This window comes from Apteryx mantelli, chromosome 27 (assembly GCF_036417845.1).
Source record: "Apteryx mantelli isolate bAptMan1 chromosome 27, bAptMan1.hap1, whole genome shotgun sequence".
Taxonomy (NCBI): Eukaryota; Metazoa; Chordata; class Aves; order Apterygiformes; family Apterygidae; genus Apteryx; species Apteryx mantelli.
In genome coordinates, this window is record NC_090004.1 from 7,231,077 (window position 1) to 7,296,548 (window position 65,472).

At 56.8% G+C, this 65,472-nt stretch overlaps 3 protein-coding genes across 6 annotated transcripts in view; all 3 read left to right on the forward strand.

Moving 5' to 3' along the window:
- Positions 1-44,421: 44,421 nt before the first annotated feature.
- LOC106486349 (gap junction beta-5 protein-like) lies at positions 44,422-49,708 on the forward strand. 2 transcript variants are annotated; one of them, XM_067311396.1, is made up of 2 exons: positions 44,422-44,450; positions 48,847-49,708. In XM_067311396.1, exon 2 carries the CDS (start codon positions 48,871-48,873, stop codon positions 49,675-49,677), a length of 807 nt encoding a protein of 268 aa, XP_067167497.1. In that variant the 5' UTR covers positions 44,422-44,450; positions 48,847-48,870; the 3' UTR covers positions 49,678-49,708. The 2 variants fall into 2 exon arrangements, with proteins under 2 accessions (XP_067167497.1, XP_067167498.1); XM_067311397.1 differs by lacking the exon at positions 44,422-44,450 and adding an exon at positions 48,259-48,296.
- A 5,036-nt stretch (positions 49,709-54,744) lies between these two features.
- GJB3 (gap junction protein beta 3) lies at positions 54,745-60,738 on the forward strand. 2 transcript variants are annotated; one of them, XM_013944929.2, is made up of 4 exons: positions 54,745-54,808; positions 56,226-56,360; positions 58,676-59,469; positions 60,301-60,738. In XM_013944929.2, the coding sequence occupies exons 3-4, from the start codon at positions 58,712-58,714 to the stop codon at positions 60,314-60,316; spliced, it is 774 nt and encodes a 257-aa protein (XP_013800383.2). In that variant the 5' UTR covers positions 54,745-54,808; positions 56,226-56,360; positions 58,676-58,711; the 3' UTR covers positions 60,317-60,738. The 2 variants fall into 2 exon arrangements, with proteins under 2 accessions (XP_013800383.2, XP_067167566.1); XM_067311465.1 differs by having other exon boundaries at positions 58,676-60,738.
- A 2,529-nt stretch (positions 60,739-63,267) lies between these two features.
- GJA4 (gap junction protein alpha 4) overlaps positions 63,268-65,472 on the forward strand; it is a 3,368-nt gene continuing 1,163 nt past the window's right edge. The window contains exons 1-2 of one of the 2 annotated variants that reach the window (XM_067311463.1): positions 63,268-63,363; positions 64,483-65,472. The exon at positions 64,483-65,472 is cut by the window's right edge and continues 1,163 nt beyond it. In XM_067311463.1, coding sequence (XP_067167564.1) covers positions 64,504-65,472 — 969 coding nt within the window. In that variant the 5' untranslated portion in view covers positions 63,268-63,363; positions 64,483-64,503. Of the gene's footprint in view, positions 63,364-63,692; positions 63,789-64,482 lie in introns of those variants that run through there. The other variant, XM_067311464.1, reaches the window with a different exon arrangement.

Below are 65,472 nucleotides of genomic sequence, written 5' to 3' on the forward strand. Positions count from 1 at the left end.
GCTAAGAAGAATATTTTCTGTTTGAACATGTAGCATTTAAAAGCCAATACTTTCTCCCTGGCAAGATAAGTAAGGTTTTTATTTGAAACTTGCAGTATCTACACTTGGCCAGCTGCAAGGAACTGGATCCCTTTGAGCCAGCCAGCAGAGGCAGGGGGAGGGTAGGGGAATAAAAAGCACTGTTTGCTGCAGCAACCACACAATTTTTTCCTCTGCCTGTTCCCTGCTCTCCAACTGCAAAACTAGGAATCAAAGGAGCTATGGGAAGGAGCACCCTGGTTTCTGGGGTTGCTCGAGACTAGCATGCATTTCAAAGTAACTCCTAGTGTGCTTTCTTTTGCTGGAAGTTCACCAAATACGGAAGGCCATGGGGTCATCATCTTTTTCCCTATCTTAGGGTTTCATACTGCTGTCCATCAGCAGCAGAGCAGAGCATTTGCCATGTAAAATCAATAGCGGCAGAGATTTCTTCATAGACTTATGGCATTAAGGTTAAAACTCAGCTGTTCCTAGGTTTGTGTGCTTTTAGATTTTTCTTTAATTTTTTTGGTTGTTTCAGGAGCTTTTTGATCTTTTGTATTTAAGATCTGGGGATTTAGCTTTCTTATTAGCTAGAGTTTTCTTTCAAGTACCTCTAAAGCACTTGCCAGATAGGTGCTATTTTCTTTCTTCAGGCAAGGGGAGCAGGCACAAGAGAAGCATGTTGCCCATCGATGGCCAGGGACCTAGATGGAGGAGCACCTCTGGGGCCGCGTTCTGCACTCAGGTTCTGTGGAGTCCGTCTGTCCCTCTCAGCAGGTGACATGCCCGTATTTTTCATACCCACCCAATTTTGCAAGAAGCAGCATTTGAAAATATTTCTCAAGAGATTTAGGTGCTGTGAGCTTCCACCGTGCGCTTGTACCTAGAACCATGTTGGGATCGTGGTTGTGATCTTTGCGCCGGCGCGGCGCGGTGGGATGTGGTGCGGGGCTCACAGGCCGGCAGCGCAGCGGGGTGGTGCTGCCGCCTCCCCAGCCCATGCGTCGGTCTCACCGCTGGGGAGATGTAGGGTCAGCTCCTTCTCTCTGCGTTGATATTTGATGGGATTTTTCGAAACAAGATAATAGCAGTGATACTTTTATTAAACCTAGAAGTGGGCAGGAAGATGCATTAATGTCTCCTTTGTGGCCAGTAGAAGTCTGCATTTATCCAGAACATCAAATTCTTATCTGCGTGAACCCAAATATTTTGCCCCTGACCACAGAGGAAATGAGAAGTTTCTTCATTATGTATTTATCTGTTCCTAGAAAGATGTTTTCTAAATACTGGAAGACAAGGAGAGGGGAGTGAAAGGTTTATTTGTATTAGTCTGAGACATGAATTAAATCAGCATTTAGACCATGCCACTTCCTGCACCACCGGGTCCATTTCCTCCGCTGACATCTTCCTCTGCGCACGGTAACCTGCAAGGAGGGTGGTATGTTTACAGGACCATCAGCCCTTACTAATTACAAGCACTCCCCTGTCCCAAAATAAATCAATAGCTTGGGTTACAACTCATCAGACTGAAGAAGGATGTACTATTATTTATATTTGCCTTCTGCTTGTGAAGTCTTTAAGGTTATGCTTTCTAACATTTGTCCACACACATAAGCAGTAGAAGTTTACTTAAAAATAAAAGGTGAGATTTCTGCACATTCACATGACTCCAGGAGCTGAAGCCTTAGAAAAAGCATCAGCCAATATAGGCCATTTTACTGGCGTGAGTGCTGTCAATCCTGGTTTTGAACTATTAAATCCAGTGAGACAGACAGTGCGGTTGATTTCTGAATCCGTGAGTGAAAACTAAAGTGCACGGTGAGTTTTTCCGAGGTCTCACCGCGTGTGGACTGCAGCAGCACTGTGGGGTGTTTCGTGATTGCTCTTGGGCCTGGCACAATGCAAATTCATCATTGGCTGGAAGCTGAGTAATTTTATGTTGCTCTTTTGCTGCTGCTCTGCTTTTGTGGTTGGCTTCAGCAGCGCTGTTCCTGGGCCAGCTTAGGAAGATGAATGGTTTGCACTTTTCAAAGGGCCCAGTTCCTCCTTAGGTAACTTTAAACTCAATCATGTTTGACTTTGCTTGCAAAGAAGTCTTGAGACACCTTGAAAACCTGGTGCTGCCTCATTTACTCTCTGTTGCACTGACTTTTCTCCTGCACAAACATGTGGAACCATGCCTACTCTTTTTTGCGGATTTCCTGCCAAAATAGGGTAGAATTTCAGTGTGAAAAATGAGTGTGATTTGGGAGCAAGCCCAGCAGAATGTAACTTACCCAGTGCCAGGATTTATGAGGCTCTTCTCAAGGAGCTTGTGTGCCAGGCCTCCATGTTTCAGTGGCCCTCGTTTCCCCGGGTCTTGTTTACCATGCAGAAGGTGAAATACGGACTCAGGTTGTCACCGAGAGGCAAACTGAGGGCAGGTCTTGGAAAAGGGGTAGAGAGCTGGTGCCGGCTTCCCCCAGTGTAGTCCTCCCAACTTGCGTTTTGGGGTAACCCCATTAAATGCCCTTTTTGGTGGCGAGGTGAGAAAGCCTGTCTCCGAGCATTAGGATGCTGCCTTGCCGGCTCACTCCCCTTCCAGCACTGAACTCGGGCCACATTTGAAGCCTCAGGTTCTGAGGCAAATGCGCTTTGTCCTGTATCTAAGAAAATGGGGCCTTGATTGCTGATTAGATTTAACTACTTTTCTACTAGAAATACTGAGCAAACGTGAACAAAACTTAAAGCGAAAAAACTGTTTCAGGAAAGTATAAGCTACAAAACAAACCAGTAAAAATATATTATTAATATATGAATGTCAGCATTAATAGTAATGCAGTGTTTTGTAGCAGTTTTAGTAATAATGCTATAGCTTTATGTATTAATAAGTGTGGTAATATTAATGCCACTTTCTGCAATAAATAACACTGACGATAGCATTGCTTCCTGGGGGTTGTTTAGAACTTCTGCTTCTTTCACATTTTGTCCAACCAGTATCAACAAAACTCTCCCTTCCTCTCCCGCAAGTGGCAGCCAGCTGTGTGGAAACCTCTAAGCAAGAAGGACAACTGTGGATGAAGCATTTTCATGCCAGTCTAAATTGCTGACGAGTCTCTCCTTGCAAAGCACGCTCAGAGGCAGCATGTGCCATTGCTCAGGACCAGCACGCCTCCAAATTTCTGCTGGCCTGGATAATTCCCGCATCTCCAGCCAGGGCCCAACTTTCTGTTCATTCTTATAGGCTTTAGTTCTTTATCCTGTGTTCATCTGCAAGGGACTCAATACCAGCAGAGGATCAAGGAGAAGACAGAGAGAGGAACATATGTCCTGTTAACAGCTTTCTGGTCTTCCATCAAGCCTGTAAGTGGGTTTCAGGCTGGTCAGGAGAAAAGGTTCTGATTAAAGCAGAAACTCCAGCTGGTCCAAGGCTCTAATAACAAGCAAATGAATCCTTCCACCTGGTGCTTAATGACACTGCTGGAGGGGGCAGTTTCTCTTCTCTGTGCTGCTTGTGGGGCTATTGGGCAATGATGAGCTGGCCATGAACAGCTGCTTTGGAGCAGCAAGTGAACCGCCCCAGGAGGGCATAAAGATGCTGTTAAGTAGCACAAGAACAAGCTGTTTGCAGTGTGAGCAGACCCCCAAAGTTGGAGTTTTGGTGAAGCTGGTATGATCCTGAGTTAGTAAGATGTGTATGGAGAGGTTCCTGTGAATGGCTTAGCCCCCTGCATCGTGCTGGTAGCTGTGTTCTCATGTTGGCAGCTGAGCTGTTAGGACTACAGAGGAGGAAACGGCCAGTGAAGGGACTCATCCCCAAGGTAAGTCAGTCCCACGTGACCTGCTCATGAGAGGATTTGAGTTTGTTGTTCTGTGGGCAGCCTTGGCTGGCTAACCATGCTCTGTGTTTTGCTTTGGCAGTTCCATGGTTGGTTCTCTGAGTTGGCCAAAAATAGTGTCAGTCACAGAAGGCTGGAGTTCAATGCAATAATGTAGACTCCCAAGGGAGGAACCATGCTGTATTTTTCTTTTTCCACATTGGAGATGGGGTGTGTTGCAGGAACCCTGTAAGAGCTGGGAGAACTGCCTGGTGGAGAAGCATGATTTTACTGAGCAGCAGTGTCTCACTGCAGTTCTAGGTGTGACTCCTTGTCCTTGCTGAGTAGAGGACCCAGGAGGGTACCATGATGTTATTAGCTAGAGACTATGCTTGGTGGCTTGGCTGATGGCTTGAATCATATCTTGCCCTGAGCAGAGCTTGCTGCTGGGATGTGAACAACAGAAGTCTTCTGGCTTGTTTGTGGTAGGTGTGCTGTATGTCAAGGGGTAGGTCAGCTTAGACCTATGTTCTTACTAAGGGCTTGTGAATCTGCAGGCTCCTTGTTGCTGTTTTTCTCCCCTAATTGGCTTAGAGTGTGTATGTGTGTCTGCATGTGCCTGCCTCCCTCATCAGCAGCACCCCTGGCATTCAGCGGAGTAATTAGAACATCTAAATCTTTCCTATATGTCATCCAGACTTTGTAAAATTAACAGTGATTGCTGGCACCAGACTGAAGATGTGCTGAACCCGCCCCAGCGCTCCCGGTAAGCGTTGCTGCTCCTTGTTCTCCTGGAAAGCCTGTGCTCACCAGGCTATGTGGACAGTATTTCCAACCCAAGTCCTTGGCCCTTAACGCTCCAAAATGACCTTCTGGGCAGCAAATAGCTGCGGGCAGCGGGATGGATCACTGACGCAGCGAGCTGTGGGGTAGCATGGCTGGAGCAATGTCCCACCCTGCATGAGGCTGAGACCTAGAGCTGCGCAGGGTCGCTGCCGGCCGTGCCCCGCATCCCCCCCTTGGTGGGGGAAGAGGAGGCGCAGAGCCCCTGCCCGGGGTTCTGCACCAGGAGGCTGGGGCTGCTCATTCCCGCTTTGCAAGGGACGGGGGGGGGGTCCTGCTGGGTCTCGTTTTGAACGTTTGCCGAAGTCTGATCTGCAAAGGGCTGCAGCAGGAACCGCAAGAGCGTTTGGCCGTGAACAGGCGAGGAGGAAAGCAAACTGTCTCAGAAGGATGCCGAGGAGCGGAGCGTTGCGTATTTATAAATGCAGGCTGTGCAGGGGACCCTGTCTTACACCTGTGCCCAAGGGATATAACGTTGCTTCTGCAGTCTAAGGCTGCACCTTCAAACACAAGCGGTTATTCATCAGTTTGGGCTTGCCACATGTTTGTGTTAATCTTCTGATATGGGAAGATTGCCAGTTCTGGTAATAAAGCGGGGACAGGGCAGGCTAAGGAACTGTTATTGATCATTATTAGTTTCTTGTTAAATGGGATGTGATGCTGAGAATCTACCTTCCTGGTAAGGAAATGGGTAAGTAAAGTGAAGAAATACGGAATTTTTCTTTCTTCAGTTTTCCTCTTTCTCCTTTTGCCCACTGCCCAGCCCACATGGCATGTAGAGATCAGCACCGCATACTGTCATTTCAGCCCAGCTGCTGCCCCCGTGTCCTTGGCACTTTTCTCTCCCCCAGTTTCCTTGAGGACACTGGGTCCCTTTCACACTATTGCCATTTAAAAAAAAAAAAAAAAAAAGCCAGCTAAAGACTTTGCTGGCTGGAATCATGAAGGACATCTTAGCATCATGGTTGCTCTTCTCCCCGCTTTCATTCAGGAGCAATATCAATTGCTATTTTTAATTTAAATCTTGGACAAAGTCCTTCATTTTTCTTCCTAGTTCCTCTGCATTGCTAGCAATGAAAACTGATTGCTATTTTTTGGAGGTGTATCGTACTGGGAATATTTAGCAAGAGGAATGAAAAGCATCTGGCAGTGTCCAGGAGCAAGTCCCGGCCTTCAAGCAGGGTGAACAATTTTCTTTGGCTCTGACAAGGGAATTGCACTAATAAGTCAGGGAGCTGTAAAACTCCAGTGTCATTGCAGTTCAGAGACAGACCTGTTGGATCAAGAAGTTTATTAGCTGACCTTTTGTGGAAATCACTTTTGTGTTTACAGGAAGAGAGAGCTGGGGATGTGGCTGGGGGGAGAGATGGAGGGAGAAAGGAGGAAAGCAGGCTGGGTTACCACAGTGGCATTTTCCAATATGTTTCCTTTTGGATTCCAACAGTACCTTTACTGTTCTTTGGGTCCCGATGAGCAGTGACTATAGAAGTAGCTGAAGCCAGCAGGGGGGAGGAAAAGTAACCTGAAGGGGAAACCGTGCAGCTAGGAGTGGATGGGATGGAAGGAAGCGGTGTGCTGCCTGTAGATGTTTAAGATGTAGGTGTTTAAGGAAAACTGTTAGATCGCTCTACTGGTGTGTTGTAAAACACAGGTCGGAAACTTTCACCATGTTATTTCTGAACTCTGCCTTAGTTGAGTTTTGTTGCGCCATAAAACAAGTGCTGGGGATAATTCGAGAGAAGGGGAAGGTGGCAAACAGAGCTGCTCAGAGGAGAGCCCTTGCTACTGCAGCGCGTGATGCCCTGCGAGCCCGAGCTTTGCAATTAACTGGAAAGGGCAAGAATGTGGCGGGAGTGCTTTAAGATGATCTTGTAGAATGAATAGTTTTAAGAAGTACCTCAAAAGCTCTGAAAAGCTGGTAATTGTAGGGAAAACTGCTTGAAAATTCAACCAAGAGGAGGCAAGGTTGGCATTTTCAGTGATAAAGTCTAGCATTCTGTGCTCCTCTCTGCTCTCATTATATACTTTTCAGTTGCAGCTATATATGCTCCAAAGGTTAATATGTGTTTATTATGAATGCAATTTGTATAAATGTTAATTAGCCCTGGTGCGACTAGAGTTTCTTCACTTAATAAATGTTTTTTCTCTATTTTTGGTCACCGTTTTACTAACATATGCTGCACTGTTTATCGAGGAAATAAGAGAAGGCTGGTAGGGACTGCGGTTAGCCCCCGATGAGCAGCAGAGACTTGGACATTTGAAGGAAGGAAGGTGCAGGGCTGGTGCGGGGGCTGGTGTGCAATCGCGTGGCTTTGCTGAGACGGCAGGGGAAAGGCACCGAGAGGCAACCACCTCCGAGACCTTCTGTCAGCTCCAGGTAGCTGCTGATGAGTGCTGTGGGGGTTACTTAATGCGACTCTGCGATTTAGTCAGGCACCTGACACAGAAAACGGGGCACCCTGGCTGCTGTCCTGGCCCAGGGCAGGGTCTGCTCTGCCATAAGCAGTCTGTTCTTCCAGACCTTTGTACCTTTGGGGTACAACCCATCCCCAACCCAGCACCTCAGTCTTGGAAAACTTTCTTTAGGGTTGAATCTGAAATTCCTCACTGCAAGTTAATCCTTTATTTATTTATTCATTCCTGGCCACAAAAGCCCCAGGACAGTTCATTGTGTTCCTTGGGCAGCAACCCTTTCCATATCCAAGGCCTGCCGTTCTTGTGTCCCATTCCCCTTCCCACTCCCTGGGTCCGTTTTCTCTTCCTTCTCTTCTCCACACTGTTCAAAGCTAGATCTTTCATTTCTTCCTGCAGTCCAAATCACTAATCTCTTTCTTGGACCCCAGTTTGGGGCCCTTGTGGAGGCATCAGCTGGAGTACCAGGTCCCAGGCACACAGGGTTGCTTTGTGCGCCCAGGAATAGCACTGCTGCCCATGTGTCCCTGCGGTTTGCCTTTTCTGCTTATTGTGACATTGCAGACTGATGTTGAGCTTGTGATCTGCCATATCCCCAGACACAGTCAGGTCTCCAACCGTGTCACCTGTCTGCCCACCTGAGTTTTCACTCCTCTCGCTGGCACTCTGCTCTACAGATGCAGGAGAAATGGGCTTGGGCTCCTATGGAGCTTGCAAATTCAAGGTCTTTGCATCCTTAAGCCTCTTCCCATCTCTCAGCCATTCGGGGCAGGCTGGTCTCATTTCTGTGCTCAGCTCCCTGCCTTTCTGCAGGCTTCCACCCTGCCAGTGGCCATCCCAGCAGGGATGCTGCGAGGCTCAGAATCCCTCTGGCTCCATGTCTGCACCTACGACGCATCTGAAACGCCCAGGGATGGGGAACTTGAGCCACAGACCTCGTCTCTATAATTTTCATGGGTTAGTGAGCGAATGCCCTTCCGTCTACAACGTGGGGAGACAAAATGGGATTTCAATCAGTGAAAAGGGAGAGGTGATTTCCCAGCTCATATTAGCTGATAATAATTGCTTTGGGAGCAGAGGCTTAACAGCAGGGTTTTATATAGATGCTTCCCTCGCTGAGTTTCCAGTGGGGTTCGCTCTTGCCGTCTGGGAGGGCAGAAGCCCTCGATCCCTGGGGCCGTGGTTGCTCTGCTCGCTGGCCAGCCTGAAGCGGGAGGGCTGCTTGTGGCGGGGACGCGTGAGCCCAGAGGGCAGCTTCCTTCCCGTGCCTCCTTCCTCGCCAGCCTTTCGGCTCTCCGTGGGCCTTGCCAAACATGGCCCTTGCTTGCTGGTGCTTCAACCTGGAGCTGATGGCACCAGAGGCTGGAGCAGCCCCAGGGGCAGCCAGGGCATGGGGTGGTGATGTGACATGGCAGGGCTGGCCGGTTTCTTCTCCCAGTGTTGCATCCAAGCAAACACATGGAGCAGAACAAGGCTGCGGCTCCCCAGGCCAAAAAGGCATCTGCCCTGCTCTGTGCTGGGAGGGGAGGTCCGGCCCCGGTTACTGGTGGGATTACAGGCTGTAATTAGCAGACAGGCACCCCCGATGATAACATGGTGCTTTGGAGAAGGCTTCCCCCCCCCCGGCCTTGCCTTAACTACTGCATCTTTGCAACGCAAAGGTCAATTGAATTCATTACAGTGTAAAAATGAAGTTCTCAGATTGATTGAAGGTTCCTCTTTAACACTTCAAATAAATGTGTTAGTTTTGCTTGATGGAATGCTTTAAAAGTCCATTATATAATACCTTTTTATATGAGAAGTAATTTCTTTACATCATTTTTCTTTTCTTTAATTTTTGTGGAACATAATTATCCTTTTCCCCCCTAACCTCCTTTTCTTTTTAATCGATTTTTTTTTTTTTTTGCTCCCCAGTGGAAAGCAAGCAGCATTATTTAAAGGGGCACAGGGATATAATACTGTGGTATGATGGATACAATGGACGGAAGAATAGATGGGTCCATCCGTCTTAGATTTTCAGTGGCTCATTACCATAATATGGGCGATATCCAAGTGTGCCACGGTCTTTAACCTCGGAGCTGGCCCTGTGCCAGCTGCAGGATCCCCCGTAGAGAAGGGAAAGGGAGGCACTGCGAAGCGAGGGCGGTGGGCAGGCGTCGTCCTTTGGACCCGGCTGCGCTCAGGGAAGATGCTGCACATCGTGACAACTCCTGCGCGTCTAGTGCAGCGACTCGTATGAGCCCCTCTGAACGGACTCGAGCAAGGTCGGCCAGCGTAGCTCAGAGCAGCAGCAGAAACTATCTAAGATGGTTTATTGGAGTGAACAAGGTCAACGGGACACACGGGAAGGAGGCAACCTTTGCTGCTGGGGATGCTCCGCTGTGACCTTAGGAGCTGGTGCCAAGGATGTTTAGCCTCGGATCTCCTCCTGGAAGCAGCGGGGAGCTGGGCAGTGACGGGTGCCTCATTCCTGCTCCCAGGGCTTTGCAGGGGGTTACACAGGCAGCCCCATTAGCCAGAAGCTGAAAATTGAGTTTCTGGATGATCAGCTCAAATACCCAATGCTGCTGAGGTGCAACTGAAAGCAAAAATCAGCCCCTGTTTCCCTCTGGAAAGGACAGGAGTGTGGTCTAGACCACGATAGCTACCCCCCACCCAGAGAGTGGGGGGTGCCCGTGCAGCCGTGTCCTGCGGAAGGGCAATGTCATAATTCTTCCTGCCTGAACGCCTCATAATCATTTTTTCCCACAATTAATTCCTCTGCCCTGATTTGCCTTGTGGAAAACCCTGAACACGTTTAAAAGAGATTTGCTGCCCATTTGTACAGCACTGCTGAAAAGGGAAAATGGGGACAAAAGGGAGAATGATCCCATTTGAGACTCGGTGACTTACTGCTCCGCTTGCTGCGGGAGGCAACAGCAAGGACTATAACTCATGGCAAAGTCATGGTAATGAATGACTACATCCAGCTCGGTCGAGACTAAATAGGAGCGCGTTGCTGGCACTTGGGGCATGGCCTAACGGCAAAACCAGAAGCAAATGGAAACCTGGTGCTCTGAGGGTTGCTCTCTGCTTTCAAGAGCAGGTTATGTTGATATTTGTCTACATCTAAAAGCAGCCACCGCTGGTTCCTGGCCCATGGCCGGGGCTGTGGGGAATATGCCGGTGGGCTGCCCGTGATCCCCAGGCGCGGGAGGAGCTGCGTGGCTCTGCCCGAGAGTGGGGTTACTCGGTGACTTGCCTCCCGGCAAAAGCAGGGTCTGGAGCATGCTTGGCTCCTCGGCTGCCTCCTACAGGGACCGGCTGCCTGGAGCAAGCCCCAGCACCGCAGAGCAAGCAGATGTCCCCAGCTGGGCTTGGCTTGGGCCAAACCCACCGAGCCCATCTCCGTGGGGAAATAAAACAGTGAAGCCTGATTCTCTCCCCGTGTCACTCTGTGGTTTCCTCACTGCAATTATTTGGGTTGCGGTGACCTTTCAAGTGCTGGTTTGGAGACGCTGCCTCTGCACAGGGCTGAGGTGCGTGTGAGAAAGCTGCCCTCCTTGTAAGCAATCACCAGCTTCAGGAAATAGCCTCAAATAACAGCTAAATGAGGAAGAAAACTGGACTGACCCCAAATATTGTCTGAGCAGAAAAGCAGAGGTTAACGTGTGCAGGTGACTCATTTGAAGAGTTAGCCTTTAAAACCAGGCTTGAGAGATCAAAGAGAACAAGCTCAATTAGTTCATTGATTATAACTTTAATCAACAAGCGCTATACAGCCCTAATCCCAAAGCAGCGATGGGAGAGCACCTTGGATGTGCCTCATCCCCCGCCGGGGAGACCGTGCGCTTCTGCGCAGTCTGGCCGCGTCCTTCTCGCTGCTCCCGTCCGCAGGGCGCGAAGCTGCTGCTTCTGCCTGGTGCAGCCTTCACCACCTTGCACAGGGAGCACTGCTGCCGTGGTCATGGAAAACGGGGGGAGAAGGAACCCTGAAATTCATCCCCCTTGCCCCAAAGTGGCATCGGCTAGGTCGTTCCTGGCAGGTTGGTTGAGCGTGTTCTGAGGCAGCCGCCGTTCACAGGCTCTGCCTCCTCCCCGCGTCCCCGCCGCAGCGTGGCGTTGCACTCAGACGCCGTCTCGCTCTCTGGAAAGGTTCCTCGCCTTCCCCTTGCTGCGGCATCATCCTGTACGGGAAGGGAGCTGGGTGCGTGTTTCGGAGCGACATGGTTCCCTGCTTTGGGAGAGGAAGTGAAAACGAGACCTTGGGGGGGGGGGGGGGAAGGATGGCAATGAAATGTGGCCTGGACATCAGCTTTACCACCTGCCCTTCAGCCATAAGATATGGATCAGCTGTGATAAAGAGCGGTTTAAGAAGCCCAGTGTCTGAAGGGAGGAAAGCCTGATTGCTGTGGAAATCAATGTCATGCCACGAGTGGTGAGGGGCATCGGGCTCCTGGGATGGGGGCAGAAGCAGGACCTGCAGCTCTGCAGATCCAGAGAAGTCGCTGCTGGCCCGAGGAGGGCTGGATCGATGGCAGCGTGCGTGCTGCGCCGGGGCCGAGCGTGCTGTGTCTGCCCCTTGCAGCTCGGTGCGCCTGCCAGACACACCGGGTACGGCGTGCCAGCACCGGGCACTCTGCTCAGCAGGTCTGAGGGGGCTGAACAAGGCAATGTCCTTAATTCCCATATTAAAAAAAAGAAAGAGGGGAAGGGAAGACAGTCCCAGTGTCTGTTCACGCCCCCGGGGATGGTCACCACTGACCTCCCTGTTTGACGAAGCGCCGGCTCTAATGCAGCACCAGTAACGCTCCTTGTCAGCTCTGATAAAACCTGAAATCTATCACAAGCCCTTTCCTCCAAAGGTTTTGTTACCAAAGAAAGTAATTACAATTTGTCCTTAATTCCAGACGTGTGCCTAGAAAACACGCTGGGAGGAGGCTGGGGAAGAGGCGGCTGGTCGGAGGCGTTGCAGGGCCAAGGCAGAGTTGGTGATCACCTACAAGCTCCCAGTCTCTGAGCATCTTTCTCGGTGACTTTGAGGAGCTGTTGTAGCTAGCACTGTAGGGATGGGTAGCAGGAGCATCAGGAGGTGACTGCCCTTTTCCTTTAAAAGGACAGCTGGTTGGACTCTTGGACCTGCTGTGCAAAGGTCCTCATAGGAATAAAATTCAAACACTCCAGTCCCTATTTGGTCACCAGTCAGGCAGGACTTCTGGAGATGGCCGGAGTACTGTTCAACATCTTGCACTTAGCAGATAAAACAGTCCTGACCGTGCATCGTTAGCACTTGTTCGGCTGAGCTGATGCCAGCGGTGGGGATCTCGGGGCAGTGATGTAGCCCTTGCTGTCATGACCTGGGCCGGGTTGAGACGCGGGAGCGGTTCAGACCCAAGCTGCGCGCTGAGCTCTGCAGATCGCTGCTCTAGTGGGTGCCGCTGTGTGAAGGGCCTCAGCTGGAGATGGTTTCTTCCCAAGGCTGCTTGTGTGGCAGCTCCCGGCTGCCTGCCCCGCTCAGGTGCAAGCTGCCCCTGTGGGATCATCTCCACAAAGCACCTGTCTTGCAGCAGACAGCTGGTCTGCTCGATTGATGGATTATGCAGAATTTGTTTTTCAACCCCAGTTGTTCCAGAGGAAGGGGGAAAAACCCTCCTTCTGACTCTGGATCTGATGCGATGAGACATCTGACACAGAAGATGAATTGAGGGCTGCATCTAAAGTGCCAGGTACATAATACATTCTAAATAGGTTTCATTAGTAGTAACAATTAAAGTTACCATTGTGGATTGGATAAGTTTTCTATTAACTTTGCCCTTGTCTCCAACTGGGACTCACCTCGTAATAATGAGCTGTGTCACTTCTGATCTATTTCTCATAACAGTTCCTTTCTCCTCTAAATCTAAGCAAAATATGATTTATAGGCAGGGTTATCATCTGTGTGTTGGGCGCTTGGTTTCCAAGAGCAGGAAGGGGGTAAGTGACTGGCACTTACAGTAAGCGCCAGGGCTTGCTGCTCGTGTTGTGGCCAGAGCTATTTTGGGGTTGTGACTCAGGGTGATGTTCATGGGCTCATACGCTGTTTAGCAGAACAGAGAAGCTGAGCGCCCTTTGGATCATGGTGCGTGGTGCAGGCATCTGGTGTCGACAGGGTTAACCAGTAAAATATTTGGTAAGCAATGGGTCCTCTGGCCCTGGAGAAGGCCAAGGCAGGAGGAGGAAGGGGCCGGCTGGGTGCAGGGGAGCTGGATTGGGAGCAGGGCTCCATCAGGGTTCAGGTGGGACAGGTCAGAGGGAGGCAGGTGCTCGCCGTCCAGAGCTGGCTCTGGCCCTCTTAGTGCCTGCTGGCACCTTGCACCAGCTCAACACCATCCTCCAGCCCGAGCGAATACTTGGAGCTAGTTCCAGGCTGGTGGATGAAGACTTCAAATGAGACAACCCCAGCTGAGCACTCAGGAGGGAGAGGCAGTGCACTGCCCCAGTAACTTCTACGTCTGGGAGATTAGCTCAGGCGGGGAGACTTTCTCATAGAAAACAGTCCTCTTCTGAAAAGCAATCATCCCACCGGAACAAAAAGAGCGAAACTATCTGAGGATTAAGTCTGGCTCTCTCCTACTGCCTTAGCGTTTCTTTTATCGAGGGATTTATTGCTTGGCAAAATAAATTTTTAATTTCCTATTTTTTTTATTTTGGAAGCTGAAAAGGATTGGGAAGGGAGGGGAGGGCAGCCCTCATGTCAGGCTTTTAATATCCTCCAGTGGCTTTATTACAGCAGGGCTTTCAACTTGCCTGGCTGGGGCCCTGGTCTGCAGAAGGAGCTTGGGGCTGAGGCCAGAGCTGCCGGAGCTGCTCGTGTTGCCCGTGGGCTCTGGGCACCCTGCCCTTCCGAGGGGCGATGCTCTGCCCTTGTTCTCCTTCAGGCTCATGTACAAAGAAAAGGAGCTTCCAGACAAGGTTTGGTACAAATTATTCCTGCTGACCAGGCTCAGCCCATGCCTGGGCAAACATGCTACTGTAAAGCCTGGGTTTTTGGAGCAGCACCAAAACCCCAGTGGCAATGCTCAGCCTGCCTCTAGATAGACGTGCCCATGGTGCCCATCCTCGCAGAGGGGTAAGGTCCCAGCCTGCAGCAGATGATCCAGCAGCTGAGTGAAGTTTTTCCCAGAACAGGCTTAGTTCGGAGTTTTCTTTGGCCTCTAGCTCGCCTTCCTTGCTCTAACTCTCAGGATACGAGTCGTGCTTTCTCATGGACATGTCATACAAATGTTCTGCTGCTGAAGCTGGCTCAGCCACCAGCATTGCTCCTGGCGCCTCTGTGGAGTTTATGCAATTCAAGGAGTTCTGGCTGGAGCAGCCAAAACCCCGAGTCGAAGCTTCCAGATCTTTCAAAAGCTGCAGAGAGAGAGGTCGCTTGGAAACCTTCCCCCTGTGAACCTGCTCCCCATCCCCTGGGAGTCTGAACTTCATCCATCTCAGATTAGCTCCTAAGTCTCTGCCAAATGGAGAGCAAGCCACAGTAGCAGCAAAAGCTCTCCTGACAAATGTTTTCCCCCCTCTTCTTGCAAAGCTGGCTGTCATCTCCTTATATCAATAGTGATTAAGAGAAAACTGGCAGTTAATCCCCTGCAAGGTATTTTGATGATTAAATTGAGAGTGCCTGGTATAAAGCTGTAGCATATTAAATTTGACTCTGGGCAGATACAGAGGGAGGCAGCAGTTACGTTGACCCTCTTCTCCAGAGCACCGCATCTCATAGAAACACTCTCAGCCTGGGCATCTTCAATTGTAAATAGTTTTTGAAAAATACGAATCCTCTGTTCAATGCAGGTAATGGCTTGGCTGAGCCAGGAGAGATTCCCACTTAGCATTTTTGTTATATTGCCCAGCTGGGAGCCTGCCTCCGAGTTCAGGCTAAACAGCGGCAGAGCTGCAGCCCCAGTATGATTTACTTCTCCCTCCCCTGCAGTGGGAATATTGCTCGAGTTGGCAAAGGTCACCTGGAAGCGGCACCCGGGAGACCCGAACCCACGTGTCCTCTGGCGCGGGTCCCTTCCACCTGGGCTTGCCGCATCCCTGTGGCCAAATGGCTTTACAAGTGCTCACCAGCAGGTTCGGCTCACATCCCCCTTTATTCCTTGTCCCTGAATGGAGCCGGGGATATATTATCCCGGCGTCTTATGCTGGTGTAGCCTGTGCCGTGCTGAGCACGCTGGTTTTTTTGGTTTGCGCTGAAAGAAATGATGCAGCAAAAAAAAAAAAAGTGGAGCCATGACAAATATCTTTCTATCAGCCCGAGTCAAATGGACTTTGATGCTTTGGAACCTTTCTTGATAATTAAAAGGAATGTGATGGCTCCTTGCTGGTGATAATATATTCTGCCACTTGGCTTTAAAGAAATCTCCTTGCCAGGAGGTGTCGCGCGCTGCTGTGTCGGGGCCACGCTTGTCTGAGCAGGCTGGAGCCGCTGAAACGTCGCAGCGTGGCTGTTTGCGAATGCCTCCCCTCCTGCCTTGTCGCGAAAACCCTCCTCCCCTCTCGGTAAATACGCACGAAAAGGCAGCCTGCGCCGCTGCGAGCATCGGGGCTTGTCCCTGTCCCTGCCGGCGCGGCCGCCCGCGAAGGCTGCGAACGGCACCATCCTTCCAGAGGTCTGTGTCCCGGGAGAGCTGCGGCTGGGCGGCACGCGACCCTCCCTGCCTCCGAGGTCTCGTGAAGTCTCTCTCTCTCTCGTTCCCCCATAACCCAACAGGCTTTTTGGAGACCTTACTGAAATGGTAGAAAATAATATGGCTTGAACCATCGGAGAGGAGCTGCCAGACGCCTGCGGCCCGGCGAAGCCCGTTCCGGCGCCCCGCTCCTGCAGAGCGGCTCCGTCTCCCTGCCGAGAAACGCCGTCGCTTCGGCAGCTTCCTCCCCAAACCGGCAGCGACGTCCCGCTCACCCGCGTCGGGGCGGCGAGAGCGCGGGGAGCCGTGCGGGGAGGCGCTGGCGGCTGCCGGCAGCCTGGGACCACCGGGACCGCGGGCACGCGCTGCTCCGAGCCGCGGTGGGGCCTCTCCGAAGGCGCGAGCGGCTCCGTGCCGCTGCACCAGCTGTGTCCATGCAGCCCCAGTGTCTCCCTGGCTCGCCTCAGCCCGGCTTTGCCGGCATCTTACGGAGCCCGGCCGGCTCCAGCGCTGCTGCCCAAGGGATGGCAGGAAGCATCGGAAAGACCTTGCAGCCGGCCGCACGCTGGGGGCGAGGGCAGGGGCCGGCAGGCAGCCGCGCCGTGCCGAGACGCTGCGCCAGGGCTGCGGGGAGGAATTCCCAGCTGTCCCGGGAGGATGCGTTAAACCAGCGAGGCGGCATCGCTGTCAGCACGTGGTTACCATGGTAATGCGCTGCGGTGAAGGCCCGAGCTGATGATTATTGTTGTTTATTATTTTAATCTAGCCCTGGCGCCCCGTTGCTCCTCGGAGGAGCTGCGATGCCGTTTGGGAAGGCTGGGGGCTGATGTCCGCCCCGGCGCCGCTTCGGGTTGCAGGGCAGGAGAGGGTCTCGCCCTTCCTCGGCACTGCCCGGGATTCGGGTGCCGGCTGGGGGTGCCTGCAAGGAGCCGGATCCTCTGGCTCTCGGCTCCCCACAAGGGCTGCCGACGGGCTCTGCTCCCGCTCTGGTGTCGGCCAGGGAAGCATCCCTGTTCCCCAGCGCAAGGACGTGCGTCCCTCGTGGGCTCTGCCCCAGGGGTCCCCGAGCTCGTCCCCGGCACGGGGCCCGTGGAGCGAGCTGGAAAGGACAGCGAACGGGCTCGGGGCTGGCAGGGCCGCGTTTTGTCTGACGCCGAGCGCTAACCCTTCCTAGTGTCCGTCCAATCTAAGGAGAAAAAAGGAGCGCAGAAGAGCGCTGCGCGCGTGGCGGCTGCATCCCTCGCTCCTCTCCGTTACTGCACAGTCCATTTAACACATGAGTGCAAGTGCCGGAGGCTCTGCCGCTTGTGTTTTCTCCTCTGCCTCATTTCCCCCTCCTTTCTCTTTCCATTTTGCTCTCAACCTTTCCAAGAAGTTTTTAATTAATCACAACTGAACTCTCCTCTGCCAGAGGAAAGCGGATCCTGAGGGTGGAGCTGGTCCTCGGAAGCGGAGGGGATTTGCCTTGCACTGTGCCACGCTCTCGTGTGCCTTTGGATGCGCCACTACCTTCCTGGGCTGCATTTTCCCCCTGTAAAATGGGGATAAGATCCCTTTTCCTTATGGCGGTGCCTGTCTCTTGTGATGCTGAACGGGATTTGATGTCAGCCTGTCCTCTGGATGCTCCGAGGGGTAACGGCAGCGGAAAGGAGGAAGCTCGCCTCCCAGCAGGAGCTGCAGGCTGTCACTTCCCAGACAGCCTGAGTCACGCTTCGCCCGCCTTGTGCAGAACCGCTGCCTGCCGCAGAGGGTAGCAGCGGCGTTTTGATCACAAGGAAGGCATGACTCCGCCACCGTCTGTGATTCAGGCTATTAAAGAAGTTTGTCTCCACGCATGGTACAACCGCTCTGCCTCTGTCTACATCCTGCTGCTAAATCCACCAACAAAGGAGACGCGCGCAGCCGGGCGAGCACGTTCCTCCTCTTGCTATTATTAATTCATTGACAGCGTAGCAGTCACAGGCAGCCGCAGGTATCGGCAGAAGGAGTTGTGGGCGCTTCAAGTGGAGTTTGCACGCTTTAATGCCACTTGGATTGCACAACCTAGGTGCAGTCGGGCTGTCACAGCTCACCACCTCTGGGGCAAGTGAAGGGACAAAATTGGTAACACATGGGGTAAGCAGTTCACCTCCTGAGTAATACACAACCAACAGGTAACAGAGTGAAGGGGCTTGAATCATGCTTGCCTGGGAGTAAAAATCAGAGCATCGCACGAGCTCCGCGCAGAATCGCAAGTTGGAGCTCAGTTTTGTTGCAGGGCTCTAGGCTGGGTCCGAGCAGAGCTGGACACCGGACTCCCCTCCCAAAGCCGGGCTCATCCCTACCAGCTGGGAGCTTGCTCCATCTGCCTAGGACAGCTACGGAGCCCGTATATCTGAGCGTCTGAAGGACACCCCTGCATTTGACCTTGCTGTTGGACCTGCTGAGAAGCAGGTGACGGTGTCGTACAGCTGGAGCCGCAAACCTTTACCAGCACACTCGCACCCTCGCTGAACGGGGTACGTATAGGGCACGCTGTACATACCTCGCTGCAAGGCCACAGCCTCAGCAAAGCCCACAGGCTGTTCCCGTGCTTAAAGCGAAGCACGTTGTGTGCTGCCCTGGGACCAGAGACCCTGGTGACAACCCAGGGTCACAGCAGACCTCCGAATTGAGATGTCATTCTTAAGCTGTTCGTTGCTTTGTTCTCAGAGCCATCCTTCATTCTTCCTAAGGGAAAGGACGGCCGAGCCCAGAGGCACATAGAGCTTTTCATATACCCGGTATCAATCTCAGTAAGGGAAGCACTTTTATATTGCAGATCTGATGGAGGAATAAATTCCCACAGAAGCAGAAAGCAGAAGCTAATAGGCTCTTTCACAATGAAAGAATAGATCTGCTGTGCTGACAAAGGCATTTCCAGGGCATCAAAATAAACTGTATTTTTTGCTAAGACCAGGAACAGGGCTGTTCCAGGGTCTCCTTAGCATCTCCAGGCTGCCCAGCTGAGACCAGACACCTGGACACAACTGTCCCCAGGAGACTCAGGCCTGGCTCCTCAGCTTGGTGGTGGTTTACTCCATCTGTCACCTACGCGGAGCAGTCCCACTCACTGTGCATCTTGGCTCAGTTACGTCCAGCCTTGCTCCTGGGTCGTGGTTTCTCTGCTCGTCTCCTGCCCTCGTTGGGCTGTTTCAGGTACAGTCATCTGGGCCGCGTTTTGTCCTCTGTCCGGGGAATGCCGCCGTTCCCAACATCGCAGCGTCTTGCCAATGTTGCCTTCGGCAGTGTTTATAAGACGGGGAGGATCATGGTGCCCAGATAATCCCTCTGTTTAAGCTTCTTATCGGAAAGCGGCTCTCTGGATACGATAGACAGAATTAGCCCTCGACCTGGCTCTTCGGTGCTCTGCAGGCTGCGTTCCCCGCGGGGATAGATAACCCCACGCATTAGTGCGTCTGCTCCGAAATCCCGCACCTGCAGGCGCTGCCCGTGCCCGGCTCCTCGCAGGAAGGCAGGTGCGAGGCTCTGCCGCCAGGTCCACGTCCAGCTCCAGACTCCTCTTTCCTGGAGAGCTCGCGGGGTCAGGCCTTGGGGGCCGAGCGCTTTGCCTCTCCGTCAGGATGCAGGGTTGGCGCTGCTGCCTGCGCCGGCTCGCTGGGAGCGTGCTCCGGCATCCCCGTGCAGCGTCTCTTCCCGCCAGCGCTGCCCCCTTGCTCGACTGCGTTTCGGGAGCGGGATGCAGGGCATTTGCCTTTTGGGCAGGCTCCTGGTGCTGAGCTCTCTTTTTCATTTCCCCTTTTGAAAAATATGCATTAATTTGTCTTTCCTGTCAATTGATTTTCCAGTTAAAACTGCTCTCTGCCTGCCCTTGATTCACACCCTGCAGGAAAAAAAGCCTTATAAAAGAAATGGATACCCCTGTTGCTTAAGAGACTAAAATTTACTGAAGACTTATACGCGCCAGTCCCCAAAGGGGGCGAGAGGAAATGATTTGTTCAATTAATTATAAATGTTTTAATTTAAATGGCTAATGTAGAAGATAGATATAAAACAGCAAACTGCTGAAGTGTTTTATGGGTCCTTAAAGACCACTAAATGCTTGTTCTGATTCTTCTAAGATCACTCAAATGACTTTTCTCCTTGCATTCAGGGCTGGGTGCAGTGGGAGGCGAAGGGTGAGAAGAGGGGGAGCTAGCAGAGGGGAGAGAGATTTCCTCTTGTATTTTACATACCTCCAGGCAAGTTGTGATGAATGTTTAGCAATTTGTTTCTTTGGAGTTGGAATTTGCCTTTGGAAAAAACGAAATGTTCCCGGTGCTGCGGAGAGGTGAGAAAAAAGAACAAAGAACAAAAAGTCTTGCTGGGTCAAGGTCACCGTCTTGCGGTGGGATTAGTCCTACACCTATTGCGTCCCTGACGTCCTCCTTGATATCTCAAACAGTCCCTGTCGCATGGGACAACGCTCACTTGAATTCCAAAGTGACAGATATTTCACATAAATTTGTCTGCGGTTCCTCAGCTGGTGTAAACCAGTGAAGCCCTACACATTTCAATATTAACAAGCTGATTTATACAGGACGTGATCCCAACCTTCGCTTTATGTTGTCAGAAAATATTGATATCAGAAATGCAGAATTGCGAGACTTATAATAGAAAGAATTATTGCATGAAAAGAAGGAATCCCCTGAATGGAAGTTTCCTGAATGAATGGGAGCGGGAGAGGGAGCAAGTGTGTGTGTGTGCGCACGCCTGCATGTGTGTCCTTGCAAGAGCAGGTTGACTCTGCATGACCTGGAGCTCCATAGGCAGTGTCATTTCCAGAGAAACAGGCCATATGCCGCTCGCTCGGGTCTGCAGCGCTATCAGCCAAGACTGCAGGTCGTGCAATGCCGAGGTGCCTCCCTGCGCGTCCGGCCAGGTCGGGACAACCGCTGAGATGAGTTTTGCACTTGCTCGGGGCGCTGGGGCAGGTTAGTGCAGGGCTCGGCACGGGCCTGGCCGCGGTGCGGGTTCCCCAGGGCCGGCCAAGGAAGGTCGCTGCGTGGGACGGGTGCCACCGAGGCCGGGGTGCAAGGTCTGCTGCTGGCTCCTGAGGTGAGCGCGTGGAGGAATCTCATGCTTTGCTCGTACAGATGAGCTCATCTCTTACAGTAGTGTCAGTTGGTGGGATTTTGGCTTCGTAGCTCCCTGGCTCTGAGAAGAACAGACTCAGAAAATCAGGACCTTGGTGCTACCAGGTTTTTCCTTCTGGCTTCTGATCCCAACACCTTCCTTTTGCTGTGGAAGCAACTTCTTGCAGTTCATCAAAGCTCATGCAAATTCACTGTCTGTCTTTACTGCGTTCCCCTTCTTTATTTTTCCTCCCACGACGCTGCCTCTCTGCGCTGTCTGTTAGCTGCGCTGCTGCTAATTCTTTTCTGTGGTTCTTACTCTGATGTTGGAAAGGAGCAGAAGTGGAATGGGAGGGGGTAAATTGGCCACCTAATACATTTACTGTCTTCGTTTCTTTCTTCTTTTTCCTTGCCTCTCCTCAGACTGCCCTGCCCTGAAAAGTGTTTTCCTGGAGCTCTCAATTTGTTGACTCATGAAGCTTTGGAGTTATTACCTAACTAAATGGCTTTTATTTTCATGCTTCAACAAAACCTCTCTTGCTTCCAGCGTAACCTGTCTCCTCCCAGGCCACACAGAAACAATTACGGCAGCAAAAGTCTTCCACAGTCGTAATTATACTTCCTTGCAACGCAACAGCAGGCTGTGCTCTGGCAAGCGCATATCGATTCGGGTGTCGTTTATAAAACCCAGCCCAGGCGGCGGGCGCAGCCGATAGGAGCCGCTGCAGCTGCCTCGCGCGCTCACGCGCAGTCGCCCGGGTGCGCGCTGGCAGCGACCGTGCGGTGCGCAGCGGGGTTCGGGTGCCGGAGCCCCGCGTGCTTCCCAGGGCGACGTTTGATGCAGCGATAGCTGCACAACAGCTCGGCGTAACCTCTCCCACCACGAAGGGGACCGTATTTCCCGGCGGTGAACTGCTTCCCGTGCAGAGGCTGTGTTGTATGAGGCTCCTTTCCAGCAGCGTCGAAAAAATATTGCTTGTTGCACCGCAGTTCGTACCTTTTTGCAGCAAGCTGGCTCGGGCTGGCAGAGCAGCTGGGGTTGGGATGAGCCTGCTCATATCGAACACTTCTCCTCTAGGTGTTTGAAGCTCCCGTGCACCTCGGTCTTCAAAGTGTTTAGAGGTGCACGTTGAAGGTTTGGCATGCAAATACGGGGCTGCGCAAGGGCAGAGTCTTGCGACCCGGTGTTGGAGGTGGGGATGACCAGCGAGGAGAGAGATTTTTCTTTTAGCATTTTACACACCCCTGTCCCTCATACCCTACATCTGCTGGAGGATGCCTGCAGAAGGGGTTTGATCTGAGCGGACATCAAATCCTTCCTGCCACACAGATTTTAAAATACTGCTCATATTGTTAAGGATTTAAGCTGGTCGTAACCAGGGCAGCCCACCTAGAAGACATCTGTGCTGGGAGAAGTGCCCTGTCCTTGAGCCTGCTGCTTTGCTGGGAGCCGCACAGGGCCTGCCTTGCCGCCTCGTGTTGGGGCCAAAAGTTGGAAGTGATGAGAAACAGCAGGAAACCAAAGGGAAATTGAGTAGTTAATGTTTTATTGAGTGAAATGCAAAAAGTAGGAACAAGCATTAAGAAGAAAATGGGATTTGAAAAATTATTACATTGGCGATTATTAAAATGGAAATATTTGTGACAGAGTGTGGAAATTGGTCTTTAAAAGTTATGTGCCTTTGAACCTAGGTGTCCTTGTGTGTAAGGTACTGATCTCGCCAATGCTTAAGCTTATATGCGCGTGTGTAAATTTATTCACTGTGATATAAGTGTTTGGGGGCTATTCCTTAACAGCGCCCTGAAATCTTGTTGATGGGAAAGAAGTTTCTTCCTTACTGCAAGTGGTTGATGTGAGCGTGGTTTGCCGAACTTGAAGCAAGTGCTTGCAAAGGACCTTGGATGAGGTGAACGTATCTTCCACTGGTGCCTGGGGGGTGTTACATTAACCTTTCACCAAGATGAAAATATTAGGCCTGCAGTTTTCTCACTGGCAGGACCATCAGGATTTTATTTTAACTGGTGCGACAGTGCCCCGTTGGCTTCATCAGCCAGGTGCAAAAGTATGGCAGGGAAGGATTTTTAGGGAAACTGGCTTCAAGGAGCCTTTAGCCGTGCTGCCAGCTTCTCCCCCGTACCGGAAGGGTTTGCTGGGCAGTTGTAAACACAGCGCTGGCTCAGAAACGAGAGCAGTGAGGCTGCCGGGAGAGCAGAGAGCCGCGGAGCTACCTGGGGGCTCCCAGGCGGAGCGCGTGCACCAGCCAGCTGGAGGGGTTATTAGCAGCTCGCGAAGGTCGGGAGCAAATACTGAGTGGTGGTAAGTCAGGGTGCGTGAGTCTGCGTTGCAGCGTGGGATGAGCTGGTTGGAAACGCTCAGGTAGTGGCTGCCGTGGCTTTGTAGGCTGAAATTAGGCTGGAGCATTGCAAAGGCACATGCACTACAAAAGGGGGAGAGCTGCTAATACCGTGTCCGAGTTGCACAGTGCCTGGGCTGCTGAGTGAGAAAGAAAACAACACTATTATTCTCATAAGCTCTAGTCAGCGAGGGTCAGGAGCAGGACTGCGAGGCTGCTGTGAACAAGGTTGAGCTGTAACCTGTCTTGTTAGAAAACAGAAAGTCTCTCACAAATGGATTTCCAATTTCCCATCCACCTGCTTAGCTGAGACAGATTTCTTGCTGTATAATTACTTTTTGGGTACTTACAGGTTCTGGTATCCAGGCAACTTGATGCCTCTTAAATCCTCTTGCAAATCCGTTTTTTCTGTTGACTTCTAGGTGTTGGAACAACATCAGCCAAACTCTTAAGGCAAGGACTACTTTCTTCATTGCTATTTTTCTTCCCCTAACAGTTCTGGGTAAATATGATGCTGTGTCAGCGTTTCAGGAGTGAAGACTGGATTTCTGGTACATGGTATGGCCGTTACCGCTGGCTGGAGAGCTGGGCTGCTGCCTGCTAAATCCGGCAGCAGAGTGACTCCTTTCACAGCCGCTGTGGATCTAGGCCGAAGCACTCAGTCCCATTTCTGATAAGACACCGGGCAAAACCAAATTACGTTAGCAATGTGTCTTGCCTCCCAAACAACATCCAGAGGCAATGATGTCTTCCTGCAGGTAAAGCTGGCTGTTTTTGCAGTAATCCACCCTAGGATGTTTCTGCTGGAGAGCGAGGACTTAAGCTCCTTGGGATTCAGCAGAGCTGAGTACACGGAAACCTGGACCAGAGCCCGTTAGGAGTCCGTGGAGTGCTGCCAGCTCGTACCAGCAGATTCGGGCTGTCAGGTTACCTAATAGCAGGCCACCGTTCAAGCAAAGCATGTGGCTTAAGTCTATCCCTACTCAATAAGCCATTCAGGCACATGCTCAAGACCTCTTGATTTCAGGGGGACTTTATGTGCCTTTCTGGATCAAGGCCAGGCTGTAGATGCCTTTATTAATACAGAGACACACTTAATCACACAGAGGCTCTTCTGCAGAACTGCTCCTACATTCAAGTAAGAGTTGGATGGCTGCGTCCGCACGGAGACACTATCGATGCACGAGGCCCGTCCTGCAGGTAGTGGCGAGCTGGCCAGAGAGCTACAGACCCGCGAGCCCCCGGAGTAATCGGGCAGCCTCAGCTCCATAATGCTTGTGAACGGATCTTCTCCGCCTAGGGTCAGCTCTAGAGTAAGCCCTGGAGTCCAAACCTCTTCCCAAGGTGAACAGAGCCATTTGTGGACTTACAGTGCCAGCTTGATGGCTAGATGTTCCCACTTCATTAGCAGCACTTCCCGTTGATGGCAGCAACGGCAGCAGTGCATGGGTTGGACCAAAGCAACGTGTGTTTTGCTCCAGGCTTCCCTGAATGCTGACCCAGACCTAGATCAGGGATTGCAGTGGGTGTCCAAGCCCTCCTGCCAAGGCCCCGGGCTGAGGCTTGGGCTTGGGGATCCTGTTTTCCTCTCTGCGCCAGCTCTTGTGGGGACAGGCTGGCTCTGCACCAGGCCTGCTCCCCTTCTCCTATTTATTTAATTTTTCATGGACAAAGAAAGGAGGAAAAAGGGAGGGAAAGAACCATAACAAATATGCTGTTATTTACAGGCCTCAGCAATCTCTTCATTATCATGCAAAGAGCACAGGCAAGTCAACGCACCCTGCAAAAGGTTAGGCATCAATATGCATTCAAAGACTTTGACCTCTGTTGGATAAAGTGTAATTTAATTAACTTTTGCTTGACTGTTCGAATGCTGGAATAATTTGGAGATCTCCACGTGGGTCGCATCACAGATTCTTGCTGATGGCCCGTCTTCCTTGCCTGGCTCACAGTCTCAATAGCAGTGTCTCTCTTTCTCCTCTCCCCCACAACAGGCTGGATATCTTTTAGCACAAAGCACTTGGGCTTAAAGCTATCATTTGTGGTCATGGCGGCAACAATTAGGCCATCAATCAATAAACTAATTCTCCTATTTAAAGTCATTAGGGACTGTGAATCTAAGCATCTGCTTTAGCTAATGGGTTTAAAAGTTGGCCAAATATGGCAGACCTGCTCTTGAGGAGAAGGAAGCAATAGGAGTTCGATTTAGAATTGGACTCGAGTGAACACAGCATCAATTTTAATCAGCAAGCTTCTACCACTTCCCAACCCAACCAAAATAAACTAGGAAAGGGAGGGCGCCAGTGGGACACAGGCACCGCTACAGACTAGAGCCCAGTCTCTCTTCTAGACCTACCGACTTAGGACCTCTTACTTCTAGGAGCTCACTTTTAAAGACGTTTAAAAAGACTGACTCCCCAAGAGAGGTTCCTAGCTCCTTGAAACAGACCACTGAACTCTAACCCTGCAATTTGGGCACTTACTTGGCATGAGACAGGGTCAAGACTTTGCTGCAATGAATATTTTAAAAAAGGCATCCCCTTATCAGTTAACCCTGAGTGTAATCTGTCCCCTTGGAGGCTGCTCTCTGGCCCCAACAGGCTGCACCTTCCCAAAGGCCAACTACTCACCATGTGCCAGTGCTCCACACCGCTGCAGTTCGGGCATGGGAGCGCATGTGGGTCCCTGGTTGTTTCCGCTGGTGCAAGTGAGCCCCGTGGCTGCTCTCACGGCATCCGCAGTCTGTTGCCCAACTCATGCTCAGTGCAGATGTGGCTCAGCTACAGCACTTCTCAGCTGTCATATATATCTTTTAATCTGGTGAAGAGTCATTTATTTACGCCTCCAGGCCTAACACACTGGCTATCATGGGAATGCTGAGGTTTGAAAAGCCTGGTCATAGATCTGTTGTAGCTCAGAGGGAAGGGAAACAGCTTTTCCTCTGCCTGCCTCTAAATTACTATAAATGTTTTTTTTCTTAGAGATCATGACTCACAGGGGGCCAGCAATTGATGAGCTGGTGTTTGACCTGATTGATATAGACCTTAATCACCTGCCATTCCTTGAGTCAGCAGCATGAGCACGATCCTCTGGACGGTGTGTACCAGCCTCCTCCCTTGACGCCTTCGTGGCCTTCAGCAGAGCCCAGGAGCTGTGTCCGTGCCCCGGGCAGAGCGACACCAGGTGCCAAACGCCGTCTCCGCGTCCTCGCGACGCAGCCACTCGCGGCCGTACGTGGGGGTAATGCTGAGAAGTTACTGCCAGCTGGAGAAAAGCAGTCCTGACTCTCTGACCCCATAGTCAAACCAATTACCCACGGTTAGCGCTGCTGCCTCGTGACTACCTCCTTTTTAAGGGAGAAGGGAAAAAGAGAGAGAAGCGTAGAGCCATACATCTAAATCTTTTCACTTATGACTTATATTCCTAACTTTGACAAGTTCTTATATAACTGAAATCAAGCTTCAGCTGTATTAAATCTTCAGTGAGTTAGGCCTGCAGTTATCGTATTCCCTTGAAGATTAATGAGAGTCACACATGCGTTTGAAAAGCGAGCACCCGAGGGGCCCCTTCCTTTCCCCTCCCCTGCTTTTAACGGAGCGAGCGCAGGAAGGCTTTGCCGGGCGCCTGGGCGGCTGCTCGGAGCCGTGCATGCCAGATTTGCTGGTTTGCAAGTCGGTCTGTGATTTTCAAATTGGTTCCTCGCAGAACAGAATGAAAGGCAAAGCTGAAATTTCTTCTGAAGCAGAATTCCAAAGAACGTTTCAGAACCAGAAGGGCCGTTCTCAGCTCACTCGTTTTGTACTTGTTTTGTAAGACTTACTGACTACTGGAATGCCCGCAGGCAGAGTTGCTGGAATTTCACCAATGCACGTAGCAAAACGCTTTATGTTTTTACCAAAGAGCATTTGCTGATGAAAAAGAAGCTGACTTCCTCCCAGCAGCCGTGGAAGAGCCCTGGTACACTGTTATCAGGGCTGGGCTGCTGAGAGGCACCTGGTACCGGCTGCAGCCAGGGATGCAATCCTGGACCAGATGGACGTGTTCAGATCCCAGCAGGGAATTCCTAAACTGAGTTAGTTTTATTTGCCTAAATCAATATTCTTTTTTTTTCTAGGCAGGCTAACAGAATCCATAGTAAAAGCAAAGATATAGTGTGGAAAGGCAATTATGCTAAGGCAAATGTTTGGGTTTTTTTAAATGCACAACGTTTTGAGTGGCAAACCTGGCAGTTCACCCGTTCTCTCTCAGGTTTGATCACGCGAGTTGCTCTGAGTCCTGACTTCATGCCATCCCAGCACAGTGCTCTGTGCCCAGCTGCGGTGCAAGGAATTAAACCTGTGCATGTTCTCCCAGTTCTTGCCGCGGGGGGGATGAAACCCTTTGCACCTTTCAGAGCTGAACCCCTGAGCCTCTCAAAGCAGCACCGTTGTATCTCTGATAGATCCATTTCTGCAGAATGCCAGACGTCACGTTTTCAGGAATCTCATGTTTCTCAGTGCAGGTTAAAACAGCAGATAAAAGGAACCATTTTAAAAATCCTTTCTGCTTTTCTTGTGCACTCTTCAGTGAGTCAGATTGAGGCATTACCAGCTGTCAAAGATGTTTTAAGGCATGGCCTTCTCTGGATAAAAGCAAAGTCCAGACAGAGGATTTGGCTTTCAGTGAAGATTTTTCTTCCTAAGCCATGACTCCAGGGTTGCCTCTGCGTGTACCTGCGTCCTCGGCATGTATTAGGTATGATTACAGAGCCACCTGATTGGGATAAGGTGAAGTTATGGACAGGCCAAATCTAAGGGTAATTTTATTCTAGCTCCTCCGAGGAAGTTCTGGTGAGTTTAAAAAGAAAAAAAAAAGAAAGTCGTGTTTTAGAAAGTTATTTTTTTCAATACCTGTAATTAGCACATTTACAGATCCAGAAGGGTCTTTGCATGACTGAGGACGATTGTTGTACATCCGGTGTCCCTTTTACTGACTGTACCTTGGTCCGCCTGTGACAGCCGTGGCCCTGATGTGTGTATGATGTAGGAGACGGCGCGCAGCAAGTTTGTAGCTGCTGAATATAGGAGGCTCTGGGGACGTTCATCGCCTGCCTGGAAAGGTCAAATTTGGAGGGGTGAACATGTGGCTTTCCAGACGGGAAGACCAAGACAGTGTCCTTGAAAGGCAAATCTCTGTGAACTGGCTTGGGAGGCTGCAATATGGGAAGCCCCATTTCTCAGGAAAAAGAGCCCGGAGGCTAAGAGCAGGGAAGAGCTTGGCAGGGCTTTGGGGGGGAGGAAGGAGGCCTGGAGGGGCTGAGCGAGTCGATCCGCTGGGAGCCCCAGCCTTGGGGGCAGGCTGGGTGGGCCTGCGGTCAGCCTGCAGGTGCATCTGCTCCAAAATGTGTGTCTTCTAATTGCTGGGATTTAGGGAGGCTGCCGGGTCAGTGTGAACCGCTGCTGAGTCCCGGAGCAGAACGCCACAGCCGGCTGAGGTCAATCACATGTCCGTCGGCGCTGGGGAGGAGAACTGGTGACCCTGGGGAAGCGGGGTGCAGCCCGGACCCCCAAGGCGTGCGGGAGGAAGGCTGGGTGCTGGGCAGACCTGCTGCAAGCCTCTGTAGCTGACGCTCTTGATGCTCTTTTTAATACATATATTAAAAGGGTGATAATAAGCAAATCCGTCAGTTATGCAAATGAGTGGCAATTGCATCTTGAAGAGCATCCCACAGTTTAATTACATCATAATTGCAATGTAACACTTTAATTACCATATGCATCACAAAATCATGAGCACTGTTTTTAATCTCTTCACTAATATTTCAAATCAAACAGATTGCACAGTGCCCACACTGCAAAGCTGCAGACAGAGAGACCAAACAGCTCCTAAACGCGGTGGCAGCATGGCGGTTTGGGGTCCGCGGAGCTATTCTCGGCGTCGTAGCTTAACGGTGTTAATGAGGAGAGCTAAAGGAACGCAAAGCTAAGCAGTGGCGGCGTCCTTGGCTGGCGTCTCGCACCAAATCCAACCATGGGGGATTTGCAAGGGATGGCGCCAGGCTGCACCCGCCACCGCGCTCCTCCGGCTGCCGGAGAGCTCGGCAGCCGAGCAAGGCACGCAGTTACGGAAGGAGCAAGGACGAGCCTGAGCGTTAATGTTAGCAGAGCTGCCGTAGGCTTTAGGGTTGTAGGGAAGGAGAGGGAAGAGGCGTTTACTCCAGTCGCCGTTTAGAAAACCAGAATCTGTTGAGAGATGTCGCAAAATGATTGCTCGAGCGAGCGGAGCCGGTGCACTGGCTTGTCCCGGCAGCGCCTGGGGGTGCTGGGCGGTGCAGGCAAGGGGGGTTGGAAATGGCTGTTCTGGAAGAGGTGTCTGCGTGAAAGTGCCCCCTTGAGTCCCCCTTCCCCTCCCAGCACGGGAAAACAAATCTCGCTTTCGCCCTCTCACCTCCCGGGAGAGGAACCAAGGCGCTTCCTCGGCGCGTTTATCAACGCCGCTTCAGCCGGAGACCGCGAAATCCGCGTCAACCGGTTTGTTTGGTAAATCTGCAAAGTTTGCTTGCTTTCTCTTCCCCCTCATTCAGCTGCTTGCTTGTTTTCTTTTCCTTGCAAAGGGACCTCTAGTAAGTGACTTAAGACGCCTAACAGATGGGCTTTAACAACCAAGTGCAATTCGTGGCTGGAGGCTCCGGAGAGGACTGCTCTGGGGCAGAGGTGCGCGCCGTGGAGTGACGGACGGGCGCCGCGGGCGAGACGGACACGTTCGGGGAGACCAGCCCCTGCCCTCGCCGCGGCCCCCGCGCTGCAGACCCGCGTGGTTTGCAGCAGCGCAGCCCTGATCCCGGGTGCTCTCGCCCTCTGCGGACGCGCTGGGCTCCAGCTGCATATTGGGCTCCGGGGTCCTAATCCAGCAAAGTTCCTTCTGCCTCCTCCCGGCCCCTGTGCTTCCTCCCGGATCAACCCCTCGCTCGCTCCCGAAGCCGCGGAGCAGGCGGCGCTCGCAGGCGCTCGGTGCCGGGCGAGGGCTCTCGCCGAGCCCTCTATCACCGGTGCTTTTGCTGCGCGTCGCAGATTGCTGGTTTGCTTTGCCGTGAACTGGCAGTGATTTAAAATCATCCTGTGCTAATCCATATAAATTCTTTTAATCGTGGATTTAATCTTTTAAGCATGCAGTAATTAAATTACATGCCAGTCGGAGGTACATCAACGTAACGTGTGAGGTTTGCAGCTCGTGGGTAGTGGGGGAAAGCTGGAGGACAGGACAGGACAGTGGAGTCTGTCCTGCCACTTGCTTCCTGAAGGACCTTGGATAGAATCATTCCTGCAGTGGCCGTGGTTTCCTTACTGGTATTATTTTCCTCTTTCCTTTTTCAAACCCCTCTGAGATCTTGGGGAGGGGACGTGCTTCCAGAAAGTCAAAGGTGGGCTGAATGCAGGGAACCCTCCAGCAGGACAGGCTAGGGAACATCCCTGTAGAAGACATTTCCTCCGGAGGCCTCTAACCTGTCCCAGAAAACCTCCCTACGTGTCTCAGGAGCTGCATCGCTACAGCAGCGTCCCCCGGGCAGGAGCATGGGCTGGCCGGCCTCCGCTGTGCTCCTCTCCCCCTTACTCCTACGAGCTGGAGGTACAGCTCTTGCTTTCTGTGTTTGCAGATGCAGGGAGAAGGAAGAGGATATAAAGAGGAGGAGAAGATAAAGCCCTGACATCAGCTAGTGGCTGGGAGAGCACCCGGAGCGCTTCTCCTTGTCTTATGGTACTTCAGGAAGCTGGAGGGGAAGCGGACGAGAGAGCTCGTGAGCTTCCTGTGTAACTGCTGATCACTTAGTCTTCTCCTTTGCTCTGCTTCAGTTGTCCCCGTTCACCCAGGTGGACGGTGCCACGCGTTTAAATGGGTTGGCATTAACAGGGGAAAATGCTGCGACATCAGAAGCACATTAACAGATTAAACTTTGTGGTGGAAAGGGGAAAGTAGACATGAACTACTAGGTAGAGAGATGACTGGCTTTGGGATTGTGACAATTACTGTACTTAAGGTTTTTTAAGATTAAGAGCCAAATAGGGGCATATATTTAAATCATTAAAACAGTATGAAGTATCTCCCTCCGTCCCGATGCAGTTAATCGGTGCTCCGTAGAGAAGTATCAGGAAATAAGTGTCTCCTAATGAAAGGGTCCCTGTAAGGTCAGCCTGCCGCTTGTTAGCTAATCTGAGACTTATTTGTTTTGCAAATTGCTCTCCCATTTTGAACCGCTGTGCAGTAATTTCCATGGCGGGGAACAGGAGAGAGTTCACGGGGCTGTTTTTGAAGCCCTCAATCTGTCATTGGGAGGAGGATAAAAATAGAATGGAAAAGAAAAGGAACATGCTGTTGGTTTTGTTCCAGGCGATTCAGTCCTATTTTCCGCAGCCGGAGAAGTAAGAGCGAGCGATGGCTGGCAGGGTCCGTCGTGGACCACGCGTCGCCCTGGGCGCGCGTGTCACGGGCTGGGAGCACGCGAGACGCAGGTAACCCTTCGCCTTGCCTGGCCCTTCTGCCCTGATCCTAAAGCATTTGACAGAGAAAATCGGTCATTAACTGTGATTTTGCAGATGGAAGAAGCTGAGGCTCAGAGGGCAACGGACTCTGGTGAAGGTCACCGTCCGCGTGGGAAGCGGTGCCCGTGTCTCCCAGCTCAGGGCTCTCTGCTGTTCCCAGCTCTGCCCTCAGCCCCTTCCCTGTCTTTGAGCGCCGTGCGCGGGCTGCGTCCTCTCCCGGGGAGGCTCGGCGTGAGCCCCTCTGAGAAGCTGGGTGCCCTCCGCTCTGCTCGCCTCTGCCGCGGGCAGCCAGGCTGGCGTTTCCGCCCCGGCTGCGCAGGCTCCGGCACCGAGAGCCTGGCTGGAAGCGCCGCTCCTGCTGGGACGAGCCCTGGCGGAACGGCACAAGAAAAGGCAGGTGCCCTTTGCAGCGGGCACGAGGGCCGGGGGGGAAGAGGAGCTTCGGCTGATGGCACCAACTGAGCAGAAGCAAAAGGAGCAACCTACCGAGCACGTCTCAGCCTGAGCCGAATGCAAAAGCCCAGGCTAGTTTTTTAAATCCCTTTCCTTCCCTGTTTGAGGCAGTCGCATCGGAGGCTTGGCTGCTGGTCCTGAAGCACTGCGGGCTGACCGTGATGTTGTATTTCTCTCTGTGAGTTTGCTTTTAGAGAATGATTCCGTGGAGGCATCTCCCATCACATCAGCCTGTGTAACGACCCTTTTACCCATGCTCGATTTAGTTATTTATTTTACAGATGTGCACACGGGAATAAGCCGCTTGACAAGGCGTCCCTCTCAATCACGATCCGGAGCCGTCCCCTGGCACCCTGGCAAACGCAGGGAGCCGAAGCGGCCCCTTGCTCCCCCCTTCCCGTCCTGCTGCCCGCTCCAGCGCTCTTCCCTCCTCCGCTCGCCCGGCATCTCGCAGCCGGAGTCCCCAGGGGCGCAGCCACACACGGGGGGTTAGGAAGGGACTGAGATTCGCTTCTGGAAAAAGGAACGGGGAAGAAAACCCACTTTTTTATTTTAAGTACGAAGCAGAAGGGTGATGTGTAAATTGGGCCTGTCGTCCTTTCCCTATCAATTCGTCAGCTTTGGTGCAGCAGCCCTCTCTATCTAGCCCAACGGCTGTCACTGCTCATTTCGCTCAGATACTTAGAAATAAGGAGCAAGAGCAAAATGCAAAAGCGCCGTGGCCCCGCGCCGGCGCTTGCCGCAGCGGCCCCTCGCTGCCGGCTCGGCCGGGGGCAGCGCGAGGGCCGGGCGGGAGCTGAGCCGAGCTGCCCGGGTCTCTCGCCGCCCTCCAGCGCGGTGGACGGCTGCCCCCATGCTCCAGCGGCGGACCCGGGGCGCAGCTCTGTGGCTGCGAACTTTTGGCATCAATTTTCTCCCCGTTTCGAGGCAGAATGACCGGGAGCACTGGGAACGGACTCCAGCTGTCCCGACTGCTCTGCTCTGTCTGCTTGGCGCTTGCTTGCACGTACAACAAAGCAGTGATTAGGCAATAGAAATAACCTTTATTTCCCAATATCCTAGAAAAAATAGCCTTTAATTTAATTTCTGCCCAAAGTAATAAAGTCTATAGTTAAAAGAAGGCATTCCAGTGAGGGAGGTTTTTTTTTCCCAACGTCGTGGAAATGGAGGAGTTTCAGCAACTGTATTTGCGTGCAAAAGAGAGGAGAAAGTAGATTAATTTTAAAAGGTTATATTGATTGCAGTCAAGCATGAACCTGCAGCAAGGAGTGCTATGTAATTACCCACTCGGAGCTGTGCGGATGAGCGAGCTGGCTGTTTTCCCCTCCCCATAGCCGTTTCGCCCCAGCCTCTCCCCGGTACGCTGAAGCACCCCCAGCGTAACACAGCGGTGAGCCGCACAGAGCCATGCCTCTAGGTGCATAAATCCTTAACTTAAAGGCGAGAGCAAGAGGACACGTGTGATCCCTGCTGCTTGGGAGAGATCGGTCCCAGGTCCTAAAACACAAAGCCTCATCCTGCAGCACGTGGATGACAGTCCAGCTCAGGCATTGGTGTGGGAAAGTTGACCGGGAGCAAAGCAATGAGCGAACTTTTATTGGATTTTTGTTTCTGTATGAGTCTTTTAGGGCTGTTTCTGAGTGTCTCTTCTGGGAAGAGCTCTTGGAATCCTTCATGATAATGAAGCTGATTTCCTGCAGCTGTACTGAACCGGCACGAGCAACATGCTAGGAGGAAGCTTGGGAATAAGGATGCCTTTGCCAGCCAATTAATAACACATGGCCCTCTGCTTGTCATGCCGGCTGCAGTTGCTGTGGTCTGGGCTAACTGCTGTAAAGGAGACCAGAGACATGGTCTGGCTCCACCTGAAGCCAGTGGCTGGTTACTGGAAAGCAGGAGGTAGGTCTGGAGGCTGTACTTGTCCAGGTTTTTTCTTTCCTAGGTTTTAGCAGTGTTAATGTTGAGTTTGTTTCAGCATCAAGATCCTTGGAGTGGCAGAAATTCAAACAACGCTGTGGAAAGACAGAGAGCAGAAAAGCAGAACGTGGAAGGGACTGCCCCTCTTTCCGTGCCGGAGCTGGGGAGAGGTGAGGGCCTGGCGTGGAGGTGGAGCAGATCCGCTTCTGCGGGGTCCCCGGCAGCCTGGCCCCAGGGCACGTGGGGCTGTTCGGGGCTGTAATCCAGGCTTGCCTCTGCCCCTGAACGCACGGGGGACTGGATGTGTTTAGAGAAACACAGACACCTGCCCAGTGCTCCCTCTTGCATTCCTCCGTTGTCCTTGGAAACCTTGGTTTTGGTTAATTCCTTGAACCGGAGACATCCACGTCTGAGGTTGAGAGGCAAAGGCAGCCTCAGAGCACCAGCAACGCCCATCCGAAAGCCCAATGTGCAAAGAAGGTCTTCCTGCAGCACATGGGAGCTCTGAGCATCGCCAGGTGAGTCTGCTGTCTCCTTGGTGGCTCCCCAAACTTTCTTGGTCCCCAGGTTAGCTCTGCTGTTCTGGTTTCACATCAGTAGAGATGGACCCAAAAGCCGCCTTATTGCACTTGCTGAACTTGCGTTATGCTGTCTGGACTGGGCGTTGTCATGAAGGCTGAGCTGGACCCAGCTGTTTCTAGCAGGAACCCAGTAGGTTTCCTACCAGAGCTCCTTCTCCCCTCTTCGCTAGGGCAGAAACCTCCACTCGGTGCCAACGCGAATGAGCAAACGCTCCCTCCGCTGGCCATGATCGTCTGGGCTACGGCAGTTCCCGCATCAAGCACAAACCAAGGCTGACCTTCTCCGCTTGCAAGAAGTGGTGGAGCTCTATATACCCGACGCGTTCGCTGAGCTTGAAAGCCTCCTTTGCAGGGTTGTGCCTTGCAGCGTGCGGCCGGGAGCTGGGGTGTAACTCCTCCTGCTCCATCCATCGCCAGCCAGCCGCCCGCTCGCTCACTCGGCGCTGCCGGCTGGTTCCTCATGTCCACGTGATCCCGCGGCTCCAGGCTTCAATTGCAGGAGGAGGAAATGGTTTGCCTTTATCAGAAGGGGTAAGAATAGAGAACGGCAGGCGGCTAACTGTGGGGTGCGGATGAAAGGCGGACAGATCTAATTTTTCCCCCAGCCAGGGCGATCTGCCCCCTCTTTTTTTGAGCCATAATTGACGTGCCACACCACAGACGACAGTAGCACTGCACCAAAGCCAGGAGCATCCCGAGGCCAGGGCTCCAGAGTCTCCGTCAATGAGCTAGAAGGCAGGGAGGATGCTTTTGATCCCGCTCTCCTTCCTCTGCCATGCTGAAGGATTATTAGGATCTGTGGAACGTCTTTCTCTGGCTCGAGCTTTCCCTTGCTCTGCAAAGGAGACCAGCTGCTGCTCTGCCATTTCAAGAGGCCTCGGAGCAGCCTGGTCTGCGGTGCCACGTGCTGCCCGGTGCCGCTGGAGCCGTGCTGATGGCTGGAGCTCCGTCATCCTGCTCAGCACCAGCTGCTCATGCCGAAACTGGTCGCTGGACCTGTGTGGTCACTCTAGGCCTGTCAAATTCAGGTCTAGAGAAAACATCCTTGAGCCCTTCACAAGGCCCAGCCGCGACGGAGGTGGACGTTCGTGTGGCACTTGCGACTGACGGTGCCGTGAGAGCCTCCCTGATTTACTCCCTATCGCCCTGTCCATGTGATAATTACGCCAGTAATTAGGGATGGCTCAGAGCCACAGACTTCCTAACTATGTCAAACACCTCTCTGGGCTTGTGGGTGTTCAGGTGCCAGGCGTTAATTCAGGACAGTCGTTTGAGTAAATGCTGTTAGAGGTTTCTTGCTCTGGTGGTGCAAATCTCCTCTGGGAGACGGGGGGGTCATGACAAAATGATCGCTGTTGTATTTTGAGGTCAGGCTGCAGGTGATCCTGGTGGCCTTTGTCACGTTCAACTCGATTTAAAAGAAGATGCTTAGAAGAGATGAGTAGTTTTTGGCTGCTTCTCTTGTGAGCTAACTGGAGGCCACCTTGGTTCACTGGGGTGCCGGCGCCACCGGAGGTGTTTTGCTGCGGCCACCTCAGCACAGAGACTTCCAAAACCAGTCGTCGTCATGGGACTTCTTGGCCTTTGACTTTCCTGCAATTTTTTTCGGGTGCTTCCTCTGGCTTTGCTTTCATTAATTTAACACACACACACAGAGCACAGGGTGGTTGGAACCTCCATCTCCAGCAGCTGAAATACAATAATTACCCAACATAACCTATCTGGAGAAGCGTTTCCTTCGAGTCAGCAAATTGTGAAGAAATTCACTGTATCGTTTAGAGCAAGAAATTATCCTGGAGTGTAAGAGCTCAGAGTTATGACTCCGGCAGCCTTACAATAAAAAGGATGGATAAGACTGGAGATTTAACCGATATGCTAAAAACCTTTGAGCAGGCGCCACCTCGATCTGAGGTAACTGGGACTGGGGGTTTTCCTTTCGGACGAATGCTGGCGGTCGTGGCGCCCCTGGCAAGCAGAGCTGCCCCCTCGGAAAACGCCGCACGGGTCGGCGGGCGCGGATCGGGAGGGTGCCGGCGGGACCGCGCTGTGGGCAAAGCCCTTCTTCTTCACCTTGTTTGTTTTCTTCTCTCTCTCGCTTTCACTTTAATCACGGACCAGAAAGGAGAAGCAGTGTTCTTGCAAGCGCGGCGTGACATGAATTCCCCTGTCTCCGCCGGGACGCGGAGATGTCCATCACGGCGGTCCCGCGTCCCCCCCGCGATCCTCGCCAGCTGCTCCCGCTGCCGCCTCGCCTCGCTCCTTCCCGAGAGGCCCCGGAAGGCGACGGAACGACGCTTCTGGAAAAAAGGGCTAAGAAGAGGCATGCAAACGGGGGCTGGAAACGCTGCTCATCGCTGGTAGTGGCACGGGGGGTCTACGGTGTCTAACCCAAATCCGGGCTGCGCTGTTATGGGCTTGTGCAGACACAGCGAGGCTGTCGTGCCCCCGACGTGGGGAAACTGAGGCACGGCGGGTATGCGCCTCCCGCCATCTCGGCAGGGGCTCGGCCCCGGCGTGAAGCCATGAATCCAGGCCTGGCTCCCGGCCTCGCGTGCGGCCCTGCGCCCCGTCGGTGCTCCCCTGTCCCACGGCCACCGCCTCGACCCCGGCGCTGGCAGGTCCCGCTCCCAGCCGGAGCCCGGGTTCGACCCTGACTCGACACCGACCGTTCAGGTGATGCTTCATGCTGATGAAGGAGGTAGTGGAAAAGGGAGGGAGAGGCTGTGCGATGGTGTGTGTCGCGTGGCCCCCGAAGGGAGCTCTCCCATCCCCGCAAACGCTGGGGAAGAAAATCCAATGAATCTGTCCCTCCTGCTCACCTCCGCTCCTGAAAGAAAAATGCAACGCCCCGAGCGATGCGAAAGGGGGAGGAGGCGGCAGGAGCAGATCGATGCTCGAGTCTCCTCCAAGTGTCATTTCCTGGGGTATAAACGTCCTCACGAACAGCAGGCTGAGGAAGGAGAGGCCGAGGCGTCGCCGGCTGCGCGGAGGTCCGAGCCCAGGCTTCCCGGGCCGTGCGTCGGGCAGCAAGGCAGAGCAATAACCTCACCTTTATGAACCGTCCAGTGCACTTTATAACTGCTTTATCGACTCTGCGCCCTCATCGCGGAGCGGCACCTGTCATCAGGCAAAGCAGCAAACCGCCCACCGTGATCCGGCGTCCTGCTCCCAGGCGGCAGCACGTCTCCAGCGCGCCGTGGGGAGAGCAACTCCCGGACCTGTCCCTGCTCTCCGGGGTTCCTCCCGCCTGCCGGCCCTGCCTCGCTGCCGGGGCCGGAGGCGTGTGCGTGGGGAGCGCCGCATCTCCCGCAGGCACAGCGGGGAGGATGAGCCGTTCCCGCTCGGAGCAAGATGCAATCAGCTGCTCCTTCCAGCCAAGCCGGGGGATGATGGATTGAATGAATATCCAGTTCATTAAGTGTCGTTTGTCCTATTGTGTTTGCTGCGCGTCCCAGACTGATACCTAATGAATGCCGCTGAGCCCTCTAGATTAATAAAGAGGCGTTGAGATGTTGCTGGAGCCCTGCAGAAACTCGGGGAAAGATGTGCTGTTGCGTGCGGCCGTTCGAGGTGACTGCGGGCGCCCAGGAGCAGGGGGAGGCGCCGGCTGAGCCGCTCGGGTGCTGGCTGCCACGCGCGTCCATGCACGCGCGGAAAGCCCTCCTCGAGATCTGGGTGTCTGCAGGCAGCGGGGTCTGTGCCCTGGCTTGGGAGCCGCAGGTCTCTGCGAGCAGAGCGTTCCCACCCGGCCGGGCTGGCAGGCGGCGGGACAGCTCGGCTCTGGCCAGCGACTGAGCCGTGTCCGTGGCCAGCGAAGGGGAGCGGAGCGAGCGGGACTCGGAGGCAGAGGTTCATCGCAGGTGCCAGGCGTCTGCCAGACCCCTCTCTGCCCGGGGCAGTAATCTCTCCGCCGAAGGCAGCTAATGCACAGCTCCTCCCTGCTTTGGCGTGGTGAGGTTTAACTAAGCACAACGCTATCCCTACAGCTGGCTGGTGTTTTGGGGGATATCGCCCCCTTTTTCAGGAAATGTCAATACGGAATGGAAACTATTTTTGGGCGCAGGAGGGAAAAGGTCAGCTTGAACAAATTTCTCAACCCGAACTGAAAAGAGAAAGGGGCAAAGCAGTTTGTTAGCTGTTTTCCAAATAAACCCCTTCCAGCTTCAAATGGCGGCTGATTAAAGTGTTGACATTTTAAAACATGATGATGTGAAATCTCTTGCTTTGAGCCAAGTCTAGGCCCTTTTCGGATTTCAGTTCACGAAACTCTCGTCCCGAGTCCCCAGGAGCGGTGTGAGCGAGCTTTTCCCGCGTGGAGGTGGCCCGGGTAGCCAGGTCCAGGTCCCTCCATCGCTCTGGCCCCTATAGGGAAGGGCAAGGCGAGGAGGAACGGCAGCGAGCGGGTGAGAGCTGGCTGCGTGAGGCATGCGGGGACAGAGGCATTTCAGCCCTTTGGGAAGGGAGGAAGGAGCTCTAAATAGCGGCACGGATTGGCTTGGCAGGGCTGGCCAGGCGGTGTGGGGATGGTCTCTTTTCTCAAGGACTTTTCTTACAGGGTGAGCAAGTTTTTAGTCTTTGGAAGAATGCTGTAATGTTGGTTTGCTTGGCAGAGATCTCCAAGCAAAGCTGAGCCAAACGGCACGGGTGCCTGTGAGGATGTTTGGACATCAGCACCGGTACCTGTCACCCTGCTCAAAGGCCAGGAAAGCAGGTGAGAAAAACGCACAGTGTGTGGGCTGGACCCCGGTGGGAAAGGAGGCAGGACTGGCCAGAGGGAGGCATAACAGGGAAGGGAACAGGCTGGAGCTGCTGCTGCGGGAATTGCATCCAGATCGGGGAGCAGCTCCCTGGAGCTGGGCCCTCAACAGCCAGCAGCATCCACTGCTCCCCTGTGAGAGGAGAGACACAAAGCCTTGCCATGCTGTGCCGAAACCATCTCTTCCACGAGTGTCTCCAGGAGGGAATGCTCGGAAGGCAGTGGACAGGCTGCAGACAGTGTCTTGCCATCTGCCTGCTGACACTGCGGAGGGGACGGGAGCTGCGCGGAGGGGATGGGAGCTGCGCGGAGGGGGCTGGCTGGGAGAGAGCAAGCAGCAATCAAGGGACGTATTGTGGCTGTTTGACTTTCTGCATGATGCATAATTTAGGAGACAAAACGCAAAAGTCAGCTCAGCTCAGCAGGGAATCGGGAGCTGATTTGGGGGAGTGTGGGAGAGGAGATACTGTCCTTTTGATTAGCCGAGTGCAGGAGGAGCCTGACAGGTGACGGGAAGCAGTCGAAGGAGAGCAGAGAGAGCCCGGCTGATCCCCACCACTGCAAATAGACTCGGGCTCTGACCCGGTGTTTACAGATCAGCAGAGCTGCGAGGAGCACTGCACACACTAAACAGGCACGAACCGCGTCCCGGGGCTGCCTCGTCCCTGCAAAGCAGGTCACCTAGGGCTGCTCCGTGGCGGGGAAGCGGCTGATCCCGCTGCTGAGGGAGGTGCAAGCTGTGTGCTGGACGGCAAAGCCGGGCTTGTCATGGGCCGTGCTCGGGCTGCAGGAGGAAGGGCCGGGGCCGGAGCGTGTGCATGGCGCACCGGTGCGCAGGGTGCACGTGTGCTGACCCTCCTGCGCGTCTCCCCGGCCCTAACGTTCCCCATCAGGTTGCAGCAAGCATGGGGTGCAGGGGGCAGCTGGGCCCGGGGAGAGAAGGTGTCACCGCTGCCAGCAATGAGATGGGAAAGGAAAGGCCGGCGGGAAGCCCGTGTCCTGTGCCGGGTCGCAGCCGGAGCTGGAAGAGGCACCGTGATGGCGAAGGCGAGCGAGACGGCCCCGTTGCAGCCCCGTTCAGGCGGCAGGGCCGGGTGGACGGCGCCGGGCGCCTGTGGCTTCCTCTGCCCCGAGGAGCTGCCAGGCGTCTCCGTCGCGAGGACGCTCGGCGTTTCGCCTCGGGCTCCTGTGGCTGCTCGCACGAGGGCCCCCGGCTGCGCCGGCCTTGGGGATCTGCGGCAAGACAAATAAATCCTAACGCACTCCGGATGAACAGCCCGGCGAGGGGATGAGCTACTGAGAGAGATGTAGACGGATGGATGGACAGATAGATAAACAGACCTTGGGAGGCTGATCTCGAGAGGGGGATTGAGCGGGGGGGGAGAAACAGCTGGAGCGAAACGTGCGGAGGGCAGGAATTGGGGAGAGGCGTCCGGGCGAGCAGAGGGATCCCAGCGAGGACGGTGCAGACCCCGAGCTGCTGCCCTGCCTCCTCCTGGGCAACAAACCAGCCACGGATTCGCCTCTTCGGCGGCTGCGGGGCTGCAGCAGTAGCAGCGAAGCTCAATTAGGACCAGATCCACGTGCGGGGTGACAACAAGCCGCGGGGCAGATCCTGCGAGAGCAGCCCTCGGGCACGGGGGGAGAGGGGGCAGCGAGGGGGCTCCTGCGGGAGCCGCGAGAGCGAGGGGTGTGCATCGTCCCCCCCCGGGCCGCGGTGATGCTCCCTCCGGTGTCCTCCTCTCCCTCCAGCGAGGCGCCCGGGCCGGCAGCTCCGTCTGCAGCAGCATCTAGGGAGCTCTCGTAGGAGCAGCTGGAAGCAGCCGGAGCAGCGCCGGGGCCTGGGAGCGGGCTGCAGCCCCCGGGGCCCTGCGGGACGGCTCCCGGCAGCCCGACTCAGCCCACCGTCTGCTGGCAGGTGGGAAAGCGCGTGCGCAGCCTGCAGGAGAAAAATCTCCCCTTTCGTACGAAGGGAGTTAGCAGGTTTCTGGTGCCAGCAGGGGAAGGGCAGCTCAGTGATAGCCTTCAGCTTTGAACTGCCTTAAAAGCTCTGCTCCTAGTAGCCACCGCGAGTGCCAGGCGGCCGGGCGCGCTCTAAACACGTTGAGCTTTTTCCTTTCGGTGTTCGGTTATCGCCGCTCGCGGCGAGGGAAGCGGGTGCCCTCCCCGGGGAGCGCGAGCCGGCCGGGGCGGGCAAAGGGACTCGGTGAGGCAAGGGCTTGATTTAGGACAGCAGTGCTTCTGGAGCGGGGACATCCGGGGTGAACTTCCCAAAGAAGAGGCAAATGCAAGCCCAACGGCAGGGCAGGTGCCAGCTGAGCCCCCGCAGAAGGCGATGCTCGTGCAGCCGGGCGCAGCCGGGCTCCCGTGTGAGCAGGGACTTGCCATGCAGGGTCCAGCCTGCAGCTCCTTGGGAAAAAAAAAACAGCATTGGGGAAAACTGTTTTATTAGCTCAGCAAAGAGACTAAGCACGGAGCTCCTTCAGCTTGGTTGCGCTCGCGCAATTGCCGGGCGGCCCTGGGAAGCGCGGGCCCCCGGGAAGCTGGAGCTGGGCAGACGTGACGTTGCAAGGTTGCTGCGAGGGGCTGAAGGTTAGCTAGCATCCTCTCCCAAGCAAAGACATTTTCTGCTCTGTCATCCTGAGTTTTCTGCTTTCCTTTGCCAGATTGTTCCAGAGGAAGGCCGGGGAAGCCTCGGCCGCACGGCACACGCGTTCTTCCAATGCCATCTAGCGTCTGCTGCGCTGCAGCTCCTCCCTGCTCACCTCCAGCACGGACAGGGATGCTTGTCCAGGCAGCCTGAGGGTGTTATTTTGAGGTACCAGATCTTATTTATTACAAGATGATCTCTGAGGGCCAACAGGCTACTCTGGGCAATTATTAACAGCGGTACCAGCGGCACGAATAACTGGTAGGTGCACAGATTTGACTTGATTATTTTTAATACCATTTCCATTTTGCAATAAAAGCCCACCCCAGCAGGATGGATTGCGAGGAAGCAATGACATGTCCAGGGTGATTAAAATCTTTCAGCCTTCAGCCACTTGTCTCGTAGCCCCAACATCACCTGAGGCTTAATCACTCAGAAAAGTGCTGTCATGTCCTATTGTCACTGTATTGGGAGCACGACCTCTTTCCCGTTTAGCTGCCATTTCAAAATAATATAACCTGCCAGGGGACCGGCATGACTCAGAAGCGTGGTAATAGCATATAAAGACTTTGACCTGCAGGTCGCCCATTTGAATGCCACCAAGGTCAGCTGCGAGGGCAAAGATGTTGCTTGCATGATGATCGTTTGGCCAAACCACGCAACACAGCAATAACCAGGCCCCTGGGTCCAAGCCGAGGTTTGGACTCTCTGCTCCCGCTTCTTGAGAGGCCTCCTGGGATTCTGACCCCTTTCAGCATTGCAGCCTGGTTTTTGGGTAGTCCTCACCCGCCCATGTCAGCAGGTTACCGCCTGCTTTCCAGAAGGGTTAAGACGTTCCTCTCCCAGTGTTAGGGAGACGAGGCAATCTCCATCACTGGTGGATTCCAGGATTAGATGACTGCCCATGGTCCCTTCCAGCTTATGATTTTGCCCTCCACGTTTTTCCCTTGCCATCATTTCAGGGATTCATGGTCTGGACAGATGGAGAATGCTCTTATTTCTGCCAAAACCAGTGGCCTCATGCGGCAAAATACCACAGCAGCATCTCCATTGACCTCCGTGCCCCCTCACTTGCTCCCCAGCGCAGAAGGTTTCCAGGAATGGGTCTGCCCTGGTGTCTTCCTCTCCATTTCCCTATGCTCTGTCCGCTCTCTGAGCCTTTCTTCTGTACAACACCATCAGCTGCGATGATGTAGGTCCATGCTAACCCTGTCTGCACCCTCGGCCACTGCTGACCATGCAAATTTATCTCCTCAGTAGCAAACCATCTCATTGAGTCAGTTTGATTCCATGATTAATTAAGCTCTTGCTTGAAATTAGGTTACTCCTTGCAGCCACAATTGTAAATGTTAGCAGATTAATGGGTCCTGGCTATGTTAGATGGCCGCTACCAGGCTGCGCCGTGGAGAGTTTGCTTGCTCTAATCCAGAGAGTCCTTGAGTACCGGCTTGCGGTAAAGGAGCTGCTAAACAGCCCCAGAATAGCGGCAGGCCACGTCCTGCCCACGCGAAGGGGACCTGCCCCGTGGGAAGCATCAATGTCAGCAGCTCCTAGGGCAGCTTGGAGTTGACACTGAAATGAGGGAAAGTAAGTTCCTTCCAAAGCACACGCGCGAGGGGTGTCTGTGCTCTCATCAGAGCTGGGACACCACGGTCCCTTTGCCGGCTGGGTGACTTGGGGACGTGGCTACGTGACTGCTCGGGGCTGCAGCTGCCCGTCCCCCCGGCCTGTGTAGGACTGCCTCACGCTATACGGTCATGCAAGACCTGCAGGTCCAACTGCAATGGAAGCACGGTAGAGACCATGCTTCTGCAAACTGCTTTTTTTTGGTGAACCTGGATCCCAACACCTTGGCCAGGCTGCTGAGCAGCACAGCTCTCCCCCCAGCATGACACACAGTCCCTCCCTCATTAACACACTCCCCTCACCCTGCTGGTGCTTCAGCAGGGCGGTTTAATTGCTGTCAGCCTCGTTAGCAGTGCCGCCTTCTCACCATCTTTGCTTTAATTGCAGCCTTCCTCCTTCTCCAGCCCCAGGAGCACTGCATAAAGTGCTTCAGGTGAGGAACCCCCAAGGCCCTGGGGGTCTGGGCTGTGCTTTGGGAGCCCATCACCCCTTGCCCATCCTGCTTTCCTTCTCCAGGACTCCCGGCTCAGCCCCAGGCAGCGATGCAGGGGCAGCACTGGCTCTTCCCACGTGCGCCTGCGGTCAGGAGGTCCATGGCACTTGTCTCTGGGCCATCAGCATCTTGGTCAGGGCCTTCTGCTGCTCTGAGCAGCTCTCCCAGCACCAACATCCTCCCAGAGACCACGGCATCCCCGGGGCAGCTCCCAGGCTTCTCAGGAGGCTTCCGAGGCGTCGCCTTTGCTGGCGGCGTGCGGAGGGGGTGATCGCCCGCGTGAGCCCCCGGGACGGGTGAGTGCTGCTGCAGCCCCCGCGGTGCGCGACGGGCCGGCGCGTGCCCAGGCTGGGGCCGGCAAACGGGGAGTCGCCGGAACAGACTCACCGAGCCGGAGAGCTAGCGGCCGTGGCCCTCGGCCGGGATACAGCAGCAGCGGGACGGCTACGGGCGCTCGCACGGCGTTCACAGCGGTCCAGCCAGCATCCAGCCTGCTGGCGTGTTTAGTTTTCACTAATCTGTTTGGTTCTTTTTAATTGTCTGCAAACAAGGTGCTTTCTCCCTTGAATAACAAGGAAGCAGCGGGTGGCTGGGCTGTGCCGACAGCGCTGAGCCTGCCCCCGCTTCCCAGGCGGCTCGTGGGAGTGCAGGGGCTTCTGCCGCTCGCGCTCGCATCACGCGGGGCATCACTGCTGTGGGGGCCCAGGCGTCCTGGAGAGGAAGCGAGCCCTGTTCCCCCTTGCAGATCCCTGCCTGCCTTTCCCCCGTGGCACTGACTGACGGCTGTCAGGGCCCCCAGAGATCATTAAGAACACCTAGGCTGACATGCCCTTTACCACCAGGCTATAATTTCACCCAGAACCTATTTTGCTATATTTATCCAGCATTAATAATGGGATTTTTGCCCTACTAAACAGCATCTGCATGTAGGATCAGTGAATGCAGAAGCGATTCCTGCTGAGTTGGTGTGTAAAAGCCTTTGCAGTGACCTTTTGCTACAGACCCGAAGGAGGGTATAAATATAAGGCTGTTTTGATAAGATGAAAATAGCCCTTTTCCCCCTGGTTTTCTGCTTGCTCCTTTCACGCAGCAGGAGCCCTCCCGTCGTGTCAGGGCCTGCCTGTCCGGGGGCTGACAGGTTTCCTAACTGCCCCGAATTGCTCCCCTCCCGGGCTGCCTCTTCCCTGCAAAATCAGCAGAATTATTAGTAATATTGCAGCAGCTTCGGGGGAACCGACTCAGGTGTGGGCTCACAGACCTGCTCTCCATCCCAGCTGCAAAGGGGATCCTGCAGCTCCGGCCAAGCCCGCCCTGGGAGGGCTCAGCTTCAAAAAGTCATGGAAAAGCCGCATTAATCTGCGCTCCGAGGGGACCGTGATGCTGCACGACAGCAACGCTGCTGCCGCTCTTTAATTAACAGCACGGGAAGCACCGCTGAGCCGCCAAGGTCGTTTACTCAGCTTGGTTTTGGAGGTACACGTTACACCTCCTAGCAGAAACACGTCTGGATCAGTTATAAAGCATCCGTCCCGACAGCGCCCTGGTTCCTGTTTGTCCTGGCTGGCTGAAATAGCAGGAGCCGCTGGCGGAGGAATGGGAGACGCTTTGAAGTGTCACCCGGCGATGCCCTTGCCTTGGCGGAGAAGTGGGCAGGCTCCAGCTGTGCCAAGTGTGTGAAGCGACAGTCACAAGACTTGCTGCGTTTCAAAACTGCAAAATCTGTTGAGGAAGGGGACCAAAAAAGTCCTGAATATTATTATTATTATTATTTTACAAAATGAAAAACTTTTGTTGTAATCCCAAAGCCTTCAAGAAAAAGGCAACATGCAAGCAGTGCCGGGCAGCGTTTGGTGTTTCTGTGGCGACTTCCGCCCGAGGACCTGCCCGCAGCGGGGCCGGGATGCTGGCTCGAGCCGCCCGGATCTCCGCTCTGCCCCGGCCCCGCGGTGGGTCCTTGCACCCCTGCCCGCGCCGGCTGCCGAGCAGAGCTGGCCGAGCTCCCACGGGTGCTGGGAGCTGCCGAGAGCCGGGTGCTGTTCCCAGCAGCACCCTGGGCCCGGTTCCCCGTGGTGCCCGCGGTTCCCCGCGGCTGTTGTAATTACCTGCTCCGACATCCTGGCTGCAGCAGCAGCCAAGCTGATTTGTCTCTTGGCAGCTTCCTCTGCCTCTTGCCAAAATACCGCATGCAGCTCGCCCTGCTTCCTCGAGCCATAAGCGACAGCGAGCAGAGCAGCTCTGGTGACCCCACCAGCTGTGGATGTCTACGCCTCGCTTGCCAGGTGTCGCTGCAGTGCAGGAAACTCTGTGCCTCAGTGGGTGCAGCAGGAAAATGGGCGCAATCCTGTGTACCTGCCTCCTCGCAGTTTGCTGTGTTGTTTGGCTCATGTCAGGAGCTCAGCAGGTGACTTCTGGATGAATGACGCTATATAAATGCAAAATGTCATTAATATTTCATGTTGTAGAGAAAATGTACTAATGGGGCTGTTACCGGAAGATGAAGCGCTGCTAACAACGCGCCTCCCCCGGCTTCTGACGGCAGTGGCGAGAGGAGCGGTGGTGGCAACTGGCGGAGACCCCGGGTGTGCGTGGCGTTCCCCAGCCCCGCTTGCTCCCGTCGCACCCCACCACGGACCCGTGCCGCCCAGAGGCACGGCAGCGGTGACGGTCGCGCGTAGAGGCCTGCTGAGATTCACCGTGTAGCTCCAGCAAGCCGGAGAGCTGAACCTTGCCCCAGCTCTGCGCTCGCAGCCTCAACGGGGCGTAAACACCGCGGGAGCCGGGACGATCCCAGGCTCCGACGGTGCAGGCTCGCGCAGGTCGGCTGGGCTCGGCCGGCGGAGGGTCCAGCCTGTCGTTCTCGCTCTCCCTCCAGCTGTAGGACTCGAACCAGGCGTTCGACAGGCAGCGCAGGGCCAATCTCCACTCGCACTGGCTTAAACCTGGGGCCGGCCGGATCCCAGCGCCTTCGCTGCGCCTGTCGCGTGGGTCTCGCCCACCTGGGAGACGGTGCGACCCCCCCATCCGCTCGCCATGTCTCTGGGAGGAGATCAGCCCCCAGCGCGGCTGCGATCGCCCTAAAGAGGGGACTTCACGCCGGAAAGCACCCGGGGGTGAAATGCCCCCACCCAGGGCCGGGAGCCCCGGAAAGGGGCGCGTGGAGGGGCAGAAACCCCCTTCCCGTCACAGCCGCCGAACAGGCGTGTGAAAAACCGGACTTGTTTGATTTAAAATCGCAGAACTCTTCCCTGGAGCCATCAGCAAACAACGGTAATTTACTTTACAGCTGTTTAGATTTGTTTCTCCACATTTTTTTAAAAAAAACCAGTGGAATTGCAAATGAAACCCGTGTTCGCTCCTCGGGCGGTTTCAGTCCTACCTGGGCTCCCCGCCCCAGCGGCATCGCCTGCTCGCGGGGACGGTTTCCCAGCCTCGTCCCCGGCGCCCACTCCGTGCCGCTCCGGAGCCGCCCCCAAAATCCTCGCTCCCGGGTGGCACCTTGGCTCCCGGAGGGCTCCCGGGCCCCGGCCGGCGCGGAGGAGGGCGCCGCGGCAGCCCTTCGCCCCGGGAAACCCGGCAGCCAATGGGGCACGCGGGGCCCTGCCGCAAACCCGGTCCCTCCCCGGGAACGGTTCCCGATGGGAATCTCCTCCTCGCTGCGAGAGCCCAGGGGTGAATCGTGCGGCGCCGGGCGATGCGCTCGCCGCGGCAGGGAGACGCCGCCGGCAGCACTGGCCCCACACACGGACAGACGGACGGACAGACGGACGGGCGCCCCGCAGGTGAGGATCCCCGGGGGCGTCCCGCGCCACAGCAGCAGCTTTGCGAGGAGAGGGCGAGCGCGTCCCTAGCCGCGCGTCCGCCCGGCTCCACGGGGCGAAGGAGCTGCGGGATTGCGGGACGCCCGCGCGTGCCAGGGCTGCGCGTGCCCGGCGGGATGGGCTCCGGCGCGGGACGGGCTCCACCGCGGGACGGGCGCCCCGCAGCCCTCCGCGGGCCCTGCCGAGGGGGGTGAGCGCTGTTTCGCTGGCAGCGAAGCTGAGACGGGGAGGTGCTGCGGCGAAGGAGCGAAAGTCTCCTCCCGCGGCGGGGCAGACGCGGATTCCAGCGGTGGGAGAGGAGCCGCGGCGCCGCGGGCCGCTCAGGTGATTCATGCCTTGCCCTGCTCCGACTCGTTGCCGGCTTGGGCCATGCCTGGCAACGCAAGGAAAATTAATAACAACTGCCGGGGTAACGAGGCAGGAGAGGGGAGGGCGGCCGGGGATGAGCAGGGCACTCGCCGGGGCGCTCCGGCTTTGCCGGGCGGGAGAGGGATGCGGGAGGGCTCGAGGGTTGGTGGCGGCTCCAGCTCGGGAAAGACCAGCGTCCGTTTGCATTGCCTGAAACGCTTCCAAACGGCATCCGCGTCCCTTCGTGCCGGATGCCGGGGCCTGGCTGAAGGATGCTTTTCTCACGGCAGAGCCGGCGGATCCCGCGGGTCGCCTTGGTGCCCTGCAGCCTCCCTCCGGAAAGCCCAGGCCTGCACGGGGGACCGATCTTGGTGCGTGCCCTAGCGAGGCCAGAGACGGTCCCCGAGGCCACCCAGTTCCCCAGGCTTGGCGCTGAGGGACACGCTCGCACCCTTGCTCCGTGCCAGTGGCACCTTCGCTGCTTCTAGAGGTCGTTTCCATCACTGTGTTTTCTCTCTCTTGCCAGCGTAGCTAACGGGATCGGGGGACCATGAACTGGGGGGTGTTCGAAGGGCTCCTCAGCGGGGTCAACAAGTACTCGACGGCCTTCGGCCGCATCTGGCTCTCCCTGGTCTTCATCTTCCGCCTGCTGGTCTACGTGGTGGCAGCCGAGCGGGTCTGGAGCGACGACCACAAGGACTTCGACTGCAACACGCGGCAGCCGGGCTGCAGGAACGTCTGCTTCGACCACTTCTTCCCCGTCTCCCACATCCGGCTGTGGGCCCTGCAGCTCATCCTGGTGACCTGTCCCTCCCTGCTGGTCACCATGCACGTGGCCTACCGGGAGGCCAAGGCGCTGCGGCGCCGCGCCGCGGAGGGGGACGACGACTGCCGCCGCGTCTACCCCGACCCCGGCAAGAAGCGGGGAGGCTTGTGGTGGACCTACCTGCTCAGCCTTGTCTTCAAGGCCGCCGTGGACGTGATTTTCCTCTACATCTTCTACCGCTTCTACAGGAACTACACCCTGCCCCGCGTGGTGAAGTGCGAGCTCCCGCCGTGCCCCAACGTCGTGGACTGCTTCATCTCCCGGCCCACCGAGAAGAACATCTTCACCCTCTTCATGGTGGTCACCGCCTGCGTCTGCATCGCGCTGAGCCTCGTCGAGGCCGCCTACCTGATAGGCAAGCGGTGCCGCGAGTGCCTCGGCGCCCGGCGCGGGGACGCCCGCCGGCACCGCGCTCTTTCCCGCGCCGCCTCGACCGAGACCGGGGGGCAGGTTTTCCAGGGGCCGGATTACAAGCCCCCCACAGTCTCCGTCCCCGCCAGTGTGCCGCAGGGCGAAGAGGCTCTTCCCTAAGGGAAGAGGCTGGGGGAGACGCGGGAGCCATCTCGGGGCCGCTGCATCCTGCATCCAGAGCCTCGGCGGGGGGGGGGGGGCACACGTCGGCTTTTGCCTCTGCGTCTCTTGGGGGACACGCAGGACGTCGCGCCGGTGAGGTTGGGTGAAGGTAGGTGCTGCCAGACGTGTCCGCGCTCGAGCCGCGGGGCCGCCTGGTTTGCCTGCTTTTCGGGTATATCCTTGCAGCAAATAAAGGTTTCTGCCTCCAAGAAGCGATCGATGCTCAGCTCGGTTCTGCTCTGCGGGCGTGAAACCGGCACCGAGGAGGGGAGCGAGGACCGCGTGCCGGCTCCCCCAGCGGTTTGGGGGCGCACGGAGCAGGGCAGGGGGCCGCGCTGCCCGGGGCAGCCCTCGTCCTCCCATCGGCCGAGCCCACGGCAAAACTCCCGTGGTGTTTGCCCAGAGCTGTGCCCAGCGAGAACGGCAGCGTAACCATTTCCCTGTAACCGTGGCCTTAAAAAAAAAGAAAAGAAAAGAAAAGAAAAGAAAAAGGTTCCTGATTTGCGACGGGCTGCTGAGCTCGCTGCACAGGCGGACGCACCCCGCGGGTGTGAGCAGCGCCCGTGAGCGGCGGGAGCCCTGGCGCCCGCTCCACCGGGGAAGATCCGAGGGGTCCGCGGGCGCTCTGCCAAGAGGGAACCACAGGGTAGCAGGCGGGAACGGGGGCCCGGGAAGGAGCAGATCTGATTTCAAGGGCTCTCCGTGCCCGATTAGAAACTTTCGCAGTTTTTTGCAAAGGGTTGCAAAGGAATCTGGTTTGCAAGCCAGCGAGGCGTTCACTGTGCGGAGGCAGCGCCTGAGCTTGGTGCAGGAGCCACCGAAGTGAGGCGCGGGGTGTGCGACAGGCGGACCGAGCCTGCTGCGGGTGTCAGGCTGCTGCTGCCAAGCCCGAGGAAAACACCCAAGCCAAACAGCCGAGTCAAGGAGAGGAAAAACACCCCAACCATTGATTAAACAATAACATTAAATGCTCTCAGAATATGATCTCCTTTATTGCTGTAATATGTCGTGTTTTTCCGTGACTTGGGCTGCACTGCAATTTCCAAGGCCATCAACAGTAACTGAACATTAGCCGGGATGAATAATTAACAATAATTTCATGGCAAATGCGCTCGCAAGTAACATTAGCGCCGAACATGCAGTTTGATCTGTTGCTGGTTTCGCTTTATTTAGAGGGTGTGATTATTATTTCTGCATAAGCGCAGAAGGCCCCGTTGCCTCTGCTGCCAAGAGAGCGGCAAGAGGGGAAAACGCCGCCGTCCCGGCCGCGGGGGCTGCCCAAGCCCCGGGTCGCTGTGGCTCCTGCCGGTCTGCAGCGCGTCGGGGACAGCGAGCCTGATCCTGCGGGAGACCCTAGCCTGGGAAAGCTGCCCAAACCCCCCAGCCCGGAGCAGCGGACGAGCCTCGGTCTGCTGGGGGGGGAAAAGGAAGAGGGGCTTTTTTTGGAAACCGCTGCCCAAGTGCTCCCCGAAAGCTGGTGGGGGGCGGCGGGCTGCCGCTGCCGGAGGGGACGGTGCCCTCAGCGGACGTGGCTCAGGGCCGGGTGAGCGCGGACACCTTTGGGGTCAGGGAGGCAGGTGATTAAATGCATTTCTCTGGTTTTTCTTGCGTGCCTTTTAAGTGAGGCTGCTCTTATCTCCGGCTTCCTTCTGGCCTCGCTCTTGGCCGCAGCCGTTGCGTTACCCACCTGGAAATCTCCTCTGCCAAAACCTCCAGCGCCAGAGGGTTCAGGCTGCTCTTTGTGCGCGAGCCATTGCCTCCGATTTGAAGAGTCGGGGCCGGGCTGTTTGCTCCCGAGCGAGGCGCGCTGCTGTTGATCAAGACCGTCCTGGATTAGCAAAGCCCGGCGGTGTCGCCCCGCTGCAAGCGGCAATCGCGGCAGTGCAGAGGCGCAGCTGGCTCAGCCCCGGCCCCGGCGCCCTCCTGCCGCCCCCGCTCCTTCGCTTCAAAGCGGCGGCGGCGGTGGCAGGACCCGCCGCGCTGCCGGACCCGACCGGCCGGTTGCCGCTTGTTGTTGCGTTTCTTCATCTTGCTCGGAGCGAGCGTTGCGGAGGCTCCGTGCAGCTCGGGGTGTCTTGCACCATCCGGGCTCGGCGTCAGCGACAGGCTGGCGGGACATCGGTGGGGTCGGTGCTCTTTTTCCTTCTGGTGCGTTTCTGTGCTTTGCACCAAAGGGAACTGGAATTGCCCCGGTCGGTGCTGGCAGGAATCGTCCAGGGGCTGGAGACCGGATGGTCTCACTGGAGCACGCAGCGTTTTGGTTAATAAACAGGACTGGTGTCAGTGGTAAAGCAAATGAGACCTGGGGAATGCTACACTAAAAGGTGAATATTTCCGGCCTTTGCATCACCACGCAGGGGTTCACATATGCTCATAGGGGGTGCTCAGAAGGCCCCTCTTTGGGAGAGGAAAATCTTGATTTTGGGGGAGAGGGCATTTTAAAATCACTAAATCGAGCCCGACAAGATCTGCCCCGTGTTGGACACGGAGGGGCTCACGTGCACCGCGGCGCTGGGCCGAAGCAGCCTGCCCTGCCCCTGCCCCGGCCCTGCTGGGTCTTGTTTCTCCGCTGTCTGAAAACTGCCTCTGTGCTGGGAATTGAAGAGAAACTGTCTGATTTATTGCCAACGTGCCTGAGCGCGGCGGCGCCCCGGTGCCTGCTCCCATGCTCCCGGTGACTCCCGAGCGGCAGCGCGTGGGGGACGTTTCCTCCCCGGGGACGAGGCCGGGAGGGAGCGGGGGATCAAAGGCAGCGGACTCGGAGCTGGCCGACGGCTGAGCACCTCCATCCCGCAATGCCCAGCTTAGGACCCTTTTAAGGAGATTTTTGGGATGTTCCTGGCGGTGCTTGGAGGACGTGTGCCCCGGGGCTCAGTTATTTCCATCACGAAGGACCTCAGCTCGGGCCCCTGCGATGCGTGAGAGCGCGGCCGGGCGCTCCGCTCTGCCGGGACGTCTCCGCACCTCCACAGCCCTCCTGCCGAAAAAGCCGGGTTTCGGGGATGGTTCAGGGGGTGAGCTCAGATGCACGGAGGGGAAGGACCGTCTCCTGCGGGAAAACAGACGAAATCCTCCTTTAAATTGCTAGGTGGGGGGGTCTTCAGCTTCAAGAGCACAGCAGAAAAAAAAACAGCGACTGGCATGTGCTCACCCGAGTGGCCGGATCCGGGTCTGGAGGCAGCCGAGCTCCAGAGGCCACCTGACCCCTTCCAAGCCTTGTCTCCTGCCATCTCCGACTCTGGGAACGACCCAGGGCAGCTGGGAGGAATTGGCCGGAGATGGGGGGAGGCACTGGGAAAAGCCAGGAACAGCGACAAAACAGGCTCCCAGCTGGGCTGCCCAAATACCAGGCTGGGCAGGAGAAAGCACCAGGCGTTTTTTTAACCCCCACCAGGTGCCTCGGGGAAATCTGCTGCCAAAAAGGCACCTCAGCTTTGGGGCCGGGCCGGGGCGAGCTCCGGGAGGCGGCGGCGGGTCCCGCTCAGCCGGGGGGGGGGGGGACGGGGGACGGGTCCCCTCCCAAAACGCTGCACTTATAGCCCAAAGGCTGCTCGGGGCAGTCTGGCGCCGCGGCTCCGCTCCTCACCCGGCCCTTTTGGGGGCAGAAGGGGACAAAGTGATTTTATCGCTGGTGGAGAACAAGGGGGGGGGGGGGAGGCAACCGCTGCCTTAAGGAGAAATCAAATTTCCTGGGCGTTTCTCCTCTTCCTCCCTTCTCCGCTTTGTTTTCCATCTCTAAGGTCACGGCCCCCGAAATTCTGTGCTTGCTCGTGCCACACGGGCTCTCTGCAAAATAGCTTAAATTCCTGATCCTGCTGATAGGCACAGAAAAATGTACCCAGCCAGCTCCCGGGCAGAGGGAGGCTCCCGTCCGCTCGGAAAAACCTCGTTTGCGGCGCTCGTCCGCAGCCGGGGGAGCAGCCCACGCTGCACGCCGTGCTCGCCCGGAGCGCCTCGCGCCCGTGCACGGCGGCGAGCGACGGGGAGGTGAGGGTCCCCCCGTGCACCGGCGTCCCTGTCCCTTTGGGGGGCCAGGCAAACACCCCCCGCCTCTGTTCAACCTCCTGGAGCAAAAAAAAAACCCGCAGGGCTCCGGCATTTCCTTGAGCGGCTCCTTGTCTCCGACGAGCGTGCAAAGCAAACCTCTCGAAAACGGGTGCCCGGCTGCACTTCAAACACCTCTGCCCGCTCCGGCAGATCTCCGGCCCTACGGCATGCCGGAGCACGCCTGCTCCGCCACGACGGGCGGGGAAACTGTGGGTCAACGGAAACGAGCTCCTGCCTAGGCCACGTCTGCAGGGACGCGTGCGGCTGCGCACCTGGATGAGCCCGGGGACACCTGGCTGCCCCGGGCAGGGAGGGCACCGGCACCGCCGGGGCGCTGGGAACGCGGATCCTGCTCTAGAAACACCTGCAGGGCTGCCGGCACCGGCGGGACGGGTCCTGCTGCTAGCGGGTTCCCTTTACACCTCGCTGCCGCTGGGTTTATTCATGTTCTGGGGAAAGGTCTTGTCCAGGAGCAGCTCAAAGCAATCAGGCGGTAGCTGTGTGTTGCTACAGAGTGGAGAGAGCAGTGCTCTGTTGCAAAAGTATTATTAGGGCAAAATCATTCAAAACCTGGGTAACAGTGGCAGAACTTGTGATTCTTAGCAATAGTTGCAGTCTGTCCTGCTCGCCTCCAGCTGCAGGGCTGCTGCGTCCCCCGGTGTCGTGGGTGCGGGAAGGTGCGACCGTCCCACGTCTCAGGCTTTCCCCGGGCTTGTTGCAGCACCTAAAGCCGCATTGCGCCCAGGCTGACGGAGCCGCCGGCACTGCTGGCGGAGGAACCCAGCCCGGCAGACCGCGCTGCAGGATTCGACCTGCCTCTGTTGCTCAGCCCGAGCGTGTGCATGCATGTGCGGAGCCAATAACCACCGTGGGAGCTGTTTGCCAGACTCACCCCGTTGCTAAGAGCAAACTACCCCTCTCCTGCTGACACTCGCTGCAAACGCAAGCCGAGCACGCGGGAGGCTGCAGCACGCCTGGGAAAGAAGGAGCTTCCCAGTACCCAAAGCTGCCGCCTCCCCCCAGCTATTTACCGGCAGAGCAGGTAGCTCCGGCGCCCGCCCGGGACGGAGGCGCCGGGTGCCGCGGGGCCCCAGGGCGCCCGGGGCTGTAGAGGACGGCCCGGCTGGGACGTGGGGCAGGGGCAGCCCCGGCGAGGGCTCTCCCGAGAGGAGCACCGGCACCGGGCACGCGGCAGCCTGTTGGGGGACCACGGGGACCCCACGCAGCTGGGGACCCGCGGGCCGGGCAGGCACCAACCCCGCGGTGCTAACGGGGGGCGGTGGGAGCTACGTTACGGCCGGGGTGGCGGGGGGCAGCAGGTGGGACCCCAACACCGTGCAGGGCTATGTCAGGACCCCACGTGCAGCACCGTGACCCCCCCAGGGGCTGTGCACGGCGGGTGCACCCGCAGCCAGGCGCCTGCCCCCGGGCGATGCAGGGCGATGCCGCGGCGCAGCGCCCCGAGGAGCCGGCAGAAGCCGTGCAGATGCTGCTCCTCCGTCCTGTGCCCTCCCCAGCTGCAGGTGGGTGCACAGCCCTGCTCTGGCGTGTTTTTCACCCCTGGCAGGAGCTAGGTGCTTTTGGGCCCGACGCCCTGCACCCACGCGGGGCAGGACTGGGCTGTGACGCAGCGGTCTGGCGTGCGGCGAGGGTGCCAGGCTTTGCAGGAGGCGGCAGGGAGAGCCGAGCGCGCCTTCAGCGTTGCCCCCGCTGCCGCCGGCTCGTCAGCAGGGCTCGCGGGGCCGGGCGGGCTGCGGACCTTGCACAACGCCGCGCACCACTCCCTCGGTGCACGGAGCTCGGCGCGCTGCTCCCCGGCCCCCTTCCCGCCCCGCAGTGGGTCCATGGCCGGAGCCGGCGCCGGGCTGCTCCGGTGGCAGTGGCTGAGCCGTGCAGGTGGGTGGCGGGCGGCTGCAGGGACAGGCGCGGGGCGGGCGGCCAAATTTGCAGGTTAAGGAGCCATCGCCGTGCCTGTGCGGTGGGCTGGATGAGGCAGCTCGCCCGCGCCGGGGCATGCGGGAGGCGGACGGGACCCGGCGATTGCCGTCGGCCCCGGCTGCAGCCGCTGGGCTGGGCTTTTGGATGAGAGCGGCAACTCCCTGCTCTCGATTTTAAAGCAGGCAGGTAAAGGGCTGAGTGACAGCGCTGTGCTCGCTTCCCACGCCGGCTTATTGCAGCACGTTTACCAGGGCAGAAGGATCTCCCGGTTTGAGACGGGGAGGCGAGACGGCACCGGAGGTTTGCAGGGTCGGGCAGAGGCGCTGCCCCGGTGCGGGACCCAGCACGGCCCCCGGCAGGGACACGCGCCCCGTCCTCCGGAGCAGGGCACGCTTGGCTGAGGCCGTGGCTTTCGGTGCATCTCAGGGCTGGCAGCGAGGGCGCGTGGTGGTGGGTCTGGGGCTCTGTGGCGGCACCGTGGGGCTCCGGGCAGTGCACGATGCTCTGCTCCTTCCTTGCAGAGCCAGGACACCACTTCGCACGGCGCAGCCCTCCCCGGATGTGACTCCAGCGGCGAGGGGACCCCAAGCGCCTGTGTGCCAGCACGCCGCCGTCATGCCCCGATAAGCGGGGCGAGGAGCCCGAGCCGGTCCCAGGTATGTCCCAGGGACTGCGGGGCAGAAATGGGCTGCGTGGGGTTTGCTGCAGCCGGAGGGGGTCTGCCCCGCTCGGAGAGGGACCGTCGCCGCTTCGCTCGCGGGAAGGGCAGAAAAGGAATCCTGCCGGGCTCTCGTCCCCCGGGCCCTGCGGGGAGGCAAGGAGCTGGCGATGCTCTTGGGGCTGGGTAAGAGAAACAGCGGTCCAAACCTACGATGTTTTGGGGATCTTTGGGCCAGCTTCGCTCCTGCTGGATGGCTCTGTCCCAAAAATGGGCTGTGAGTGGGCGGTGGGAGCCTTCCCGGTGCAGGGCAGCAGCCCCCCGGCCATGGTGCCCGGGACCGAGCGCTCTTGCTAGGTCAGATCCGGCTGCAGCCGATGGGACACGCGGGCAGCCAGGAGCGGGATGCACCGTGCAGCGCCCCGGCTCCGTCCCAAACCTGCTGGGTGAGTCAGAGGCGGCTTTGCCCCCTCCTGCGGCGTTTCCCCGCCGTGGGCACATTCCTTCTGCATGAGTGTTGCAAACACCCTGCGATTAGCAACCGAGGCGCAGGCAGGGCTCCGGCTTGCTCCGGCAGCGGCGCAGGCTGTCGTTGCTCACAGCAGCGACATTTGGGGAATACAGTGTGTCGTTGCTACACGCCGTGTTGGCAATGATGCATTTGCAGTTTTGTCCCGTAGCCCGGGGGTGGCCGTTTCTTTTGCTTGGCAAAGTGGCCAGTTTGGCCCAGCAACGTGAGCATGGCTTGCAAGCTTAAAATAGCACTTTTCCCAGCTGAAACCTTCAAAATACTGGAACGTTTGCTTAAAAATTGGACCATTACTGGGGAAAGTGAGGCATTTTGAACTCCAGTTGTCCTAGACTTTGAACAAAGATAAGCAAAATTTTGCAGTTGTTCACAAAACTGAACTCTTCTTGCAAATGCAAATGAACTACAAAAAAAAAAAAAATCTCTTCCAAGCATTTCCAGTGCTCCTCGCTCTCCTTGCAGGCCTTGCCCCTCCTTGCTTGCCCCAGTTTCGCAGGGAGTTTCCCTCTGATTTTCCGAGTGCCTGTCCAAACCTGGCTCACGGTGTAAATCCCTCCCGAGCTTCCGGGAGCGGTGGCTCTCGGTCTCCCACCAGCGCAGGAGTAAATGTTATTCAGAGCGACTCCATAAAGTTAACAGCACGGGGACGCGCCCGAGCCAGGTTTTCCTGCGCAGCCCTCCATCACCGGAGACACATTTACAACCACGAAGACAATTGTTGCTAACTCATCTCTAGGCAAAAAAAAAAAAAGCAACCTGGGATTTCTAAATCCAGCCGTCTTCTTTCCGCCTGTTGCTTCCCTGGCAGCAGTAAAGCTCCCGCCGTCAGGACCTAACAGCTCCCGGCGGCGCTTTCAAGCCCTGCGCCTCTCCGCTGGCGCCACGCGCGGACTCTCGCTTTCGGCAGCGCCGCTCTCGCTCGGGTTCCCCTCGGGCATCGCCTTGCGACGGACAAAACTGGTCCCTCGCGTCTCCTAATCCCCAGCTCTGCAGCTCCACTTTGCCTTTGGGCGCAGCAGGCAATTTAACCCCGTTTTACTCATGCGGAAACCGAAGCCCGGGGAGGCCAGGGGCCACCGGGCTAGCGACGGGAGAAGCAGGCAGCCTGGGATCCCCCCCAGGGAAGGGCTGTGTGTCCCTGGTGGGAAAAGTCCCCATCCATCCCCAAAAGACCCTTCTGCATGGGTTGCTCCAGCCCCCGCATGGCGGGGGGGGGGGGGGGGGGGTGTCTCTGCTCCGGATGGAAACGTGCTGCAGGGTCACCGCCAGCCCCCTCCCCACGGGCCCTGCAGGACACAGGGCTGTTTTTCGCACGAGCCCTTGCTTTGCTGGAGTATGAACCTTCCCACACAGCTGGCCTCCGCCTGACTCTCGGGGCACGGCCTCTTCTTGTTTATCCTGGCCTGTTCCGGGGGAGTCGCTGCCAATTTATACCAACATACGCACTCAGACCCGGATTGGGGCTGGCAGGAACTTCGCCTGGTTCCTCATCACCTACCAAAAAGCCTCTATCAGAAGGAAGAGCAAAGAGGTTGAGTCACTCTTAAATATCGCTGTGAGTCAGCGCAGGACCCGGCAGTGCCACCATTCAGCCCATGTTTTATTGTACGTGCGCGGGATGGGTCCCTCCACCCCAAATGAGTGCAGCATGGGGGAAGAGAGTTAGGGAGGTTAAGGAGCCTGAGAGAGCCCGGACCCTGCTGAAGTGCAGGGAGAGATGAACTGGCCAGCTGTTATTTCCCACCGCATCTCTTCACCTGCCGTTTCTCTTGCTGTTCCTCCAGGTTGGGTGACTCTGGCCCCTGCCAGCGCCAGCTGCCATGGATTGGAAAACGCTGCAGGCACTGCTCAGCGGGGTCAACAAGTACTCCACGGCCTTCGGCCGCATCTGGCTCTCCGTGGTCTTTGTCTTCCGCGTGCTGGTCTACGTGGTGGCAGCCGAGCGCGTGTGGGGAGACGAGCAGAAGGACTTTGACTGCAACACACGGCAGCCAGGGTGCACCAATGTCTGCTACGACCACTTCTTCCCCGTCTCCCACATCCGCCTCTGGGCCCTGCAACTCATCTTTGTCACTTGTCCTTCCCTCCTGGTCATCATGCACGTGGCCTACCGGGAGGACCGCGAGAAGAAGAACCGTGAGAAGAACGGAGAGAATTGCCCCAAGCTCTACAGCAACACGGGCAAGAAGCACGGCGGGCTGTGGTGGACCTACCTGCTCAGCCTCTTCTTCAAGCTTACCATAGAGATACTATTCCTCTACCTCCTCCACAAGATGTGGGACAGCTTTGACCTGCCACGGCTCGTCAAGTGCGCCAGTGTGGACCCCTGCCCCAACACTGTAGACTGCTACATCGCTCGGCCAACTGAGAAGAGAGTCTTCACCTACTTCATGGTCGGGGCCTCCTCCATCTGCATTGTCCTCACTGTCTGTGAGATCTTCTACCTCATCTTCAAGCGGGTTGTCCGGACTGCACGGAAATGGAAGAAGACCACCAAGCGCTCCGTCAGCTACAGCAAGGCCTCCACCTGCCGATGCCACCTCAAGCTGGAGGAGAAGGAAAACAAGTCCCAGAATAGGTCTGTGGCAGCCCTGCGAGCCTCGGCTCCCAACTTGACTTTGATCTGACAGGGTTGTGGAAGGGGAAGAGGGAGGGAAAATGCCCTGGCAGGTGCCAGGAATAACGGCCTCTGAGGTGGCCATCTGCAATGCCACCACCAGACTCTTCAGCCAGGACCTCGATGGCTATAAAGGGGAGGGGGAGCACGTTCACGGGAAGTCTCCTGCTTGGTGCCACCAGCTGAACATACTTCATTTGGGGATGCCTCTGCCAAGGCTTGTTAGGGCAGCAAGGAAGGGACAGGGTCCTTGCAGGGATGCTGCATGTGACAGCCCCTCTTCGTGTGCGTGCTACAGGAGTTTGCAGCCAAAGAGCACCTCGGAATGCAGAAGCCCCGGCTCTTCCTTTTGCTTTAAGCTACCACACCAGAGCGTGCAGCCCCATAGCCGGGTGCATCCCTCCTCTGTGCTCAGGCAGCTCGGAGAGGAGGAGGGAGAACTGCAGGTGCCCTTGTGTCAGGGGAGAAATGATGGATGTAAAGTTGCTGGAGGGACTATAACCTCCGCAGTCTCCGTTAGGTGCTGCTCGCCCCTGCTCCCTTTTTGCAATGGGCCGTATGGGGCCAGTAACCACATTGGCTCTGCCGGAGCCGGGATACACGGTTGTACAGAGAGCGAGCGAGGGGCTCCCGGTCTCTCCACCCAACCAGGATCTCCCCAAAGGACTGAGAGTCAAGGCGTAGGGTTTCTTTGCAATAACGCCGCAGGGACAGCGGGACGGTGGGCACGTCCTTGGGTGCCCCTCGGTGCGGGGGCAGCGGCGTGCCTGAGAGTGTCTGTTCTTTCCACAGAGGAGAGGAGATGTGATCTCCCACCCGGCCCAGCCCGATTCAGAGACCCCCCCCTTGGCCCATGAGCTTTTCAAGCCTGCGAAGTGCCCGAACCATTCGACCCCTACGAGAAATGACTAAACCCAACAAACTAAAGCCCCTGAAAAAGGGCAGTGGGGCATCCGAGCAGATGCAGGTAAGGTCTGCAAGCGCCACCGGCTGTGCCACAGTGCAGCGTGTTTTAGGGATCTCGCCGATGCCCAGACGCTGTGCCCGAACACCAGCTCCATGGCCAGAGCCCTCGTCCTGCTGCAGGCAGAGGCTGTGGCTCCATCATGCTGCCGCAAGATGTTAACGAACCCAGAGCAATCACCGATGAGCAGGGCTCTGGGTGGCTGCCAACCACCTGTTTGGGGCAATTTGCCAGTCCTGGGGCAGGGGCAGGTTTCCCCTCTTTGCTCATGCAAGCGCCGTGCTGATGCCCCCCCCCCCCGCCCCCGCCCCTCCACTGCAGGCTCCTCTGCTTCCCTCGGTGCTGGGGCTTTGCATCCCCTCCTCGCCTCGGATGGACGTGTCAGCGATGTCTTTAGCTGTGTATCCAAGAGGCCAATAAATGTTATGTCGTTTGTAGACACTGGGACCTGCTCTGCGTGCTGTGAGTCCGGGGAGGGGAACGGTGAGGGCTCACAGAGCAGGGAGAGGGGAAACAGCTGGGCAGGAAGAAATGCTGAGGTTCCCTGGGGGTTGGTGGCAGCTGGGAGGGTGGCCGGTCCCGGGTGCTCCCGTCCCCACCGGGGCTAGTGCAGGTCGAGCCTTCCCCGAATCCGGCCCGCCAGGTGCCTGTTGCCGGTTCAGCGTTCTCCCGGCTTGTCACACACCGTTAAGCTTTAATTCACCGCAACCGCATGCTGGCCCCCGAGGAAATCAAGGAGGGATCAGCATCAAGTATTTACTAAACCTGATAAATATTACAATAAATAGCAATGATTTCCTTTTAATCTCCCCTTAAGCAGCTCGATGCAAAGGGTCTGCCAGCGGGCGCTCCGGCCAGCCGGGTCTCCGGCTCCCGCCTGGCCACATTTCCCCGTCCCGCGGCAGCACCCTGCCCATGGGCCAGGCATGAAGGCTTCGGGCACCTGCACAGGGACCCACGTGCTGGGCACGGCTTCTCAGTGGGTGAAGCAAGGCAGAAGCAGGAGCGCCGGTACACGAGGGCAGCTCCGTGGTTTTGGAGTGATGCCCCGGCATCAGCGTGTCTGGCCTGGCTGGCAGGGCCGGGAACGTCACCAGTGGACAGACGTTAGGCCGTGCTGTGGTGGCAGCCGTCAACCAGAGGTGGTCATGGGGGGGGGAAGTGGTATTTGGGTTGGGAAACATGCTCCCGCCTCCACAGCACCCTGTTATTGCAAATAGAGCAGCACGTGGGGTGCAATTATTTTATATTAAATATAATGATGTTTTTCCTGCTCCACCCGCCGCTCAGCCCCAGTGCTGTCTTGGAGGAGGAAATGCCACATCTCGGTGCTGGAGAACCAGTGGCTTCCTGCCATGTGCGTGGACTGGCCCAGTTTCTTCCCTGCTTGCCCAAGCCCAAATGCCGGCCACCCCCGACCGCCCCCGCAGCAGCGAGCTGCAGCCGTGCCGAGTGCGGCGGGATGGTTACAGCCACCTCAGGAGGGTGAGGGTGGATGCACGCAGAGCGCTTTGCCCCCCGGCAAAGCCAGCGTGACTTCAGCCTGTGCATAAAGCACCAGCATCTGCTTGAACCACTGCCCAGCCCCGCTCGGACCCCCGTGCTCGGTGCCTTTGTGCAAATGCACCCCACCACAGCAGAACTGTGCCCAAGATGGGGCGGTGTGTCACGGCCCGGGCACGCTTAGTTAAGCTCATCCCCTCGCCCGCTGCGGCAGGCTCGGGGCTGCGTTGCCGAGGCCTCCCGGGGCAGCCGTGCGCCGGGCTCGGGGCTGCGGCGTGGCTCCAGCACCACCCAGTGCCAGCGCGCTGCACGCCACGCGCCGACGGCGCGGCCTCCGCGCGACAGCGTGTGGCCCGGCGCGGGCAGCGGCAGGCCCCGACGGCGCCGGGCGCGGAGCAGCCCCCGGGCAGGCTGCCGGGGCCGGGACCGCCAGCGCGGCCACGCGATGCAGACGCTTACACCCTGCAACTTTCGGGGCTGCCGGCTGGGGCGACTTGCCGGCGGTCCCACACCGGCTGCGGCACACGGGGGCACCCTGGGGGCAGGAAACCTCTCTGCCGTGTTGGTTTATCCGGGTGGAAGAGCCTCGGCTGGCGGAGGAGAGCCGGAGGAGGCTCTTCCCTCTCCCCAGGGGCCGGCCGCCGGCACGGGCAGCACCGCGAGCCGCGCTCTGCCTGCGGCTCGCAGGGCTCCAGGGCACGAGCCGGCGGGGAAATCCAGCTGCAGGCCACATCTGCCTGTGCCGCTCGCCCCGTCCCGATGCCCGCTGCGGGGCTGGGGCTGCATCCAGCTCGGGGATGGCTCGCGGGTGCGGGCGCACGCCGGGATGCGGGCTCGGTGCCCGCGATGCTGCCCGGCCGCAGCCCCTTGCTGAGACTCTGTCCCCGACGTGCAGCGTCCCCACGGGGCAGCACGCGGCCGCCCCAGCTCGGACCGTCCCGCGGCCCTGCCCCGTGTTAGTTTTGGCTCCCCAGGGCCCCCGATCTGGGCTGATTATTATTATTTCAGTCTCGACTAACTTGTTTTCCTCTGCTTCCTATTTCCAGGCTGCGCTGGCCCCATCCGTCACTCGCTGTCAGACGCGGGGGGGATCCCGGCCGGGCGGCTCTCTCCGGACCCGCCGCCCCTTTCCCCTCCCTGCGCGGTGCCGGGGGGGGGCCAGGCTTCCCAAAAGGCCGGAGGGAAAGCGAGGGGGCCCCGGGGCCCAGCTCCCCGCGCACCTGCGGCTCGGCTGTCGCTTTAAGCCCCGGTCCCTGGGTTTCCTGCCTCGCTCCTCCTCCGCGGGCTCCCCTGGGTCCCCTCGGTGGCCAGAGCCTCCCAGGCCCCGGCTGCTCACATCCTGCGCCGCGCCAGACGCAGGCTGGACGTGCCCGGCGCCGGGCGCAGAGGTAGGTGAGCGAGCAGCGCCGGGCGCCGGGCGCCGGCACCCCGGGCACCCCGGAGGCCGCACGGAGGCGCGGGGGGCTCCTGCGCCCTCCCGGGTGGCATCTGCCCCGGCGCAAGGTGCTCGCCGTAGCGGGCACCCGCTTTCTCCTTCGGGATGCGGGGTCGCCCTTCCCCGCTTGCCCCGACTTCCCGCTTCGGGGCACTTCCCGCATCCCCCCGCTGCTGGATGTCCCTTTAACAAGCCAGCTGGCACCTCTGGTTGCTTAATTGGCAGAGGTTAATTAGGAGTCAGGGCTGTGCCTGCTTCCTCTCTCCCAGCTGGCTCGCAGGGCTCGCGCGCCCCGCGGGGGGATGCGGGGAAGCCTCGCCGGCCGGCAGGCAGGGCTGACGCCGAGCGGCGCCGGGAGCCGCGCTGGGTCGCTCCGCGGTGAGTGGGGCCGGAGGGCGCCGGGCTGTGCAGCCGGCCCGGGGCAGCGCTCCCGGCCGGGCGCTGCTGCCGCGCTGCTGGATGGCAGCTGGGGGACCGTCCCCTCCGTCTGGGGGTGCCCTGGGCAGGGTCGGGGTGGCTGCTGTGCCCTGAGGGCTGGTGCTTTTGGGGCTCCCTCTCCCCACGACCCTGCTGCTCTCTGCACCTTGGAGATGCAATGAAGAGCTGGAGGCGAAGTGGGTCCAGGCTGCTCCAAAGCAGCCACATGCCACAACAGCCAAGCCAGCAAAGCCCTTGCTGTGGCCAGGGACGGCTGTGAGCCACCGGCACTGCTGGCTGGGTGCTGCTGCTGGGCGGTGGGTCCTCGGGTGTCCCTCTGGGCTGGGGCCCGAGCTGCAAGCGGGACCGTCCTGCAGGCTGTTGCCGCAGGCACCCCTCGCCCTGTGCCACAGGGAGGCACAACCATGGGAAAGAGCCTGGGGGAGCCCAGGAAGGTGTGTCCCCCCCTGGGCGCTCCTGCCCGCCGGGTGTGCGCCACCTGGGATGCTCCTCAGTGGGTTTGCTCCATGCCGGGAGCATCTTCAGAGCAGCCGTGTCCCAAGAAAGCTGCAGGTTTAGCCGGCTCCATCTGCCCTGTGCTCCCCAGTGGAGAAACAGAGGATTAACTTCTCTCATTTCCACTCTCTTCTGCCAGAGGCGTGAAGCTCCCTAGAAGATGGGCGACTGGGGTTTCCTGGAGAAACTGCTGGACCAAGTCCAGGAGCACTCGACCGTGATCGGGAAGATCTGGCTGACCGTGCTCTTCATCTTCCGCATCCTCATCCTGGGCTTGGCCGGGGAGTCCGTGTGGGGGGACGAGCAGTCAGATTTTGTGTGCAACACCAAGCAGCCGGGCTGCACCAACGTCTGCTATGACAAAGCCTTCCCCATCTCCCACATCCGCTACTGGGTGCTCCAGTTCCTCTTTGTCAGCACCCCCACCTTGATTTACCTCGGCCATGTTGTCTATCTTTCCCGGCGGGAGGAAAAACTGAAGCAGCAGGAAAATGAGCTTCGGGCCATCCATAGCAAGGACCCCAAGATAGAGCAGGCTCTGGCAGTGGTGGAGAAGAAGATATCAAAGATCTGTGTGACAGAGGATGGGCGGCTCAAGATCCGAGGGGCCCTGATGTGGACGTACATCATTAGTGTGATCTGCAAGAGCATCTTTGAGGCTGGCTTCCTCGTTGGCCAGTGGTACCTCTACGGCTTTTCCATGGTGCCTGTTTATGTGTGCAAGAGGAACCCCTGTCCTCATCAAGTGGACTGCTTCATCTCCCGCCCCACCGAGAAGAGCATCTTCATCGTCTTCATGCTGGTGATGGGCCTGATCTCCTTAATCCTGAACCTCCTGGAGCTCTTCCACCTCTGCTGCAAGAATGTGCTTAGCAACATCAAGAAGGTGTCGGTGCCAACCAGCCCGGTCCGGGACGCCTTCGCCAATGACATGGTCTCCAGCCCCTACCCACCCAAGCACTACCCCTTCCTCCCCATGGGCGAGAGCCACACGCCGCCGTACCAGGCCTACAACAAGCTCTCCAGCGAGCAGAACTGGGCCAACTTCAACAACGAGGAGAACCTGGCCATGAGCAGCAGCGGCAGGCCCCTGTCGGACCCCTACGCCGCGAGGGCCCCCGAAGCCCCG

Coding starts and splice junctions, on each gene's coding strand:
- LOC106486349 (XM_067311396.1), top strand. CDS start 48,871: ATGAACTGGGGGGTGTTCGAAGGGCTCCTCAGCGGGGTCAACAAGTAC.
- GJB3 (XM_067311465.1), top strand. CDS start 58,712: ATGGATTGGAAAACGCTGCAGGCACTGCTCAGCGGGGTCAACAAGTAC.